Consider the following 57500-nt stretch of genomic DNA (forward strand, 5'->3'; position numbering starts at 1 on the left):
TGACAGCGGGTGCTAATAAGAGTTCCTGCTCCTTTTCACCCATGGGTGCAGTGCTATATTAATGGGAAGGAGGATTTTTATGTAGGAAATGAAATACTGTTGAACCATGCTTGAAACAAATAAATAAATGAAAAAAAAATGAAATCTGCGCCCCCTGGTGAGGTCTTCATTAGATCTGCTGCAGTTTGCTTACCAGCCTGGCATCGGGGTGGAGGACGCCATCATCTACCTCCTGCACCGAGCTCTGACTCACCTGGAGAAGCCTGGAAGCTCTGTGAGGATCATGTTCTTTGATTTCTCCAGTGCTCTCAACATCATCCAGCCACGTCTTCTGAGGGACAAGCTGGAGCTATCGGGACTGGACCACCACATGTCCCAGTGGATACAGGACTACCTCACAGGACGCCCACAGTATGTGAGGACACAGGGCTGTGTCTCTGACACGCTGGTCTGCAGTACGGGGGCCCCACAGGGAACTGTGCTGGCACCGTTCCTCTTCACCCTCTACACTGCAGACGTCTCCATCCACTCCCCACGCTGCCACCTACAGAAGTTCTCTGGCGACTCTGCCATAGTCGCCTCATCACAGGTGAGGACGAGTCAGAGTACAGACAGTGGACTCTGGACTTTGTGGACTGGTGTCAGCAGAACCACCTGCTGATCAACGCCGGGAAAGCCAAAGAGTTGGTGGTGGACTTCTGGAGACGCAGACCCACCACACTGACACCGGTGAACATCCAGGGAGTGGACATTGAGATAGTGGGTGTTCACCTGAATAATAAGCTAGACTGGAGCCACAACACTGATGCTCTGTACAGGAAGGGTCAGAGCAGACCCTACCTGCTGAGGTGGCTGAGGTCATTTGGAGTCCAGGGAGCACTTTTAAAGACCTTCTTTGACTCTGTGGTGGCATCCTGATAATCCTGTTAAGTTGGCTGTTGGTTTTTAGGCAAGAACATCATTACCATGGTGATCAGTTCTTTCTGGGCCCATGACACTGATCAGTGCTCATATATTGTCACACATCGTTTTTTTAAATGGTCAGCAGGTGGTTCTGTTTATGTCTTATGCGGTAAATATAGAGCTATGACAAAATTATCCAGCAGACTGTAAAAACAAACAAGTCAAGACTTATTTCTATTTTGACAAGAAGAGAAAGAAAGGAAAAAGAGTATAAACTTTTTAACAGCAGGTGATACAGATTTTCCTCATTAGATGCTCATATACGATCTTACAAAATGAAAACAAACGAATGGACTTGAGGATAATTAAAGATCATAAACAACCAAAGACTTTCCACATTTGCATTAGACCCACGAGGTATCCCCTGCTGAGTAGTTTAATGTATCTCAGTGCCTCATGTTTTGTTGCTATTGTTACAGCAACAATTTGTTAATTAGCACCACGAGACCGAAAACTCTCCAAGGAGGATTCAGCTAACCCCAACCTCCCACACTAGCACCAGCTGAACTGAATCATCAAGGTCCTGCTTGTTTGTTGCAGAAAGTTTCCATTAAACTTCAGATGTAAACAAAGTCACTAGTTGGCTCCCAGAGATTTGCTCACACTCGAAACTTTTAGACAAATAAACAAATCTAAAAACCCATTTTTCTTGCATTATGACTCTTTAACAACAACAATAATAATAATAATAATAATAATAATAATAATAATAATAATAATAATAATAATAATAATAATAATGGATTGGATTTATATAGCGCTTTTCAAGGCACCCAAAGCGCTTTACAATGCCACTATTCAGTCACTCTCACATTCACACACTGGTGGAGGCAGCTACAGTTGTAGCCACAGCTGCCCTGGGGCAGACTGACAGAGGCGAGGCTGCCATATCGCTCCATCGGCCCCTCTGGCCAACACCAGTAGGCGGTAGGGTAAAGTGTCTTGCCCAAGGACACAACGACCAGGACAGAGAGCCGGGGATCGAACCGGTTACAGATGCACTTCCCAACCCCCTGAGCCACGGTCGGTTAACAGCTCACTTCAGTTAACTGGTCCTTTCATTTCTAAAAGTAAGTTTGACATGAGTTTTAATTTTGAGTTTCCTGCCTGTAGTACTGGATGTTCAGCTGAAACAATCAGATGAATTGTTCAGGAATAAGATGTCATGAGTCTAAATTAAAAGACATTTTAAGACCAAAAACTGTGTCGCCGTGCTACCCTGCCCCACCCCACCCTGACCTCAAACCCAAACATTAACATCTCCAGATGTTTATTTTTGGACTTCATTGTGCTCATGAGTGAAAATGGCATAAAACTTGTTGAAACAGTATATTACTGTATTTCTTGTTTTTTGTATGTGTGGGGGTTTTTTTCTCTCCACTTTAGTCCAAATTCAGTAAGTCAGAATTAAACCCAAATAGTTTAACCAACAGATCTGCAAGGATAGATTATGTGGCATCATATGGAAGGACAAGACAACTAAATTTGTGATAAAGAAAACTGAGTTTCTGCTATGCATCCTGATCGGGATGCAAAGTGCATAATAGAAAAGTCCAAATGAAATACAGACTGCAGACTTCTCCAGCCTCTTAACGTGGAAATTGTAGGTGACTAAAATGTGAATTTGATCACATCTGGTGCACTGAGGCATACTGACCAACCATACATTAGCTTTCGCTTAAAGTAACACCTGGGATAACTTGAAAGAAAAACAGCAGTTTAAAAATTAAGCATAGTTGCAGTTTGTAGTTCAAGTCTTTTACTCAAACATTAAAAAAACAAGCTTCTAATCCTTCTTGTTAACTGCCCCATCAGAATGAGGGTTTTTCAGAATAAAGGACAAGAAGTGTTTGTAAAAATCTGTTTTTTAAGGTTGAAAACGTGCAACAAACTGTGGTTCAGAAAAATAAAAAATAGTGGTCACACAATAGACCATTTGACCTTTGTTATCTTAGTATTTGAACTTTAATCTGGCTTGTTCCTGCAGTCGGCCTGAGTGTGTGCTCTCATCTTCGTGCCATCTTCCGGCTATAATGAGTGTTCTGGAGGCCTTATAGTTCCCAGGAGTCTCAGTGACCAGCAGGTTAATTGAATTAAAGGTTGCAGTAACAGTTTCTCTCTTGAGAAATCTGGGGAACTGGCAGACTGGCCTTTTCTTTTCATATTCACTTTCTTGGGATCTGATCATGTGCATCTGTGCATTACTGATTACTTCAGATACTTTGAATCTTATCTTTTTAATGATAATGGCTCCAAGTTTCACTTCTTTAAAATTCACTTGTGCACATCAGCACAAGCACCTCAGCTGTGGTGGAGGGGTGACGATCTGAGTGGACGTGGACTCCTCTGTGAGGCCATCTGTCCAGTCAGAGTCCAGAGCTCAGAGAGCTGTGCACGAATCAATGCTGCAAGCCTCAGTGAAATGAAGAGTGGAGCATAACTCTTCCACAACAATATGAGAGACTGATGAAGAAAACCAAAATTTCCAGCTATTACTGCTTAAGAAAGCTCTAGTTGTGTGGACTAAGAAAAAATTATTTTTCAAATGATTATATGCAAACAAAAGAAATGTGAGAAGTCTTTTTGCAGGTAAACCTGGGTCAACCTGGGTCATTTACAGTTGCAGCTGCCTTTGTCTGTTAGTGTCTCACCTGGCCTGCTTTCAGTGCAATGTGAATGAGGTGTTAGTAGACCCAGTAGATCAACAGAACCCATAGATATCTTGTGATAAAGGTTATGGTCAAATACATCTCACACATTACAGTACAGATATTCTCTGAGTCTTTACCACCCACGGCTCCACTGGTTCTTTTTTCGTTTTTTAATTCAAGATTAATAAATTCTCCAGTTAAATAGACCTTATTCAAACATGCCATTATTACATTTCTGTAAATGAGATTACACCGAATGACAAGACTTATTTCTGATTGTGATCAAACTGAAACCGAAGTGAGTTCTCCCAAACTTCTCATATGTTTACATTCATTTGCACTTTTTAGTGTGTTTCACTGCCTTTTTGGTATTTCTTTTTTTAAATGTCAGTTTCCCAGAGTACACTTGAAACTCAGCAGGCAGAAGGTGATTATTAGCCCCTGTAGAGCTTTCATTACCACCTGTTATAATCAGTGTTGTCCTCTGAGCCCCATTAGCCTGTCTGTCTCTCAGAGGACTAATTACAATCAGAAATTGTTAATAAGTGTTTTGTTAAGATCCAGCTCACAGAGGAGCTCATTACTGACCACCTTTCTCTCAAAAACACTGATGCTCATTACCTTAGCAGCAAATACTATGATGAAACACGGGAACCACCAGGGGGCAGCATAGGCTCCCAGTGGTCCTAAAAATACAAAGAAGGAAAATGTCTGTGAAGGTTCTCAGTCATCCAGGTCATCGTAGTCAAAGGAGCTTGCAAAGAAAAGCGTCTGGACTTCTTTAAGTTGCTTGAAGACGTTTCACCTCTCATCCGAGAAGCTTCTTCGGTTCTAAGGTCAAATGGTGGAGAGTCCCAGATATAAACCTAGTGGGAGTTTCCCCCCACAGAGGGACGAAAGGACCCCCTGATGATCCTCTAATCGCCTGAGCCAAGGTGGGAAACTGGGCGTGGGTCCCAATCAGCCAGAGTTTCGGGTGAGTTCATTGTGAAACCTGGCCCCACCTTATCATGCGAATTCCTGAGGTCAGATGGCCCAGGATGTGAGTGGGCATTAAGGCGTCTGGGGGGTCACTCCCACTAGGTTTATATCTGGGACTCTCCACCATTTGACCTTAGAACTGAAGAAGCTTCTCGGATGAGAGGTGAAACGTCTTCAAGCAACTTAAAGAAGTCCAGACGCTTTTCTTTGCAAGCTCCTTTGACCCCAAAGAAGGAAAATGTTTGACTTTGAGTGGACCTCCCTGCAGATCTGTCCTTTCTAATGAAGAAGTCACACAGTTTCCACATGTGGGAGGAACTATACAGTAAAATAAAAGTTATTTTACTGTGTGTTCAGACATGAATAAGTTAAAATGCATGAAAAACGATGACAAATGCAATCTTTGAGATTTGAGAACAATAAGAACATGAGTGCACTAAAATCAATTATTAAGTAACATGTGTAATGGCCTTTTCTGATAAAAAGAGAAATATCAGTTTTCTGGTACAGTTAACCTTTTCCTCTGTTTGAAAAACTTCATTTAAATCCACATCCAGTCATACGATTTTTACACCTTCAATTATTCAAAGAGTAAGAAGTCTTAATTCTTTATTTTTAAAATATGAAAAACAAATATTCTGCTGGAGTCTAGCTGCCCTTTTCAGTTTCTGTCATCCTTGGTTTCTGTTCAGAATCAGATCTTTTCTAACCGAACTTACATTTCCACAGGGGAAACTGACTAGAGCAGGGGTGCAAGAAATAAGCTTACGAAGAGTCCAAATTAATATTGAGTAGAACTTAGTTCAAGTTTCTCATGTGGCCGTTTAGGAAAATGAATAACTGTGACTTTATGAAGCTTTAGAAATATAAATTTCATGTGATAAACATTTTTCTTCTGAATGCTCTCATCATGTTTTTGATAGAACGTGTCGAAAGTAAGTTCTAGTAAGTACTGTGGAAAAGTAGAGTACTTTTGGAAGTACCCACTTAAAATAGCTACAGTAACAGTCTATAGCAGGGGTGTCGAACTCCAGGCCTCGAGGGCCGGTGTCCTGCAGGTTTTAGATCTCACCCTGGGCCACCACTCCTGAATCACATGATTAGTTCATTGATAGGCCTCTGGAGAACGTCAAGGCATGTTGATGAGGTCATTTAGCCATTTAAATCAGCTGTGTTGGATCAAGGACACATCTAAAACCTGCAGGACACCGGCCCTCAGGGCCTGGAGTTCGACAGCCCTGGTCTACAGTCTAACAGAGGAAACAAACCTGACGTCGGCCAGACCGGCTGCAAAGTTTTAAATGAATAATTGTGTGTTCCAATCATTTGAACCCTCCTGTTATGTTGGTTTCCAGGAGCATCAATTATGCTCCTCGGTTAATTTGACCCAGGTCAGAAACACTGGTATTGATTATTTTACAATTTTCTTTTATAATTTTGATTTTCTTCGTTTTCTGTAGTGATGCAGATGACATGTGACATCTCTTCTGTTCTGGGTCAGTCTGACCCGCAACATAACAGGAGGGTTAAACCTCTGATAATGGGACTAAAAGCAGTTTTTGGGTTTTGCCTGAACTGTTTAATTCTTATAAAATTAATGCAAAAATGATTTGAGTCATTGAATTAAAGCTGAAAGTCTGCAATCACATGTTGATTGTTTGATTTACAATCCACTGTTGTGCTGTTCAGAGCCAAAAGTACAAAGTTTTGGTTTCTCTGGTTATAAAACATCTTTCTGTGAGATAGGGTGACCATATTTTGGCTTCCAAAAAAGAGGACACTTGGCCCAGTCATGAAGAACTTTAATGACTGAATAAATGTTCTTTAAACTGTTTGTTTAAAGAAATTTTTAACGCATTTAAACGATGCCTTCTCTGTGCGGTTAATGAATGGTGAAATGTGTGTTTCTACACACATGGAAGCTTCTGCTGGGTTTGCACTGCAGCTCTTGCAACACAATTCAGTGCACGAAGAATCATTTTCTTCTTTGTTATTCGATTGTTATTGCTCTGCTTAGATTTTTGTGCCTCAGCCAACACATTTCAGAAGTTCGAAGGCAACAGTCTCTGTTTCTGGTTCACGACAACTTTTACTGTACAAGATTACTGAACAGACTGTGGAACAAGGTGAGGCTTCATCCACAATGAGAAAAACACAGGTAAATGTTAAAAATTGACCAGATTCAAAATGTTCCAGCACCAATCGGACAATACGAGGAGAATCTACACCATAAACTGACACATGTACAAAAATCCAGAAGGAAAAACCACACAAGCTCCTCATCTTCAAAACTGTAAATGGTTAAACAACCAGGTGGAGTCACCCAATGACGGCACAACATTTGTGGGACTTTTGGTAGTTGCTCAGCAGATGTGGCACCACATGCTCAGCAGTAAAAACCTCCAGTTTAATCTTCCTGCCGGGGAAGTCTTGGAGGTTTTGGATGATGTTCCAAACAGAAGAACCACAACCAGAGGGATTTTGTTTTACTGAACTCCCACAAAACTGCCTGGTGTCTTTGAGGGCTTAATGTTGAACATTGTTGGTGTTTGGCTGGAAGCAAATAGAGTGACACACTAACACACAAACCTAGCGATGACTCCTCCAGAAAGATATTCCACTCTTTGTATTTCTTTTTGCAGGATTATGGAATATCAGATAAAAGCTTCTTTGTCTCAGACTTGAACTGAAACAGATTCTTCATGTGCTGTTAGATATTTGGCTTTAAATCAAAAGTGTTTTGTACCCAGCTGGACACGTTGGAGCCTCCCTTACATGGCCATGTGGAAGTGCTCTGCTTCAAGCTCCTGTTTGGTTTTATTTCTGCTCTGCTGAGCATTTTTCTGCTTACAGCCTGACGTCAGTTCTTGTCCTTCTAAATAAAAAGGGAGGATCTGTACAGTCATATTTGCCTTTTCATGTATGTGACATTCGAAATTTAAGACCAAAGGTCACAACATGAAAAGCTCAAGGATCACCGGTATCACATTTAACGTTTTTCACTTATAATGTCATTTCTTTTAGAAACACAATGATATTATTGTGCTCTGACTCTTTCTGGAGGCCTGTGCAAAAATGAGCTCAATCAATGCATCAATGCATGATAGCCAAGTGATCATGTAATTTTTCACTGGTCCTGGGACTCAGTTGGAGCCATGTGATTTTTTGAATGATAAAAAGTCCATCAGGTCAAAGAACATTTGACTGGACTTTGTCTCATGCTGCTGGTAAGATCATTGCTTCATCATAGAAAACATTACTGAATATTAATGAACTGTTTGTTTGAATGCTGTTTTTTAAATTACCACCACACCTATTTTAGCTTTTTTAATATTTAATTGGTTCAAACAAACATTATTCAGGTTTGTGAGCGTTTGTGAGAACTTCTGCTTTTGTTGGCTTAAAATCCAGGTTTTGAAGATAGTAGATGCGATGTTTTGTTCACCTTGTGTTTGCATACCCAAGACTTATAATCCCATGTACAGTGTTTTCTGCTGTGTGCAGTGCTGCTATAGATTTATGTATTTATTGCAAAATGACAGTAACATTCTCTAATTCCTGCTTTGGGGTGTTTTCCGTTTGTTTTGGAGGCTGAATTGATTGTGAAAGTTTTCTCTTGTTGCTGGGAAACTGTCAAGAAATGATTGCAGCAAAAAACAAAGTACTCATTGAAGCTCTTTTTATTTTTTGGGGGTATATTTTGAGGAAGTCTGACAGCAAAGTGCCTTCCACAGAAAAGAAGAAAGGCTTTTCCATCACATTTACAGGCAGCATTTAAAAATCTTATGATAGATATTTATTATTTCTGATCTTAGTTATATTCCAAGTAATGTATTTATTGACGTCAGCAGTTCTCTGTCTGATCAGGCACATTTAGCAGGGTTGTGAAATCACTGGCGCTCAGTGGATATCAGAGGTGGCTTTGTGATGTGTCCAGTTTGTTCCCTTTCTTTCAGTTAAATCAGCTGAAGTGTAAAGAAATGCAGAGAAGCAGTGAATACACAGGCTGTGCTGCAATGCCAGCACTACATAAGAACAGATACATACAGTTAGGTCCATGGTGTAAATGGACAAATGAAATAACTAAAAATAAAATGTACATTTCTAATACTTGGTTGTGAACCCTTTGCTGGCAATGACAGCCTGAAGTCTTCAACTCATGAACATGAGCAACGTTCCCTCTAATGTTTCATGAGTCTGAGCAAACACACCCTTGGACCACTGTGAGCGACAGCAGACGTGTGCACTGTGGTCACGCCAGCATCCAATCCATCCAATTTACACGGTTTATTAAAATAATCAAATTACAGCATTTATGTTAGACTACTTTTAATTAACTGCTTTAGCCCACTTACAATGACAATGTAAAAAAATCTTGTTCATGACCTGTGTAGCATGTTAACACTGTTGGAAGTAAAAATAACTTAAACTCCAATTTTGAAAACACAACTTTCTTTTTTTTTCAAATAAAGCTCTGATTGGTATTATGAGTCTGTGGTCTGGGAGAGAGTTTGTAACTCTCTGTCCTGGTCGTTGTGTCCTTGATAGACACTTTACCCTACCGCCTACTGGTGTTGGCCAGAGGGGCCGATAGCGCGATATGGCCTCGCTTCTGTCAGTCAGTCCCAGGGCAGCTGTGGCTACAACTGTAGCTGCCTCCACCAGTGTGTGAATGAATAGTGGCATTGTAAAGCGCTTTGAGGGGTCCTGAAAAGCGCTATATAAAATCCAATCCATTGTTTCGTATTTAAAAGAGTAACTGAGTTATGCAAACAACAAAGTTTTTTGCAGCTGTTTACCTAAAAATGCAGCCAAGACGTTTTTTTAAATAAACATTTCAAACTATTTACAGAACAATCAGCTGTTCTGCATCAACTCTGATGCCACACAGATTATTTGTGCCACTCCAAAAAATAATTTCTGTCCACTATGAGATGAAGGAGAACAACAGCCTGATACCTGCAGGCCTGACAACAGCAGATGTATCACTGCTGTAACACCGGTGACACTCAGCAGTCACTAGTGATGGGATTTCCGGCTCTTTTTAGAGAACCGGCTCTTCAGGTTGTTTTGTTCCTTTAATTAATTTATTATTAACAATAATATAAAATTATGCACAAAAGGAATTACTAATGTAAAAAAAAGTGGTTTTATTTGGCCCCAAGAGACAAAGCACGTACAAACTCCAAAACACATTTCTAGCTTTAACAGTGATTTCACAACCCTGCTAAATGTGCCTGATCAGACAGAGAACTGCTATCATAACAGTTTTTCCATCAGTTGTTCCGTCTGTCCTGCTCACATCTCCAATGGTTGTACACGTTGTCATTAACGTGGCTTCACTCCGCATCAGCCGCTTTGCTGGCTAAAACACCGGCGTCGGCACATAAGGACGCTGTCATAGCCTGTCAACCACGTTGATTAGCTGCGTATATACGAATGTGAATCGCATCATTGGCTGGACCATGGGATAAGGTGGCATCATTCTAATCCCATATGGGAGCAGCCAGTCACTGACTAACACTGCAAAACAGAATTGTTAACGTATTTATTTTAATTTCAATTCAGGTTACTTTTTTTTTTTTTTTTTGTGCGCAACGCAGATTTTCTGTGCGCAGAGACGTGCCAGCAGTGCGCAATTGCGCACGCGCGCAGCTTAGAGGGAACATTGGTCATGACTGCTGTTTTCGTCCTTTTTAATGCTCTGCAGACTTTTACTGCAGCAGCTTTAAGTTGCTTTTTGTTTGTGGGGCTTTCTGTCCGAAGTTTAGTCTTCAATAAGTGAAATACTCAGATAGGTTAAGATCAGCTAACTGGCTTGGCCATTCAAGAATATTCCACTTCTTTGCTTTAATAAACTCCTGGGTTGCTTTGGCTGTATGTTTTGGGTCATTGTCCATCTGTATTATGAAATCAGTTTGACGGCGTGTAGCTGAAAATGAGTAGACAGTATGTCCCTGAGTTCATTTTGCTGCTTCTGTCCTGTCACATCATCAATAAATACTAGTGTTCCAGTGCCACTGGCAGCCATGCATACCCAAGCTATCACACACTTCTGCGCTTCGCTGTGCTATGAGGTCCAGTCAATAGCCTTGTCTTGTTCTAACTGCTTAAATCAGTCTATCACCTTCTTCCTGAAAGACCATCTCTGAATCGAGGAGGAGGCCTAAGGGTACATCTTTGGCCATCTTACAATGCTGTGATTGCAGCCATTCCCCAACTCTCTGTGAATGGTACTCATGGCCATTGATCAGTGGTTTTTGATCAGTGGATTTTGGTCGGTGGTTGTTGATCAATGGTCATGAGAATTTGCATAATTAAGATTAAGGAACTGACCTCCCAGCCCATTGTTCCTTCACTGGGCTGGTTTCAGTCATTATGCAAATGTACTGTTTATAAGATTTGGGGAAACCTGCAGTCAGCTGAGACTGAAGAAGTCACCTGGATGAGTGACAAAACATTTCTCCCACAAAACCCTACGTCCAGATGAACAGAATCAACTTTTGGAGATCACCAAAGATGTGACTCCCTGCACGCCAGCAAAACCAAGAAGGGTTCTTGTGCTGACATCTATGTTTGTCTTGATTCGTGGCGCTCCCACAATGCATTGAGGCGTTACGTCAACTCTAAAGCCCTATCCAGTCTTTAAGTCTGACGTCACTAGCCGTGTCTGGGCCTAAACTCCGCTGCAGGTCCATATATCAAACGATCACTATGGCATTACTGAGAGTTGAAAAACTGTCTAAAGTCTTTCATCTTTAATAAAATGATCAGCGTTCTGCTCTACCAGGTGTAACAACTGAGTTTAACATCCAGGCATCCATGAAAACGGAATTTATGACATTTAACGGAGTTAGAAGTTAGCAGGAAGTTAGCTCGCTAGCTTCTATCTAAATACAATATAGCATGTCCTGACTGCGGGGTTTTGGAAACAAATTAAAACGTACAGCTGTTGTCACTTCCAACATAAATGAAGACAGAAAACTAAACAGCAGTGACGTTTGTAGGGTTACTGAAGTTGGGCTAGCTGGTATATAATGATGTGCTACGTGACCGCTAGCGACACAGCTATGTTAGCATAATATAAACAAGCTAACTTTTTTCCCACTCGATAAAAGTTAACGTGAGTGTTCTCGGTGGTCAGGAACAAATGTAATAGCATGGCAGGATGCTGTAAAAGGACCAAACTTCAGCCAGGAGAACAACTGAGATAATCCATCCACAATACGAGGTTAGTCATTCATATACTGCTGCATGGGCTGGGCTGTAGTTACATCCTAAGGTTTTAAAAACTGAGCTTAAATAAATGATTAGTGGTAATAAAAGCCGAGGAAGGTCAACAGGGATCACTGACTGTTTTAGGAGCTTTTTGAGATCAAATAGAAGAAAATACAAAACATTAAACATGTTAACAACACAAAAGCCATATTAAACGCAGACTACTTTAGACCCGGAAGCAGGATTCGTCACGTCATCACGTAGCTCACATCTTAGTGTCCACACAGATAGTGCCACCTCTGATCATTACAGTTATCTCAGCTAAAGTTTGAATTGCAGGAAGAAGAAGCTGGAAATGAACCAAAGGAATTTATCTCTTCCCACTGGGGACCCTCAACATTCTTTCCTTGCTGATGTGAAGATCCTATCTGGACCATTTTTAACTCTCAGCGGTGCCTGAGTGTTTTTTTGCTTTCAGTAACTGAAGGAGCATTTAGACCTCCAAATACTTAACAGCTTTAGGTGAAAACAAGGAACTACTCTAAAACTACAACTCCTGAATTTAAGCTCATTAGAGCAAAATTCATTTGTAAAACTAGTCATTGGGTTTTATATGTGAGCAGAAACCGCTCACTGGCATATTTTCAGTGTTGATCTGTCAGACAGGTCAGTCAGGTCAGTTGTTAATGTTTTCAGGAAAGAAGTTAAATTGTATAGAAGTCTTGGAAAAAAGGGCTTAGTAAAGACTTTCCTGAGGAGTTAACGGTTCCAGTGACTTGTTTATGGCTCTTATTGACTCTAATGGGGCAATCAGAGCACGCTCAGTGGGCCATGAGCTGTCAATGAAAAGTTGCTAGAGAATAAGAGAAAAGTTAATATGGCGGTGATGAAGACATTTTGAGGTCTCATAAATAGGACTCCACAAGTCAATCAGTGATGTTACAGTGGGTATGTCCATCTTTGTATACAGTCAGTGTGCTGGTGAAAGCAGTATGTGTGAGATCATATCAGGTCCAAACATCCTCTCAGGATGCCCCAGGTTCCATTTATGTTCATAAAACTTACATTTTTTTGTTCAGTCAGTAATAAATATTCCTGCATGACGTTTTATCACTGTTTATAAATCCCTTCTTAAATATTTACCTTAATAGATTTTAGATAAAGAGTCTGCAGGTTCAGACGTCCCTAGCAGTTAAGGTTGGAGTGTGACAGATGACGACAGATAAGTGGAGGAGTCCCGGCTCCTGTCAGTCTGAGGATACAGATGTTAGCAAGAACCAGAAACCTAAAATTACAGCTTAACAGTGTGCAGTCAGAGGTGATCAAAAACAGGTAACAGACAGCTCAAGAATCGTCCAACCTGCCAAACACAACCAGAAGAAAACCACATTCAGCAGCAAATCCAACAGCTCCACATGTGCTCTAGAAATGAAGCAAAGAAAGAAATTAGATTCACTGCCTTCAAAGCACCGCTGATGCCAAACTAAACAGAACATTTGAAATGGCATATCTGAGAAAGTCACATGTTGTTTGAGGAAAAACTTTTTTTTTTAATCTGGCGACTTTCTCAGTTAATCCAGAGACTTCCTGTCAGTACTTGTACTTGTACTTTTCATTTTTTAATTATTCCTTCTTCTCTCTGCGGGGAACATGAAGAGGTAAGTGTTCTTCATTCAACATACATGTTATTTCTGACTCTATTTCTGACTTCCGTGCCGTCCGTGTGTTTTGTGTTATTTTTTTATTTAGGTTTTTAGTCCTGAAGAGAAGAAATCCCCCCCCCCCCCCCCCCACACACACACACACACACACATACACACTAACACACATGGCTTTTTTCACAGACTGTCTTAACACAGAAGGAGGGTTCAAACTCTACCACTCTCCTCGCTCATGTTGTCTCCTCCTATTCTCAGTGAGTTGGAGGTGTGTTGGCAGCTTGAGTGGAACAGAAAGTCGGAGCTGCAGCAAAGTGAGAGCAGCAGAGAGACGAGCTACACAGTGAGTCTGAGTGTTTTTCTCTGTGGGAGGTTTCAGGCTTTTAGTGGGACAGCTGGGACTTTTCACTAAAGCTGTGAGTACGCGAGTGTGTGTGTGTGTGTGTGTGTGTGTGTGTGTGTGCGCGCGCGTGTGTGTGTGTGTGTGTGTGTGTGTGTGTGTGTGTGTGTGTGTGTGTGTGTGTGTGTGTGTGAGACAGCTCAGCCGTCGCGTTGCAGGAGTGTAACTTGACGTTGCTTCAGACAGAGAAAAGCTGGCTGCAGACTCTTTGTGCTGTTAGTTGGAATAAAGAAATTCGAGCTTGGAGCTGGATTTTTAAGCTGTTTGGTGTGTGACACGGCCTTTACAGTCATGGCGATCACAAGGAGCTAAACATGGTCAGAGACCAGCGTAATGAGCTCCGCAGCCAGGCTCAGTCAGAGGTTTCACAGAGTTCCAATAGCACTAATATTATATTAACAGAAATCATAAAATGTGTTTAAATATTAATTTAAATCTTGATTATAAAGTTAACAATGATGTCATGACCTGCATGGCATTAGTTATTCCCAGGTTTAGTTTGCTCGTTCTTCAGGGACGTGGTGACGATGTGAGGAGCCTGTACACAGAGCCATGAGTGGGCCTGATTGTGTGATAAGCTATCAGTATCCTGGTTACTCATTATCCCATGCTGCTTGTTTCCAAACACTGTGCTTGCTGTCAAACATTTAATCTACTGAAAAAAAGAACTTGTCTTTGACCCGACTTGTAGGACATCTGCTGGAAATCGTTTCCTGACACCTTCAAGGATTTTTCTTCTTTCAGTAGTCCAACAAAAACCAACCAATCCCATTTTAGCAGGCTTTGGTTGGAGAGGCACCGGGTAAACCATCAGCAATCTTCAGATCGAGCATGTTCACGAACAGTGATGAGGAAAACTGGCAACATGGAAGACCTGAAAAACTGGCCAAAGGAAAATGTTTCCTTCATTACAAACATTCAGATTATTCCAACCATCAGGAATCTCACCTCACTCCGTGAAGTCTGTGTGGAGGCAGAGGGTGGAGGTGGTGGTCATCGGTTTTATCTTCAAACATGAAGGTCGTCTGTTTGTGGCTCTGACAGATAAAATCTGTCACAGAATCGGTTGACGTCTAAGATAAGAAGCTACTTCCTGTCTTCTCCACCTCCTTCTACCACAATTTCTCTGTTTCCTGTTGTTGTTGTCTTTGTATTTCAGCCTGATTATGGAAATACGTCACACGGCACAAATCAAATCAAACACATTCTTGTGAATTTTGTTCACATTCAGTTCTGTTTTAGGGGAAAAAAACTCTTTCAAAGAAAAAAAAAGCTTTGACCTTCTTGGTAAACATCAACATTTGTCTTCTGGTCCTTTGCCCTTCGCAATAAAAGCCTCCAACCAGACTCCTCTTCGCCATGATGGCTGTGCCAACATCAGTCAGTCCACCGTACTGGTCCAGGATGAAGTGATGACTTCTTCACAGACATTCATGGTGCCCAGAGGGTGAATGCTAATGTGCCGTCAACTGGTGAATGCAGTTCCTCTGCTTGAAGCGTCCTACGAAACACTGACAGTTTAAGAGCTAGTTGGACAGAAGCCAATGGGAAAACAGCCTTTTCAGGTCATTTTTAATAAAAAATGAAGTTAATTTTGCAAATTCATATTTGTCAACATGAAGAAATATCCAAAGTATGCACTCTGGCTACTAACTGAGCCAATAAGCATTCAGTGCTGATGATAGTGAAAACACTCCGACCAAAGCTTTTATCATTCTTCTTTAAAAATGCTGCAGAAGGTTCAAACAGCGCAAACACATCCAGAGGTCCAGTGCAGGTGAAGCTAACAGCTACAGCAACCTGTGTCACCATCCACCTGTCCGTCGCAGAGGTGCTGACCTGGCTGCTCTGTGACACCGTGTCAAATCACCCTCAGAACGATCAACGTTTTACTCAGCAGCTCTATATCCAAACACTCACACGCCCTGTGTGTGTATGTGAGGACCAAAATCTGCATTCTGCTATACTTGTGAGAACCAACAGTCACTTGTGAGGACACACAACCCAGTCCTCACAAATTTGAAGCCTTTAAATGCCTTCAAATTTGTGGTTTTAGTGTCAGGGTTACAATTAGGTTATGATTAGGTTTAGGGTCAGGGGCTAGGGAAAGCATTAGGTCAATGAAGGTCCTCACTAAGATAGCTGAACAGGGTTGTGTGTGTGTGTGTGTGTGTGTGTGTGTGTGTGTGTGTGTGTGTGTGTGTGTGTGTGTGTGTGTGTGTGTGTGTGTAGGTGTGTTTTTGTGTGTGTGTGCACTCAGTACTTCTAGAAGGTAGTGTTTGCTCAGCATGAGTGTGTCGGGCTGTTTGTGCTGGACTTTCTGCTGAATAAAAGCGATGAATGGCAGGTTCACCCATGTTTGTGGTTCACAGGGTCACTCTTCAGTCTCCGTGTGAGTCAACAGCCTCAACATGACCTCTGACCCCAGAAGCCTACGAGTTCCTGCTCGATCCAGGAGTCTCTTCAACAGCATCAAGGTTTGTCTGCAGCGCCACAGCAAAGATAGGATGGAAGGAAAGAAGGAAGGGACTGAGGGAGAAAGGAAGGGAATACAACAAAGGAAAGAAAGAAAAGATGAGTTGAAGGAAATTTGTAACATTTATTGTTTATTTCAAACTTAGAGCTGAAAAAGTGGGAGTGGTGCTCGGGCCTGTCCGGGCTCGTATGAGGCCTGCTGGGTAAAAATGGTGGACTGTAAACAGTTAAAGGCCGATGTTGTGTCAGACAGATGTTCCAGTGGTTAAGGCTTGTCTCTAACAGCTCGTCCCACAAAGATCTGATTTCAGTGTTTAACCCTGGAGAACCCATGGGGTCAAATTTGACCTGGTTTCTCCAGGGTTAAAGTGATGAAGAAGAACGCTCAGCTGCGTTCGTTAGTCTGCTCTCCCAGAGTGTCTGGAAAAACAAATGAAACACAATGACTTGATCACAGGATCACATGGCGCTGTAGCAATGCCTGTGACAGTAAAATCAGAAGTGGGCAAGGTCAGAGGTCAGATCCCTTCAGGCAGCGGAGAGATTTAAAAGCTGGCCTCAGACGCTCGCCTGTCTAAACACTGGAACCTGTGGGACTGAAACTTCACATCCTGAGCTTCATCCTGGAATTGTTCTCCAGTCACATGATCCCAGGACGAGCTCAGGGCAAAGAAAAATACTGTTTCTTGTCTGTACCTTTCACGTTGTGCTGAAATTGAGCCAGAAACAGACTGTTCAGTATGCACGATGGATGTAACCACCCTCAGGTTACTTCCGCACTGTGGGTGGAGCTACAAGTTACCACCTATAGATTCTCAAATGCTAATGTTAGCAGGTGTGGAAACTAGTGTGAAGTAAAGCCAAATAAAATGTCAGAATTTAAGTCGGCAAAGTTGGACTTCGGAGGTTTTAACACAGCCTGTCAGTCTGTTTGCCAGTTTGTTGCCTCGTGTGGATGTAAGGGGAACTGCAGCTTGTGTTAAAATGCGTTTTCTGACTTTCTGTCTTCTTCTTCTTCTGTTTGCAGTTCTTTGTGTTTTGCCACAGTTTGCTGCAGCTGGCCCAGCTTTTGGTGTCGGGCTACATGAAGAGCTCCATCTCCACCATCGAGAGGCGCTATGGCCTATCCAGCCAGAAGTCTGGGCTCCTGGCCTCCTTCAACGAGGTCAGTTCAGCTAGGACTCTGAACTCCTGCTTAATGAATTCATGGCTCTTCAGAAAGTCACAAGTTTGTTTTTGGTTTGAGAATACAGTCCAGTATACGATACAAGATGGCGATAAATGAATGATAATCGGAACGAGGTCTAAGCTTTATGTTTGAGATGTTTTAGTTGTCCTTTTGATGAAAACAAACAAAAACCTCAATATGAACCTGAAGGTGACAGGATTGGAAATCTTTGATGTTAGTCTTACATTACGGATGTTGTGTGTCTGAGTACAGGTGGGAAACACCATCCTCATCATCTTTGTGAGCTTCTTTGGGAGTCGAGTCCATCGGCCACGGTACATCGGCGCTGGAGCTCTGCTCGCTTGCCTGGCCTCTCTGCTGATGGGGGTAACGCACTTCATGAGTGAACCGTACCACTACACGAAGAGCATCATCGGTGAGAACACACACACACACACAAACACACGCACACAAACACACGCACACAAACACACGCACACAAACACACGCACACAAACACACGCACACATCGAACCTCCTGAGTTTTTTGAATGTTCTTTATTTTGTGGAGTAAGTTATCAACTGTCCCTGGTTTACATACTTCCTGGTTAACTGGAGCTCAGCCTTCTCTGACGCTCTGTTACCACAGTAACCTTACAGCAGTTATATTATTGGTCAGATTATTAATGCTCCAACAGCACAAACACAGTTCACAGGTCCAGTTAAGGGACGTTAATTAGCTGATGTGCCAGTAAATTAGAAATAGATTGAGTTCAGACTGAATCTTCTCCCTTTCAATTTTATTTGCAGAGAACGAAATCTGTGTGTTGAATTCAGACAATCTTAAAAGTGTCCCTGTTTTCCAAACAGCCTCCAATGAAAAAAGTGCCAACCTCTGCCAATCAGAAAGCTCAGTCACCACCTCATCCTACAATCAGACCTGCCTGAAACAGGAGACCCCTGCCCAGCAGGGGATCTACCCCATGCTGCTCCTGGGTCAGCTGCTGTTGGGCGTCGGAGCTGTCCCCATCCAGCCCTTTGGCATCTCCTACATCGACGACTACGCAAGCAAAAGGAATTCCCCGCTCTACCTCGGTAGGAAGCAGAGAATGATATTTTAACTCGCAATTTGGTCCCGATGTCACGTTCTGGGAGATTAAGTAGTTTAGAGGTTCAATACACCTGAGATGAAGACGTCAAGAAGTCTCTTGAGGGGGTTTCCTCAAAGTGAAGTCCCAAGTCCATCAGTGTCTCAGTGTCTCATCAGTGTTAGTGCACTGCATTTAACCAACTGTTGCTGATTAGTTTGAAGATTCTTTATTTGTCACATACATACTTATACAAGTACAACATGCAGTGAAATGTATCCTGACACACTCCCCGATTGTGCAAAAGGGGAGAGAAGAACATTATACACATTGAGTACTGCATTTTATGAATGTTTCTCACGTTTTGAGCCTCTGAGCACAGAAAATAACATTTTCTATGACTTAACATCTGTACCAGGTATTTTCCACTAAGGAGTATCCTCCATCTGTGAGCTTATACTTTCTGAAGTGTTCAAAAACTTTTTACTTTCAAAGAATTCATAGCTGACAAACTTGAAACTGTTGTTGAAGTACGGATGACTGCAATCTAAGACACAGCTCATATACCAACACTGGTCATAACTGATTGCTGAAATTTGATCTCACAGAAGATCTTGATTGGCTGGTCTGGATGAACACTCTGATAAACGTAATTCCCGCTGAACTGCCAACTGTGATGCAGATCAGGAGGAAAATATTTAAACTCTCTAATTGGCTGGAGTGTTGAGTCTTTGATCCAAAGAAAAAGGGTCCAAACGTACTTCCAGCTTCAAACCATTGTTGGGTTGAATGTTTGAGGCGGAGACAGGACACGAAAAGAATCAGAAGACTTTCCCCAATCGCTGAAACAGATTTCTGGTCTCTGTGGTGGACTTTTTTTTTGAAGAAAGAAAATGAACAATAGGGAAGTTTCCTCTAATTCAAAGACAAAGCCAGAATGACCCAAAGAGACACAACAGTTATTGCTCTTCAGCATGACTGCATTTCTTTTACCACCCACTGTTATATCATAGCTGTGTAACAAATACCTTTGTTCCTCATAACTATCAGGCAAACATTGGCAAGAGTTGTATTTAACAGACTGAAAGCAGATCACTTGAGGCCATGAAAGATTTTCTGCTCAGGTCAACTCACATTACAGAACTTTAACTGGGCGTTATAAAAATATGAGAAGGCGATAACAGCAGAGACCGAGGTCATCAAAGTCCAAGAAGCTCACCTGACCTGTTACAGAACAGTCACTGTGACAACAGACGTGATTGTAGTGCTGCATTGTAGTTACATTAGCCTGCGGCGTCTCTGCTTATACAACAAACCTGTTTTAATTAGGATCCTGGGACCTGCAGGCAGGAAGTCTTTAATAATGATGTGAAATTTCTTCACTATAGCTCCATTGTTGTCCTAATTTCAGCACAAATGCTGCCCTTGCTGCATATTTTGTAGACACGGTGTGATTTCTTCTCCTTTTGCTTTTGTTTTCTGTCACGCTGGTGTAAGGAAAGCTGGGCATGCTCAGATGTTAAAACCTTTTCTTTAAATGTGAGATTGCTTCATACAAGAAATTTGCTGTTTTATCTCATTTTCAAGTTTGTTGAGGCCTCTGAGTGTAAGAAGAACTGCAGGACAGCGACACAGCAGCCACATGCAGCTCTTTGTAACACCTCACAGACCTCGCCGCTGCTTCTTGTTCCATATGTATAATGTTTACTGTTGTAACCTCATAATGAATCTGTCTATGTGATGGTGAGGAGGTAGGAAATGTTTGGTTAGCAGAATCTTTTTTATGTTTGACGGAGGCGCCTGAAAAAAGCAGGTAAAGTATTCCAAAGTGATGTTTGAGGTGAAAGGTCAGGGTCAACCCGTTGGCCAGCAGGCGTCTCTTTCATCTTCTCAGGGGTTTTTTTATCGTGTCTTCCAGGCATCCTCCTTGCTATGACCTCAATTGGCCCGGCCTTCGGATTCATCACTGGGGCCCTCATGCTACGCTTCTATGTTGACTTTGACAAGGTACCCAAAGGTGAGGAGGCACACTGTGCTAATGCTATACAGCTGTTTAAAGAAAGTTTATCTTACTCATTTTTAAAAGGAAAGGACTTCCTGCATGTGAGCACTCAACATGGTGTTAATAAAAACAGTGTAAAGCTGACTAATGTGGGTCATTTCCTCTAAAATCTTCTACAAAAGATAAAAACCCATAAAATAAATCATATTTAAATGATGCAGTTTGGCAAACAGTGGCTGAGGTCTTCACTGGTGGTGTGAAGTTCTTTAAGACAGCCATGTTCTCGTGACCATCAGGCCGCAGACAGGTTTTGTAACAGATACACACCCTAATGACCTGTTTTTGTGTATTTGCTAACTGGAAACGCTGCAGCAGCGCTCAGTCCTCGGGCTGTTTATGCCGTGCCAACATTTCTACAAAAGGGTGGCGGTTTAAAAACAAGTGTTCTAGTTTATCCTGTTTTACTCATGAGAAAGCAATGCTGAAACAAAGAATGATATCTAAAGATTAATATTTGGGTTCAGCACACCGGGAGATTGTCAGTGTTTGCACACTTTATGCAGTTACTGCTGTGGAGATACTGAACCCGACTATGCTGGAGGCATTGGTCTCTTGGAACAATACATTGTTATGTTTTTAACTTATATAACGAAGCATCGTCATTACTGTCGATATTTGGTGCAAATAATAGAAATGAACTGAACTCAAACCTCTGACATCCAACAAATGATCAAGCTGTGAAGCCTTTCGTGAATGAGCATTTCTCATGTTTTGGCGGATTTCCTGCTGCCTCTTCTTTCTTCACACTCAGCCAGACGTAATTGGAGGTGTAAGCTGGTATTTTGTAGCTGAAGTAGTAGATTATTTGCTGTTGAAAGTTTCAGGCTTAGGGCAGATATCCAGATTAGAAATATGTTCAGACAAGGATCTGAGGTGTTTTCAGTGAAACTATTATATTTATTTCATTAAATACTCCACAGTCAGCTCTTTGAACTAGTCATACTAATTATCAGTCACCGGCCCCACTCCTGCTAACCAATTGTGTTTTACTTGCATCTGTTTGAAAGAGTGTAAACACGAAACATTATTTTATTTTATCTGCTAGAATATGCAGAAAATAGTTTTAAACGTTAAAAACATTTCTTCAAGTCAAAGATTGTTATATATGATTTAATTTTTGCTTGATGCATAAAGTTAAAAGATTAAAACTCATAAAACAAGTTTTAAAAACAAACATTTTCATTTGATTCAATGTTATATGATGGATTATGCAGAAACAATAAAATTGGGCTGGAAGGTCTATCGCTTTAATACATATTCAGGGTTCACATATCCTAACCCTAACCCATGTTTTTAAAAAGTAACTAAGTAACAAAGCAACTAATTACTTTTGAAAACTAGTAATGAGAAAAGAAACAGGATTACTTTATGTTTGTGACATTGCATTTCTAAGCTTCTTGCTTTAATGTGTGACCCTAACCTTAAGTGGCTAGCTGGTAATGTGCTGGATGCTAACAGGCTAACTCCCACCATTTCTGGGATCAATAGTTCTGCTACATCTGCTCATATTTCAGGTTTCGTTTCTGATCTAAGTTGAGTGAGAGTTTCGTGACATTCAATCAGGCATTGCAGTCGTTTGACGTCTGCATGATTAATGATGTTACAGTCTCTTTACAGACTTGTTGAAACAATAACTTGCTTGTTTCAACATTCCCAGTGGAATGCGTACATGGGCCAACAGATTGTGAAAGTGAATGTGCCGTCACACAACATGTTTAACAATTTGCATGTTTAGAAAAAATGTAAAATGTTGCATCAATTCTGTGTTTGTAAGTAAAAACATAAAGAGGAGAATGTGTGCGAGTGTGTATATCTTATTTTATTTTGTGGGGACCAGGGACAGGATGGGACGTGGAAAATTGAGGGCGCTTTTCTTTTGCTTCATGAATGTATGTTTGAGGTTTAATTTGTGGTGCTAAGGTTGGAGAGTTATGTTTAAGTTTAATTTCCTTGAAAAAAAATAAAACAGCACACACGCAAGTTGAAGCTGTCACCTCGTAATCTGTATTAGGGATCTGTATTCCCTGTATTAGGGATTGACACACTTAAAGGTGTCACTGGTGGTGGTTGGTGGGCTAGTAAATGAAAAGCTTTTTTTGATGTGGTTTGATTTGTAACACAGTTGGCATGTAGGTTTATTGGCTTACACTGAGCCTTCAGGCAACTTAGCGCTGAGTAAGCACTAAATATGTTCAGAGGAGAATTTAAGGACAAATATGTTCAATGAAACAATATTTAAAAAAAACATTTACTGCACACACTACAAATTGTCCCTGTTTTTCTAGAAAGTTTTGTCAATAAAACACCAAAATCACCAATTATAGATTTTAACCAGCAGTCATGTGCTTCATTAGCAATAAGTATTTTTATCAGCTTAAAAGCTCAACTTTAAATGCGTTTAGGCAGTTTTGATGATACATTCCTCCTTTTTCTTTCACTCATTTAGGATCACAGGAGATGTAATAAATAGATATGAAATTAAGGAACCAACAGATTTTTCTGATAACTAAAGTATTTTAACTTTTAATGTTTATCCATCCTTTCTTCTTTAGTTTTACAAAGAGTCAGCTACGCTGTGAAATATCTGGGAAGGTTTTCCAATAATAACAGCTGGATTGACAGTGAGGACAGTAATTGGACAATAGATTAAAATTTGTAAAGCATTGTTTTTGTTTTGGAAACAAAAACATTTGTCTTTGTTTTTCTACAATTAATGGATTTTATTTTGGAATTCTTCTCTTGGTTGCTGTTGCATAAGAGCTGTCACACTCACCTTATTTGAAACCTTCACCACTGGAACCAGTGCTAATGTCAGATAATAGATAAAAGCAGAGCAGTCTTAACATGACAATAACTGCACACTGAGCAGTGTAATGAGGTTAATATAGTAAACAGGTAAAGCAGGTTAAGGTGTCCATTGCAAGATTTTTGGAATGTTGTTGTTGTCAGAGCAGGACCAAGAGAGTTACTCATTCCTGATCTTCAGTAATTACAGCCTTGCAAAGTTCCCACGGAGTTTTTCAATGATCAGGTTCCACTGGGATTAGCCTTCATTGTTTGGCGATTCAAACATGAATGTCACTAAAATCTGCAGAGGTTCTTCATCGTCATGGGTGCAGCCACAAACAGATAGGTAGAACCATTTTCATTGGTGTCCCTCGATAAGCAAAGCCATAACTGGTTTAATAAATCAAGGAAAACAAGTGAACATTTTTAGATGGGCAGTGACGTTTGTTTCAGATTGGCAGCATGTCATTGGTGTACAGTTAAATTAGTGGAAAGTTGTGTTTACAGACTACAGGTTGTGTCTTGATATCTATAAATTTTAGGATGTAGACACAATTACAGCATCCATTTTTTTTCTTTAGTGTGCATTTTGAAACCTCCAATTATACATTTGGCTGATGTTATGTTGGCTGCTGGTTTATATTTGGATAAAAAGTTTATTTCTAGGACTGCTAAGTTCTTCTTGCACCTGCAGACTGCACAAATGCACAGATCCCCTCTAGTAACAAAGAAAAAAAATACTAAGTTCTAAAACTGGTGCTGAGACTTCTGGGATGGTCTGTTAGTACACTTAAATGCAGAGCAGCCATATTATAGCTCAGATAATTAAAAATGCTCCAAAAGGGTCCAAAAGCACAAACATGAGCCAGAGGTTGACGTGAAGGAATCCAATTAGCTGAGGTGAAGCTGACCAGGCAGCTAGCATCTAAATTTTCATCAGATTTTGCTTAGAACGTTCACACAGTACTGAATGTCAAGTTACACACGGTGAAAACACTAGAACCAGGGACCTGTAGGTTCTTGCAAGATCGAGTTATGGGAAGCTCACTTTTACCAAGCAAAAGAAAGTCGTTTGTGTTTCATCCAGAACAACCTCTGACAGGGAAGAAGATTTCAGCTTGTACTGTAAAAGCATTCAGTTTTAGTTCTTTGTTAGGAATGACTCCATGACCAACCCTAACTATAAATAACAGCAATGGCTGTCCAAACATGGAACTCCACCAGCATAGGCTTCATCTGACTTCTGTTTTTTGTGTAAATGACACATCTTTCAAACAAAGGAGGTATGATGACTTGTTGTTATACCATAAAGCGCGTACAGTAGGTTTTTCCCTTAACTGGCTCAGTAAGTCATTTGGGGGGCAGTTGTTTCACCATTTAGGTCCAAGTATGCGTTTAAATTATCGACTGTATATTACAAATGTGAAGGACAAGTTATAAGTCAAACTTGCAGACGTATTTCTATCAGAAGATTCATGAATTTAAGCAAATTCAGTCTTTGTATATTATTACTTTAGGCAGAACTACTGGAGTCAAAAGATTACTTCCACCTGGTTGTATTTCACAACAGAGCAGGCATCACTGAGAACTAATATCACATGATTACTTTGGAGGTATAAAGGGGGAGCTGCAGTGGAGGTGGGTTGCAAATTGGTTTGGAGTTTAAAGGTTAAAGCAGCGTAAATATTACACCCTATATAAGAATTTTTGGATATGTACTTGGATGAATGATAGGCTTATGGGCTGGCAGTGAATTAACCCTATGTTACATGTATTGATAATTTATTGGCTGATATAAGGCAATAAACAGCTGCAAATAAAATGAAAAAAAAAGAGTCGTAGTCTTCGCATGTGGCAACACAGTGGTGCAGTGGTTAGTTCTGTTGCCTAACAGCAAGTTTGACTCACCATCTGGCCTCTCTGTGTTAAGTTTGCGTGGGTTCTCTCCGGGTACTCCCGCTTCCTCCCACAGTCCAAAGACATGCATGTAGTGGGGTTAGGTTAATTGATTATTCTAAATTGCCCATAGGCATGAATGTTAGTGCGAATGGTTATCTGTCTCTCTGTGTTAGCCCTGCGACAGACTGGCGACCTGTCCAGGCTTTACCTCGCCTCTTGGCCCCCCTGACCCTGATAAGTGGAAGACAATGGATGGATGGATTCTTTGCATGGATTTCATGATTTGTGTTCTCTTCTGTTTCCAGAGGAGATTGAGTTGGACACTAAAGACCTGCGCTGGGTGGGAGCATGGTGGCTTGGCTTCCTGGTAGCCTCGTGCCTCCTCTTTCTCACTGCACTACCTTACCTCTTCTTCCCCAGAAACATGCCCAAAGAGGTGAGTCAGTCCTATCTAATACAGAAGAGTTGTTGTTGGTGTAATTGAACTTACATGTAGAGAAAATGTTCATGGGCATAGTCAGCATCCGTTATGGGCCTTAATATCCCAGATCACGTTATTTGTAACATTTAATCCAGCACCACTCAAGGGCTAATGCTTGAAGCACATCAGATGCATTGACTTTGTTTTTCTTTACACACCTATAATTGCCTCGCCCTAGCTTAGTGATTAATCCAGACAGATCCAAGATATGCGCATGTGTAGCAGGTGTAACTGAAGATAATTACAGGGGGCTCACAGTGACTCATGTTCTCTGACAGGTTGATGAACTCTATTCTAGGGAAGAAAAACAGTTGAGTAGAGCGTAAATAGCAAAACTGTAAAACTTGTACATTTGTTCCACCAACAAAATAGATATCAATCTGATTAATCATTAATACACCTGACAGGTCTTTCATAGAACTTTTCTGCTGGAGAGTGGCTTTTCAAGTGAACATTTTATTAAATATTTCATAATGTTTTATCTGTAGTTAATATCGGATTGCATTTATACAGAGCTTTTCTAGGCACCCAAAGCGCTTTACAATTCTACTATTCATTCACACACTAGTGCAAGCAAACCACAGTTGTAGCCACAGCTGCCCTGTGACTGACAAAAGCGAGGCTGTCATATCGCACCATCGGCCCCTCTGGCCAACACCAGTAGGCGGTAGATGGAGTGTCTTGCCCAAGGACAAAACGACCAGGACAGAGAGAGCTGGGGGATCAAACCGGCAACCTTCTGGTTACAGATGAGCTTCCCAACCCCCTGAACCACGGTCGCCCCAGTTGTCTGTGGCTTTCCATCTTTCGCCAGCTATACACCAGTAGCTAATCTTTCTATTGGTACTTAAATGCATTGTTCTTTATCTTCTATTTTGGTTATTTTGCCAGCTCCTCTCTATATACTTGAATTTTTTTGAATTATGTTTCATGATGAGTGGTATTCAGCTTCTAGGTGTGGCAAAGCTATGTTTGGCAGCCTGACATGTGGTACCAGGTCACAGATTTAAATAGCCAGACTGGCTTCCGGCCCTCACCTCGAGTCATGACTGAAAGACCAATGTAGTGAATAAAACCAACCAAAATAGGTTTCTTTCTCAGGTGGGCAGGGCTTAGCTTCAAAGCTTGGTGAGGAGTTCGAAGATGGTAAATGGCCTGTATTTATATAGCGCTTTACTAGTCCCTAAGGACCCCAAAGCGCTTTACATATCCAGTCATCCACCCATTCACACACACATTCACACACTGGTGATGGCAGCTACATTGTAGCCACAGCCACCCTGGGGCGCACTGACAGAGGCGAGGCTGCCGGACACTGGCGCCACCGGGCCCTCTGACCACCACCAGTAGGAAACGGGTGAAGTGTCTTGCCCAAGGACACAACGACCGAGAGCCCCAAGCCGGGGCAACCTTCCGATTACAAGGCGAACTCCCAACTCTTGAGCCACGATCGGCCGAACATTTGGAATCACTGCTTAGCTGTGACTGACTTTTAACAAGAAGACAATGAATGGATCTTTAAAGACCTTTTATAATTGCTTTTTTTCCAGTGGGAAAGTTGTAAAACGTTTATTTTACGATAGTTTATCAGACCACCCGAGAGCTGCTATTGTTATCTAAATGATGAATATGAATTTTAGTTTAAATAATCTGCACAGATGTGGGATGAAGTGGATAGATGACAGGGATAGAGGAGGAGATCTGTCTTCTCTCCTCACAGCAAACACAAGCACCACTGAAGGAAGGAGTGAAGGTTGATAATCAAAACTAGGAAATGAAATGGCTTGTAGCCAATATATCACAGTACTTTTCATCAATTCAAGAAGCCCTTTGTGGTTTCTTCGCTCAAACATCTTAATGGCAGCAGCCAAAATCAAGTGATTATCTTAATTATCTCGATGCGATAATGATCAACTGAAGCCGACCTGCAATCCAAAGAGGTTTTAATGGTCGTCATTATAGGGAGTAAGTATGTATGTGTGTGTGTGTGTGTGTGTGGGGGGGGGGGGGGGGGGGGGGGGGTGTACTTTGTTTGTTTGTCAGAAACTGCATGAGGTAAATGAGTCGTTTAGTTAAAAATATCTGTAATTGCAATGCAGCAAAATACAGCTGTCACTAACTAAAGAAAGCAAAAAGCTCACAATGCTGTTATTATGTTTTATGATAGAGAAACTTTCTGCTTCTAAACCACAGGAACACAAAATGACAGGATAAGATGAGGCTTTGTTGGTGAAGCTGAACTTATTTCACTTCAACCAGTGCAAACGTGAAACTGCTTTTGTGTGTTTTGGCTCAGTCCCAACACAAAAGAGAAAGTTCAGCTTCTGCACATGTTTTATCAATTAAATGAGACAAACTATCCAATTGCCCAACAGAGTTTCTTGGAATAAGACTCCCTGAGCATGCTGCCAAACATCAGTGCTCGACCAAATGTTTGCCTGAAAGCCTCCCAGTCACATTTTTTAGCCTGTTTTCATTCCATCAGGTCAGAGGTATTTGCTGAGATCTACCATCTGAAATGTTAGCTCTAACCGTTCAGGGTTGGACTCATTAAAAGTGAGTTTCTGAGCGGACAAAAATAGAGCCATGTCATTTGAAATCTGGCTACGTTGATGTGAATGGATTTCAAACCGTAAGTTATCTAATGTTGGATGGTTTCTTTTGTTTTGCTTTGTTTTTGTTGATGGGGAAAAGGACTTTTTTCCATTTGGCAGTTTAGACTCAGAGGGGATCTGTGGTTTATCCGAAGCTAAAAGACTGGTCTTTTGAAATTTGAGCAATTTAGTTAGAGTGAACTCATTTCACAAATAAGGTAAAGAGGGGGAAATGCAGTCAACAAGAAATCATGTGAATTTCATAAGAAACAGAAACAAAATCAAGCCTTGAAGATTGATCCAACCAGGTTTTGCTGATGACTGACGTACTCTGTCTGTATGAAGCTGGTGAAAAAAATGATTGATTCATTGTTATTGCTACACACAGTGCTAATGCTGTACTCTCAGAGCTGTGAGAAAAAAGGAAAAAAGGAAAGCAGACTAGTCAGCAGAGATGGGCAGCAACGCGTTACTTGTAACTAATTAGATTACCGTTACTTTCCCGTAGGAACGCTGCGTTACTGCGTTACTAAAACCGTGATTTTTTGCGAGAATGTCTCACGACAGTGACGTAAGCGAGTGCGCCGTTAGTGACAACAGCTGTGTGCAGATCAACAATGGATCACATATCGATTGTAGGAGAGAGTATGAGCGTGCAGTGTTTAAAGCGTGGAAGCACTGACCTTACTTTGAGTTTGATTCCATAAAAAGTGACAAAAAAATTAGTGTCCGCTGTGCGTGGGAAGAAAACTTCTTTTTACAGCGAAAAAACCCCTAAACTTCCGAGCAAGCACCGAGTGCGCAACGACGTAATGGGAAACTCACAGAGACACTGCCGTATCCTTCCACTGACCGCTGCACACCTGCACCAGGGTAAACCTCCGCCTACCGCAGTCCTGCTTTACAGGTGAAAATAGAGCAACAGGACCGTTAGTCTTTGACTTTATTCATGTGTGTGTTATTTATTATTATTAGGGTTAGGGTTATTTATTCTGTGTTTTACTTGCATCTATTTGAAAGACAAAAAAAAATTTTTTATTTTATGTGCTGGAATGTGCAGAAAATAGGTTTAAATGTTAAACTCATTTATTCAACTCAGAGAATGTTGCATATAATTACATTTTTGCTTGATGCATAAAGTTAAAAGATTAAAACTAATAAAACAAGTTTTAAAAAGAGACTTTTCCATTTGATTACATGTTGTATGATGGATTATGTAGAAAAAGTAGAATTGGGCTGAAAGATCTATCGCTCTATCACCTATTCAGGTTGTAAATCGTGTTTTTAAAAAGTAACTAAGTAACTAAGTAACTAAGTAATTAATTACTTTTGAAAATAAGTAATCAGTAAAGTAACGGGATTACTTTTTTGTGGAAGTAATCAGTAATTAGTTACTGATTACTTTTTTCAAGTAACTTGACCAACACTGCTAGTCAGTCTGGGAAAAGAAGGGATCTGGACATTTCCAGTCCAGGATGTTTTGGTAGAAAGATAAATGATGAATTAAAAATAACTTTTTGGGCTAAATTCTGAGATTTTAATTATTTCAATTATTGAATTAAAAAAATTTTCTTAGCTGTTGAAAGTTGATCTACTGACAAACTGCCTGTCTGTAGAAAGGCAAAGGCAGTTGGACTGATAGGTCAGGAGTTCATCCAACTGCAGGAAAATCAAACAGATCAAGCTGGTTTGAGATGACCTGGACTGTCCAAGAATGCAGAACAAAGCAAAATATCTAACAAATTGAAACAAAATCTGTATGTTTTATATATAGAGACATTAAATTTCAGTCCATTAGAAAAATACACCCAACAGTACCGTACATTTCCTGCTGCTCATGCTACCTAAACCTTACATAGAAGTGGTCAGGCAAGAGACTCTTCTGAGATAGCAAATCAGATCACTCTAAAACTGAAGATGTAATAACTGTGTTAATGTCAGCAGGGTGTTTTATGAAAACTTCAAGTTGATGCCTTGGAAGTTTTCCACTGTTAGACTTGCATCACATAATATTTAAAAAGACCTCCTGGACCTTCCTTAGAACAGTTGCATAAGTAGCCACTAAAGACGAACTAACAAAGTCCACATGCTGCAGGAATGAGGGTAATATCCACAAACTAACAGCTGGTAACCAATCTGTCAAACCTAAGATACAGATTACTGTCTATAGATTAAAGCAGGGATCTGTCCATCAGATCCAAGGTAAGAACCATAAACCAGCCAGAACAGACCAATCAGAATAGTTTTGACTATACAGCAGGAAACTTTTCTATCTTCACAGCTGCTTTAAGTAAATTTTCATTTTTAGACATCACACTGCGCACTGCTGCATCCTAATCTTGTCCCCACATAAGAAAGCATTTTTTAATCTTTAAAGGGTTAAATGATGAAACTTATTTCAGTTTTGTGATGGAGTCTTTCTCACATATTTCATTGTTTAATTATGTTATTGTTAATGAAACGTAACTCTCTGTAGCACAACTCTGACTAGATTTTAAACTGAAAGTATTTCCGTGCTTAAATAAAACTTTTGCACTTAGTGGACATCCGTGAGCTCTGTGAGATAAATCACTGTTGAGCAACAGTCTGGAACAGACTCGGTCATTTGTTTGAAAAGCTGCAGCAGTGAAAGGCTTTTGTGACGACTCCATGAACTGAACCAGGTTTCTCTGCTGAGTTTGGTGAAGAATTACTGACTAAACTGGCCAATAATTACTCACATGTATCACATGTATGTATATATGTATATATATACTGTATATATATTGTGTGTGTGTTATGGCCTACTATCTTCACCTCATTACTTAGCTGGAGGGAGCTGGAAGCTCAGCCCTGACCCAGATATTTTGGACAGTATCCAGTTTGGATCCTTCCCGCCCACACAAAGACATTTGTGAAGTTGAGAAGAGTATTTAAGCTTTCCGATTTTATCCAAACAAGGTTCTTGGTGAATAAAACATTTTGTAGCAAATTTGTGTGGCAAAAAGACTCGCAACAGTTTTTCTTTCTTACCTGTGCAGCATGTGCTTCACAGACTGCACAGCTGCACTTTCACTTCTTGTTTTTGAACAGTGTGCTATGCTCAGCACTGTGCAGGAATAAACACATGCAATGATAATACTGCTGCTAATCTGACAACTTGAACATTAACACACCCATGAGTCATTGTGCTCTCTGACACAAAACCGTCTGCAGTCTAACAGACTGGAGGGGAACAACTAACTACTAAATCACACTGGTCCAGGTTTAGGGTCCGTCACATTGTAAAATGACCACCACAGGGTCAATAAATAGTATCAGTCACAGCTGGTTAGGCAGTAATGGTACATTTTCAAAGTACACATCACCCTACTGTTGCTCCACTATCCAGTCCTGGCCTGTGGTTACAGTGGGAATGTAGATTTATCTCAAGGTTCAAACGCCTTCTTTATCTGCCACAGGGTAAAATAGTCTCCATTCCAAAAACCGTTCTTCAAATAATCTTGGCATTTGTCAAGATTTTAGATTAAATAATTCATGCCTGCGAGTAACTCGCATTTCCCAGGAACCAGCCAGGAAACATTTATCCAAAGCCTCAGACAGATTCATGAATGTAAACTTCCATTTACTGGTTTCACATCTCACAGTGGAAAAACAAGGCTGCCATGTGATATTCTTTCCATATTTGTGCAGGAAGATCCAGAAGACATTGACCCCGAACCAGAAAGTAAGGAGCAGCAGCAGCAGACAGACACACGACAGGAACCTACCCTCATTCAGTTCCTCAAAAGTAAGAGTCCTTTTTCCACTTCTGTTTCCTGTCCAGCTGAGGTGACTGAAGGGTGTCAACCAATTTAAAAGAGGTCAACAGCAGCAAGGGCTACTTCATCCAGCTGCATCATCCAGCATTTTATGCTCTTTAGTCTATGTACCTATTAGTCTAAATGCTATTTTTTGTCCATTAGAAACTTAGTAATGCATATTAATCCTCAGTCATACTGTACACCTCCCTCAGGTTTTCCTAAAATCGCTCTGCGAACGTTGCGAAATCCCATCTACCTGCTGGTGGTTCTGGCTCTGGTGAACTTGTCAGCTCTGCTGTCCGGCCTCGCCACCTTTATGGCCAAGTTCATTGAGAAACAGTTCAGCCAGAGTGCCTCTTTCTCCACCATGATGATAGGTGAGAGGACCTGAATAGTGCCATGAAAGTCGTTACAGCGGAATCAAGCTGTGGACATAAAAATGAAGCTTCTGTTTTCTGAATTATTGATTTCTCGCAGGAGGAGTCGGGATCCCAATGGCGGTACTGGGGACCGTCCTGGGTGGAGCTCTGATGCGTCGGTTCAATCTTTCAGTCAATGGCGCCAGCAAATTGTGCACAATAGCCATCCTTCTCTGCATTCTGACTGCCCTACCAATGCTGTTCCTCGGCTGTCCCACACAGAACATTGCTGGGGTTTCTAACAACAGGTACTTGTCCCGTTACCATGTAAATCCATGATTTATATTTTTTATTGTATATTCAGAACAAATTCACCTTAACAGGGGACTAAGTGTACCATAGATGGCAAACAAATGTTCTCACTTGTTTATTATAATATCACAAACTCGTGAAAACTCGAACTAATAAAACAAAATTACTGATTAAATAAAACAACTAAGTTGCCCAAAAACTCTTAATACACCAAAGAAACACATGACAAGCAACAGGGGGGGTAAAGGGTGAGAGACAGCCAGTGTAGACAGCACATCCGGGCCTGCAGCCTGTGCGCTGGTCTCCTTGATCCACCGTCAGCATTGGAAGGGAATAAGCGTCGAAGGCGTTTGGAAAGGGAGGGGGGGATGAGTGTGTGCATATCAGTGTATATGTGTGTGTGTGTGCGTGTCCAGAGTTCAGCTGAGACAGTGTCCTTCGTCCTGCCAGGCTAAGTAAACAGTCTTCCAGCCAACCCAGGTGGCCTTGCATGAAATGGGAAGAACAGTCTAAACACAGTCGTTATCAGGGTGTTTTTGTTCGGCTCCAGCCTTGAGACCGCAGCTGGCGCCGAGAGGGTATCCGCATGAAGTGATGGTGCTTTTTACTTTAGTGCGAACAACTCATATGAATTTCAAAGCAGTTCTACAGTCCAACACTGGTCTCTCAATCTCCCGTTGGAGAGCTGCGAGCTTCGCCATGATGTTATCAAACTTACGCTCCGTGATGTTGTCATTCTTTTTGCTCAAAGAGCAGGTTCTGAGAACTCACGACCGCAGTGCACTCCCCCAAGATGTGATCGAATTTGCGCTCAAAGGTGTTGTTCGAGCGAGCCCCTCCAGATGTAATCCAGTTTTTCACTCAGTGGTCTTGTTCTGAGTGTTCACGGCAGCCGTAAGCCTCTCCAAGATCTTATCCGTGCTGCACTCAATGAGCCCATTTTGAGAAACTCACGCCTCTCCCATCGTTTCAATCCCAGCGGGCAGCCTTGTGGGGGTTTGAACAGCCGGTTCCGCTTCCTTAATTCTTCGATAAGTCAGGGCCAAGCCAGCTCCGATCAGCCAGAACCCTGTTATCATGGTTCCGAATAGGTAGATATCTTCAGCACTCAGGCTCACCCAAGCCCAGACTTCTCGTTGACAAGGGGTGTCAATTGCATTCAGAGACCAGTTGATCAAATCCATAATTCCTCTTTTAGGTTTTAGAGAGCAGACTGTGAGAGAGTGTTCCAGGGAAAAGTAAAAACACAAGACAAGACAAGGACATAAGAAGCTAAGCAGGGAAGATAAGGGAGAGGAGAAAAGTGCGACCGCCTTCGTCAAGAGCAAGAGCAGAAACCCCATACGCTTATTTATATAGTTTCAGGGAAAGGATACCACTGATCAACCATCGGTTAAATGGTTCATTTGACCACTGGTGGCAACCAATTTTACCTTTGGCACCAGTTTACTTCACTGCTGTAACTGCTACAGTGCAAAAGGCATGATTTACAGGTTCCTTTCTTTTGTTGGTGATGAGACCTTTGTGTAACTGATACTTAGTAAAGCCTTTGACATCTCATTTTGATAAAAATCCAGATGAACTTGATAAAATGATTCAGAATATATGTTAATAATACTTATTGTAGGCATCTACAGCTTCTTTATTCACCTTTAAAATGTTAATAAAAATGTGTGTTCGTATTTTCAGCTATGATTTGTTGCAGTGCAGTTCTAACTGTCACTGTTCTGAGGAGGCGTTTAACCCGGTCTGTGGTTCAGACGGCATGGAGTTCAGGTCTCCTTGCCATGCTGGCTGTCAATCTGTAGAAACAGACAACTTCAGCAAAGTCGTGGTAAGACTCAGTTAATCATCTTTCCAGAAATTTTTTCCTGTGAACCGATCTGTTATCTCACATTGTGACTAAGGCTCAGCTCTGTTTGCTATTCAAATTTAAATTCAAGTGGTGTGTAGTCACAAGGAACTGGCATGCTTTCTGTGGTGGTTTGCTGCCAGTTCCCATTTCATTTGTTTGTGCTCTTAGGAAATCAGTGACATCACATTCCTTGAGAATATGAGGCATTGAGACGTGGAGGCGGCAGAAACATTTCGTTTTCTCTTTCAGTCTTAGATATACGCTGGCTTTATTTCAGACTCTTACACACACACCATCATCTTGTTGATATTTGTGTAGCCTGAACATTCTGTGGAAAAGGCCCTGAAAGAAAACAGACCACAATAAACTGCACTGAGAAGCAAATTTAGCTGCCAGTTTATCATTATTATTATTTCATTTGTATCCTTGAGTTTTAATAGCTTACAGCTGTTCCAAGGTGGTCTCACTATTACAGATGTTAAGCTTAAATTCAGTGTGTGCTGCCAGAAAGGATTAGGGGCCCACTCGGGGTGGTATCTTTAGGAGTGTCATGTGTTTGTGTCACTGCGATGGTATGAGTGTCCCACTTTTCATTTTACCAGTCTGTCTGTGGATTTACCTATGAAAGTGAAAGTAAAAATACTGGTTTTAAAGAATCTAAATTGGGACCTTGAGTAATTGGCCAGATGTGCAAGAAATTCTACATCCAGATGTTGCAGAACTCTCCCAAACCTCTCCCACTGTAGGAACATTTTTTTGTAGGTTTGACGGACCCTAATGGTCTAACAACCGTTGACTTCCCATGATTTTGTGAACTCAGTTATTCACTGACAGAATGAATCAATTTCTAATCCAAGCACCGTTTCTGACTTTATGATGAAACTGGCACCGGCAATAGACCGACTTCATTATTTAAGAATTACTTTGTACAAGAGAGGAAATAAAATGCAAACAGGTTTACTTAAAAAAAAAAGCTGTACAAATATCAGATCTATTTGCATGTGCGTTCTGTAGAAATACACTGAGTGCCGGTGTGTCGGTGGTCTCAGCTTCGCCTTACCTCGGAGCTGTGGCAGTGGGTGTGAGCATCTCCTCCTACCCTTCGTGATTCTGCTGGGTCTCACTGCCTTCATCGCCGCCTTTTCCCAGACACCATCATGCATGATGATACTCAGGTATGGAAAAGATAATATAATGTCAAATAATGGGGAATGCTTAAGTCGGAGTCTTTTCATTAGCAACAGTTTTAAGTAATTTAAAGGAAGGACACCAAAACAAAAGTTTTATGAAAAAAAAAGAAAAACTTGTAAAGCTGCCTTTCATTCCCTACAGAGTCACATGACAAATTGTTGTTGTTTTAACACAATCTTTAGCCTTTAGACAAATATTTTCACATTCCAGTCAGGTACTAGTTTCTTTTCTAAACATGTGAAGAATCTAGAGATTTCTCTGCAGATTGCCTACTCCATTAAATAACAGCTACTGGAAGCCTGTTTTTCGTTATCATGAATGTGATGTCTCTGCTGCAGGGAGGTACCTCCAGAGGATAAGTCTTTCGCAGTGGGAGTTCAGTACATGCTGTTCAGAGTCCTCGGTAAGTCATCACATACGTTCTCCAGTGACACGAGGTCTGTGTTTAAACTCAAAGACCTGCTGAAGGCATTTTCTTTGATGCTTATATGCTTAGATGCAGTTTCATACACTGGTTTCTGGCAATGTTAAGAATCAGTTTTACCATCTTATTTATTTTTTATTTTTTGGAGCCAGATATGATTGTATTTGCACAAGACAGCAGTGCAAAGAAACATTCAGATAAAAATCCTCAAACTTCAGCCACCAAAACTAGTGCTGAGACCTACTGGACAAGCTCTTCGTACAATTACCACAGTGGCCATTTTACTGGTCAGATAAATTAAAAATGGCTCCAACAGCACAAACATGGTCACGGACTCCAGTTAGCCAAAGTGAAGCCAAGCAGACAGCTAACAGCTACAGCCACCTGTGTCACCATCCACCAGTCATAGAGGCTGCACTGTTTACTTTTTGACATAAATAAATCCAAATGAATGAATTATTTAAAAAATAATAATAATTTGGGGCCAAAATTATGATTTTAACTGAGTATTCATCTTGGTCTATTTACAGCATTCATGCCCGGTCCAGTGTTGTACGGCAGTGTCATCGACACCACCTGCATCTTATGGGGCAAGAAATGTGGCAAGCAGACGTCCTGTCAATACTACAACTTAGAGCGCTTCAGAAGCAGGTAAAAGGAACATTTAAAGATACTAACAAAATACAAAAAGTGGTCATTAAGTTTATTTGACTATTGAAATGAATGCAGCAATCATTCCTTCTCATAGTAGGAAAGATTAAATTGTCATTTATATAAATATTGTGATGCATTTTGTGAGACAGGCTGTAAATTCTTTTTAAAAGAGTAAAACAATTTCATAATCCTTATAAAAACAACAACTGAAATGAACACATTTTCTGCAGTTATAAAGGCTAAAAATTTCACTGCCAGCACAGAATCACACTTTTCTCATTCTCAGTAGAGATTTCTTGCTTTGTAAAGCGTTCTGTCATCTGATTGCATCCCGGACTAGCCCCCAACCATAAAAACAACCATAAAAAAACCATAACCACCTGTTTGTGTATTCAGGTTTCTAGGGCTGCAGGTGGTCTTTGTGTGTGGAGGGTTGCTCTGCTACCTGCTGACAATCGTCGTCCTGCGGAAAAGAGACAGGTATCAGGAAAGTGATTACCAGATGGTGAATCAGAAAATATCAGAGAATGGCAAAGAAAAAGAACTGATAACATGAAGTGGATTCTGAGAAAACACTTTTCACTGAGACTGCATAGGTAGCTTTTTTCTATGCTGGTTGAAAGGACACTGCCACTAAGCAGTGAATTACTCGGTGTGGTGGATGCTTCACTTATAACGGAGCAATGTGCTTGCATTATAAGGCAAAAATAATTTTTTTATCACTGTTTTGTTTATACATCATGGCTAACATTTCAGAATGGTTTTCTTGTTTTTAGATAGAACTTCTTAATGTGACTGACAGTGTATACTTATGTAAAGTTTCACTTACGATGTTTAGTTTTTGGCCATTGAGCAGTATATCAGTCCCAAACTGCGTGCCAAAACTAATAACCTGAGTAACACGGGACTCTGTTTTTCAAGATTTTTTTTTATTTGTCTTTGATGAAGTCATAAACTACATAAAAAGGTCACCCTAACTACTGTGACGTCACCCCTGACATTTTGACTATCCAACTTTAGTGTTTTGGCCTCCCCCTTGTTGGGTTTTTGTAGCCAGAAGTGAGGATGCACATATATATGCAATCATATACTTAAGCACATCCATATATATAGGTAAATGATCAAAATATAATGTTTTCTTGCTATAGAAATTTAATTAAAGTAACACTTGCCTGGCATGAAAATAAGGAAAAAATATCACGTTATAGGGAGACACATGAGTTGCCATTGGCAACATGTAACAATATGTTTAGCACTACACTGTGGGACACCACTGTACCAAATTCCACTCCTTCTGCATGTATAATATTTCCTGTTTTGAGATGACTTATCTAATCAAACCCATAAATCTTTACCAATATGTCAAAGAACTGTTAGTTCCAAGCAGAAATTTTCCATGTTAGCATAAGGTCAGACAGGAAGCTCATAATTTGTAGTTTTAGATATAGCAAGACTGCAGTGCGGAATGAAGATCATCTGGATTTAGTCAGCGTCCTTTCACTAAGAGAAAGAGAATGTTCACGTTAATGTTCACATTAACGTGAACATCAGTTTCCAGTTTCTTCACACATGTCACTGCTTAACAAACACTTAGCGAGTAGCTGCAGAGTGTTTGCAAACAAGTCGGCACCTTTCATAGAAATTTCATACAACCCTTGCTACTGCAACGAACGTTTTACTACAACACACTACACCTGTTTGTGAAAAATTTCACTGACTGCTAGCAAACTCCAGCAATGAATCACAGCCAAACGGTGGTTGCCAGGCAGTTGCCAAGCAGTCTTTAGGCCTGTGGGGCTGGGGTGAAGTAAGTTACTGACACCCTCAGGTGCTGCTTAAAAATACTCACATTGTAAAAGTAGACCTTTGCAGTATATGTGCACCTGCCTGATATACAAAAAATTGTCTCGCAAACACATGCTTTATTTAACCTTTTTTTTTTTTTTTTTTTTTTTGCCTGTCCCGTTTGGCTCTTTTGCCATCAGAATTGTTGTCTAAAGGCAAAGAAAGATGCCCAACGGATTTACTTTACCAAACTGACCATCCCAGCCTTGCCGTAATGGTTCACCTTTTATTGTTTATTTTATTTTCACTTACTGAATACGGGACAGACTTGACTGGGGGAAAGAAGGGGAGAAAGAAAGAGGGAAAGAGAAACAGCTGAGAAGAGGGACGGGGGAGAAGGGCAAAAGACAAAAACCAACAGAACGGGCAGAGAAAAAAAATGCATCTATCAATCACCTGGATCACCTGCTGAGAAAGAAAAAAGAAAGCAAGCAGAAGAGAACAAGAGTAATAGAATAAACAACATCACAATGATATATGGGAATATGACAGTAAATACTAAATGTTAAACATTATTGTGCAGCACATAAGATCAACAGAACACAGTGTGCTTTGAGGTAGGAGCCAAAAAGGGTGTAGTTTGTAGGTGTGATCACCCGTGTGTACACCTGTGAGCATGGACGCGCTTGTTTTTTGTTTTTTTAAAAGGTTCCTTCATGTAATAATCTGCTAGAGGGTGTGGGGGGGCCACAGCCCCGTCCTCCAGGGCTTTATTTAACCATTAAGAACACAGCCTTGGTTAAAATAGTGGCTTACAAAAAGCAAAGGCATAACAAGGAAAATTAAACATTAAAAGCACAGCAGACTTCCAAAGACATGTTATAGACCCACTGGTAAAATGGTGCCTCTGGTGGTGGAAGGCTTAGTTACATTTTTTAGATGCAATTATCAAAAGTACCTGTACCTGTAAACGCTCTAATAATGAGATCAGTGTACTCACAGTGATCCCTGTGACTCTAATGCTCAGGCTGTACACTGCTCTAAATACTCACTTTATTACAGTTTTTTCTACTCTTGGATCTGTGTGACATCGCCATTAGGCGATATCCCTAACATGGTCATCTCAGGCACTTAAGCTCCGCCTACCTGCTAGTCAAACTTTCTGTTTACAAGGAGCAGTTGAAGCTGTCTTAAAGGGGGAGGAGCTAAAACAGCTCAGTAAGGTGGCTGCACGACAACCGAGTATGAGACAACGAAAGTTTATTTTGAACTGTGAATCGTGCACACAATTGGAATACAGTTGTTACCTCTGACAGATCAATGTGATTGTGGTCTTAAAGATAATACATCTGCAAAAGCATCACTATAGGAACAAGTTTCAGGTGTGAAAAATGTGGTCATTATATCATTTCCTGTACATCAGTTAAATTACATCCAGCACAGATTCCTTTAAATCTCATTTTCACTTTTACTTTCACATTTAAATGTGTCAAAAGAATTCTTATTTCAACATCACACTAATGAGGAAGCCAACAGCTTTCATCACTGAATATTTTTAGTGTACCATCATTTTCACTGGAAATGAAATAAAAGAGAAACATCCCTGTGTACAGTGAATGTATTTATGCTGTGATCTTGAAGAGAGAAAGCAGCTAGGCCAGCTTGTTTCAGACAGAGGGTGGACTGAGGGCTGAACCAGAGCCCAGGATGAGGTAAATAACAATTATTGCCAACTGTGAACCATGCAATGCTACTCTAGTGGAGCTCAAGAAAAAAAATATGGAGCTATATTGAGCAGAAAAGGTTTTCTATATGGGGGAACTACAACTTTACCAGAACACTGTGACAGGATTCTGGAGTCACGAAAAGACTTCAAAGAGATTAAAGAAGGGAAACTAAAAAAGAGAGAAGGATGGCAAACAAACAGAAAGTACAAAAAGGCACCACAACACTCTTTTTATATGAAAATGTGAATTCATGAACTTAATTCTTCCGGCACAAACAGATCCCGTGGACATTTTCCGAGTTTGGATGAATTTAATCCAGCGAGATGTCTTCAGTGTTTTGTCACTTTTTTATAAACTGTTTTCTACAAGTTTGATAAAATTATATTGTGCTGAATGTTTAAGTGTTTGTATGATAACCTTTCATACTCGAAACGCTGTTCTGTAAATATTTATATCCAATTGAACAGTGAATAAAGGACACCAGCTTTATAAAAAATATATGAAATATATAACATTTTAGAATAAAGTGGAGCAGTATCACTAAAGCACTAATCGAAATGTGATGGACAACATATCATAAAATATCATCAAAATTCATAATTTTTTTTGTATGTTTTTAAATAAAACTAATTGACACATTTAATGTTGAAGTGTGTTTATTGTGTTTATTTTTCCACATGTGATTTGTGCACATGTGTACATTGTTTACTGCTTTTTGTGTAAAAGATAAATTGGCAAATAAAAAGCAACTCGGTTTTTCTGAGCATTTACTTTTGATTTGTTTTTGTTTCTTCCATTTTTAAATCCACTTTAAAGTTTCAAAATTTATTGATTTTTTTGTTTTTAATGTCCTAACACCTTGGGGATTTTTTATGTAGCTCGTTTGTTAGAAATATTTGTGAATAACTGTAGTTTTCATTATATTTTATATGTGACAGCATTGGGAGTAACAGCATAATTTCAGTAAATTAAACAGAAGATCTTAATATTAGTGCCACCTTTTATTTTTTTTAGATTCATAGAAAAGAAGTAAAATACCCGCACTCAGCTTCTTCCATATTAAAAAAAATATGTTGAAGACATGAAGACAGTGTTATAGAGAAAAGAAAATCAAACTAAATGTGGTATCTATATGTAATGTATATATGAAAACTCGGTTAAAACATTTCACATTAATGCTTTCAGCATTTTCAGTGTTTGGATCCAGATCACTGCACCACAGATGCCACCATTAAACACAGGAGGTGATCTGAAATTCAGATTAAAACAAAAATGTCGCTCGCGCGCACACACACATTAGCAGATCTGTCAAACTGTGACCAAATTTCCTGAAGCCTAAACAGGCATTCTTTCCAACTGACAGATTTATCGAGCTCCTCATCAAGTTTTCATAAAACATTCCAGCTTTGAGGTCGGACCACCTGCACAAACAGGCAAGTTCAGGCAGAAGCTTTAAGATGTCATTGGCTGAAAGTCTGTGACAGTTGGAGTACTGATGGTGTATCTGCTGCAGGCTCAAACATGTGTGCTGCTCCTACTTCAACACACAACAGGTATGTGCAAAGGCGTAGCATGCGGCATCACACTTCAGTGCAGCAATTCACAATACAGGGTAAATATTTCACATCGAAATGTCAATAAACTCAAAGAAACATGAACACTAACTGAGACGTGAGAAATGACTGAAAACAGCTGTGAAGAAATTCATGAAGAAAACCAAGAAAAGATACTAAAAATATACAAAAAGTCCAAAAACAACAGAGAAGAAATGCAGACTCTGCGGCATGTTTCTAAGTTTATCTAAAATGCCTGCAACAGTTTGGCCTGAACATAGCTGGTGAGTCACCCGACCACAGAAAAACATATAAACCTGAAAAAAAAACATTAAGAAAGAGATGCAAAGCCAGAACAACACGATACAAATTCAACAAAAGGAGATCGAAAATGGCTAAACGGGCGAAAATATCCCATAAGAGAAAAATAAGAAAAGAAACATGAATAAGCAAGAAAACCACAAAAACACAACGAGACAAAGAGCAGCAAAAAAGAAGGACAAAGTGAACAACACTGTTATCCCTTATGCAGCAAGTTTGTCAGACAAACCCAGGAGAGTCTTCTCCAAGCACAACATCACAGTGTACTTTAGATCCAGCCACACACTCAGACAAAAACTGGTTCATCCCAAAGACAAAACTCCTAAACACAAACTTAACAATGTGGTGTCTGCTGTACAGTGCAGCGAGGAATGCCCAGACCTCTGAGGAAGAAGAACCTGGACCAGGAACTGCTGCTGGCCTTCTACAGCTCCTCAGTGAAGAGCGTGCTCCTCCTGCATGGGTTTTGGTACTCAGGGGCCATGACTGAGAACAGTAAGGCCGGGCAGAGGGTCATTAACACCACCTAAAAACTCAATGGCTGCCCTCTGCCACCCCTGAAGGCCATCGCCAGATCCTCCTGTCTCAGGTGAACCAGGGCCATCGCAGGTGACCCCTCGCACCTCGGCCGCCACTCGTTTGAGCCGCTGCCCTCTGGACAGCACCGCAGATCAATCAGGTCCCACATTATCTGAGCCATGGTCTGAGTAACCCTTGTCACTCAGGCCACTCACACACTGACTCTGAACTCAGGTCTTTTTGCACTGCTTCCAAACACTTTGTTCTCCATTGTGTGCCTTTCTCTTGTTTTGTATGTATTCGTCTTGACTGTACATCTCTCTTCTTTTTGCAATTTATTCCTGATGTCTTTATTATTTATATTCTGCTTTTTACTCCTGCAGAGTTTGCCTGGGGCACGCATAATTGTGTTGTACATGTACAATAACAATAAAGGGCTATTCTATCCTATTCTATTCTATGATCAATGGTGGATCAACAACCATTTTAAGTGGCAACTCCCACCAGGCTTTAATATCTGGGACTCTCCACCATTTCATCTTAGAACTGAAGACGCTTCTCAGATGAAACGTCTTCAAGAAAATTAAGTTTCAGTCGCTTTCCTTTCCAAGTTCCTTAGGTTACTATGACCTGGATACCTGAGAACCTACACAGACATACTCCTGGAAACAGGAACAATCAAAGCTCTGTGATAGCTCCCATTTCAATGTAGGGCTCTCCAGGAAGTGCAATGTGATTCATACTTTCAAAGGCAAACTTGGTTCAGCACCAGAAAAAAGCATGTTGAAAAAATCCATCCAAGTTTCATCTGTGTGACCAACAGTGAGCTCAAGAAAAGAAACCAAAGAAGGAGAAAAAGCCCAACAGTGAAGTCCAGGCTGTATTCATATGTTAACAGTCTTCTGTAGTGTTTCAGCTGATAGACCTCAGCAGCAGTATAAAATCTCCTCCATATTTAAACTTCTTCAGCTTTTTTACATCTGCAAGCCCCTTTGCAACCCCCCTCTACCCTAGCTCCTCCTTCCATGCTGTCACTGAACTAAACACACTTCATCATTATTAGCTAGTTTTGTTAGTAGGTAGTATTTTTCTAATGCTAATGAAGTTGCAGAGCCATCACAGATCTGATGAGACATCCTTTACATCAATAGCAAAATATATGTTTTTTTTTTATAGCGCCGACTAACTGGTAACATCTCAACTCTTTCAAATGTAAAAACTCAAAGTCAGTCTGTGGGCCCCAGTTCTGTGTGGGAAGTATGAAAAACAAGAGGAGAACATCTCTCCTGCTTAATCTCCATGAATATCATCAGTAAAGTAGAAATGTGGTGGGCCTGGCCTGTGGGGGGTCTCGCTGCTCGTCTTATTGCTCTAGGCTTAGATGTGAAGCACAGACCAACACGTTCTCACTCCTAATGACGAGTTAGAGCACAGACGGGTCCCAGAACAGAGCCACGATGCCAAACCTAAAGAGTGACTCTTTTGTCTTTTAAACTGATGCAGCATGCTTTCATCCTCTTACATTGTAGCGCTGTACAAAAAGGAAACAGTTTTTCAGGCTAAAGGTCTGTTTCATCATGATGTTGTGACACAGAGGAGGAAGTGAGCTTTCTCCTACAGACATTGTGCTGTCAGAGCTAAAGCACCACCACAAAACTGCACCGACAGCTCCAAAATACTCCATCTTCATCTGGGCTCTGTTGCTTTTGTAGATTTTGAGAAAGCAAATTGTAATTTGAACCACGGTTCATATCGTAGACATTCATGAAGGCTCAGCAGAACGTGCTCACCACACGCTAAAAAAAGAAATACAAACTTTTTGAACAGTGATGATTTCAAACTGCTGGATCAGCATTTTTGATTTGTGTTATGTGAACCTCCTTATATTCTTTACACAACAGGTTGTTACAGTGGGGCAAAAAAGTATTTAGTCAGCCACCGATTGTGCAAGTTCCCCCACTTAAAATGATGACAGAGGTCAGTAATTTGCACCAGAGGTACACTTCAACTGTGAGAGACAGAATGTGAAAAAAAAATCCATGAATCCACATGGTAGGATTTGTAAAGAATTTATTCGGCAGTTGATTTTTTTTCTTTTGTTTTGGGGTCAAATTAAATTTGAATTTAAAATCTTAATACCTTTTTCATTTTCAGTTTGTTCATGTGAAATCTAACTTTTTTGTTTTTAAATGAAACTATTTTAAAGGCTTTTATTTTCATTTTCACTGATCGGGGACTTTGTAGCATTTTAATACTGTTTGTTTTACTTTTGGGTTCAGTATTTCTCTGTCTCTGTCGGATCTTTGGGTTCTTCTAATCCTGGGATGCTCTGCTACCTTCACCATGAGTACCTTTGCTTTTCTCCAGTTGTTTTGACTTTTTTATGATTATTTATTTATATACTTAACTTATAGTTGAGCATTCCCACTTTTTGGAATAAACGGAGCCTTTTAAAGGAAGAAGGGGTCGAGACAGGAGGCACAGCTGCTTATTATAGTTTTATGCCAGTATCGGGAATGTCACAGCTGCAGCTTCCTGGTTGTAGAAAAGACAATCTACCCCTCCATCTGAACTTTTGTCCCTTAGCAATAAAAAAAGCATGGCAGCTTTCACTCGAGTATAAACATGACCTCCAACCTCCTTCTTCAGCAGATTTCCTGTCAGGTGTCGTTTCCTCCTGAATTCTTCCATGAGGTCTTTGAACCAAAACACGAGCGACAGCTTAAATTCACAGAAAGTGACAGATGGGTTCAAAGGCTGCAAAGACTCCCAAAGACTGTTTGTCAGATGGAGAAGGACAACAAAATTCAAGGTTTCTATCATAAAAAAAACTTTTCAGGATATCAGGATTTACCAAAAAAAAAACCATGTTGGATCTTCGTGTCCAACATGTTTTAACAACACAAATTAATTTCACTGCCACGTCTTTTCCCACATTATCTGATATCTATCTAGATCCCAGGTGTCAGCAGACCTGAACCCTCGCCTGCAATCAGCTTGTGGGTACATCCACCTGCCGTGTGCTTTGCCAAAGCGCCTGTTCTGTTCTCACGCTGATGTTGTAACGCGTCGGCTCCCTTTGACTTCCTGAGTAAACAGTATGTAACATTAATCCGACGTCGTTCTCTGTCACAGCCTTCGTTTATGCAATCGCTTCATTCATCAGTCTCATGAAGGACTCTGGTTACTTCTGTCTTGTGCTGAATTTTTACTTTCAATTTACAGAAAATATCATTGAAAAACATTAAATTCTTTTAATTTTACATTTGGAAAAAATGACAATTGAGAGTTAAATACACACAAAAGGACAGACAATCATTTCAAAATGAAGCAAACTGACAGAATAATCAGGGCTCTGCTCCAGGAAGCAGGTTCACAAACTCAAGTTTATTATATCCGAGATCGCCAAGTCAGTGTTTTTAGTTCGGTCAGAGTTAGTTTGACAATTAGCCATCATCAGAAGAGCATGACTCACCATGGCAACAGATAAGTAAAGGCCAGAACGTCCATTTTAATCCACTGGATTGAGGAATATGAATATGCTCGTGATACTAGGAGGGGAGAAATGATGAACTGCAAAAAGGTCGTCTTCTTTTTTTTAATCGCACTCTGTTATTTCTGCCATTATGGAAACAATTAGTAAGATTTAGAAGATAAATCTGATTTCATCTTTAATCTAATCTCAGTCTTCACTGATACGGACACACCAGGCCAATGATAGTGACCGTTTCACACTGATGGAAGAAAGAAGCAGAATTTTTTTCAAGACTTAAGTAAAAGCAAACATGTTAAAATAAACATTGAACTATAGAGCTGTCTGTGTGTTGGACAGATAGATTTGAGATGTTTCAGTTTAATTTTAGACTGTGGACAAAATCAGCAGCTATGATACGGGGGTTTATCCGGGGTAATCTGGAAAATGAGTCACGCTAAACCGGATCCAGTGTGAATCCTTGATCCATCTGGGAACTGCCCTGTTACAGAGCCTCGGATTCCTTCAGCGGATCTGGTTCTGGGTCCACCCACTGAGACTGATTTAGCTGATTTTCAGTAGAAAAATATTGAGGCTCAGAATGTAAACATTTAAAATGTTGTTTGACACCAATCTGAATTTCAACATGATATGTAATCAGATTACAATTAGACCGTCTGCAGCTGCATTTAAAGTGATCGTGTGCGCTTTGCTGTTACACCACATGTGAGCTGAAGTTCCTCTGCTGCCTCTGGCGGATATCACTGAGTGTTTGTCGCCCTCTGATGGACACTCAGAGGTGTTGGCTGGTGAGTCTGGACTGCAGAGTAATTATCAGCATTTCATTAAAGTACAAATGTACTCATTTACATTACTGCATTTAAAATGTTGTGAACTGAGCTGATGGAGTCATGTCAGTGTTTCTCCTCAGCATCCTGCAGCTTTAAGGCTACGTCCACACTAACTCGGATAGATTTGAAAACTCCACGTCCACACTAGCATTTTCAGTCGTTTTCACAGAGTTGCACATCCACATTCAAACACTTACGTTCCAGTCCTGCGCATGCGTGAAACACAAGACGATTCAACCTGCAACCTCAAAGGAAAACGCATTAGTGTGGACGTAGCCTCAGAAACTTTAGTCCAGAACAACAAGGACATCACACACAACGAGCACTTCTTCAAGCTTTGCTCACAAACTTTCTGTCCTTTTCCCTCCGTCTGGGAAGTGTTTCAGGAATCTCAGACGGGGTAATTGAGACCACATGTGTGCACCACACTGATGTGTGACCCACACCTCCCTGTGAACATTATAATCGCCCGTCTGAGAATGCTTTCCACCTCTGCTTACATTCTATTAAATGTTTCAGAAAAGTGTGATTACGTCAACTTCTAATGATTCACTTGATTAGTTTCAGTGGGTCAGGACTGCAGCTGCCGTGTGTCGTATGACAAAAGCACCTTCAGGTATCTCTGTAACCTATTAAAACATGTTGCCAGTAGCGCCCTCACAAGGCTAGTTATAGAAGTCAACTTAGGAGTTTTTCAGCCTCCTGCTGTCCCACACGCTTATATGTTGTTGTTGCTTTATTGTTAATTTATGATGTGATCTCCAGTGTTTTCCTGAAACTGGGGTCACCTGTTGTTCATGTATGACAATACTAATAAAGTTATAGTTCAGTGGTGTTCATAACACACACACATTGCGAATACAAACTGAGCTCTCTGTCTCACGGTTCCCTCTTCTCACTCTGCTGAAGTTCCAATGAAATGCAGACTAAAGAACTGGAGAGAGGTCTGAGAGCTGGAAGAAGCCGAACGTTTGTCATCTGGAAAACCTGGAACAGATGCAAATGAAGCCAGGCACCAATGAATAATTCATAATTCAAAAGAAATATCAACATATTGACAGCAGAACATGAATGCAATTCAATTCAGTTTTATTTACAGAGCACCAAATTCCAACAATCAGCTCAAATCAGTTTTTCCTTCCCACTGTCGCCAAAGTGCTGCTCATAGGGGGTCATATGATTGTTGGGCTTTTCTCTGTATCTATGAAGCGCTTTGAGGCGACTCTTGTTGTGATTTGGCGCTATATGAATATAATTGAATTGAATTAAATTGAACTGTTCTCGAGCTTCAGATTCACAATGAAATTTTATCGTGCGGTTTAAAACCAACTGTTAGTTTGATGAATATGACCTCGATGCTCTCTTGCTGGCACCGTAGGGGCTTCTGTTATCACTATATTTACTGTATGTGGATTTTGATGATGCTCTAGCTCATTTTGTAGGAACCTGAAATTCACCTTAGCACAGTGATGTGCTGCCACAGGTCTTGATCACACAGCTGTTGGTATGTCAGTCAGCTACTGCAATTTTACAGAAATAATACTTTTTAATTCTTCAGACTGTCTCGTGTGAACCAAATGCCACTTCAGCTTCATAAAGCTTTATTGAACAACAAATGTAAACTGACCAATTCCACTTTGTATTCATCAAACTTTCCCTGATAGCATCTGTCCACAGTTCAACTTTGTAAAACAAGTCTACACATAATGAAATGTTTGTGCAGCATCCATAAAAAGATCATTACCTGTGTGGGTATTATGCTCTGACTGAGTGTTATCAGAGGAGAAGTAGAAAATTAAAATGACCAAATAAAACAAGTCATTCCAACATCCCAGACTGATTTACTTCCTGTTTTATTCATAGAAAAGGCAAAGCTCCAAACAACCTAAACAGGACGTGTTGCAGCTGTCACACCTCTCACATGGTGAAAAGCAGATGACCACTGAAGGTAGTCTGATGGTTTTTATGATGGAAAGTAAATCCGTTGGGCATCTTTCTTTAATATGATAACACTCTTGTGTCAGCAATGAGACGCAAAAACACCTGATCTCCAACCTCCAGAAGTAGTGAGGCAAACTTAGAGGAACTTCCAGCCCCAGATCGCAGGTGTTCATATGCAATGAAAATCTTCTTTCCACTCTTGTACAACACAGTCAAAGTGGTAGGCTCCTCTCACTGGTGCAGTAAAAATACCTGTGGGACATTTGTTTTTGTTAAATGGAAAATCAGCTGTTAGAACATCTGGAACATCAGCCTGACATCAACATAGCTGAGAAGTGACATTAAATAGAGAAGAAGTAATATTAAAAATAATTGTCAATAAATAAATAAACAAACAAAAACATCACCATGAATAGTGTTCGTTTCTCATTTCTGTTCTGGAAATAATTTAACCTGAAGGAGGCTTCCTGTTGCTGGTACGTCCCTCACCTGGCATCATACTCTACCTTCATTGGCCTTCTGTAGGTCTTTGATCTGCTCTTTCACTTTCTCCATACTGTCCCCAGACATGTGCTGTATAAGCGTCATCTCCTAACTCGAGCTTTTTATAACATGGCACGGGCTGCGTGGAATCTGCTGGTCATGTGAAATGTGATGGCAGTGTAGACAGTGCAGATTTGGGCTCAGGACACACAAGCCACAGAAGACAAAAAGGTAAACAAGACAGAGCAAAGGAATGGAAATACAACAGGATTAATCCATCTGTTAACAAAAGCAGTCAGGGAAGTAAAGACATTGAATAATAAGCACCAGGAAAGCATAACACCATAACCAGAAGGTGAAATAACTATACAGAATAAATGACCAAAATACAAGATTATCAAAAATGCAAACTAGAAACTCCTAATCATCCCAAAACGCAAAAGGCTACGTCCAACAACAAAGGGATACAATGAACCATAAATATGCTTCTGTAACTGTAAAAATTTAAATGAATAAACTCGCATTCTGCTAAAGCTACCATGAGCGTTGGTATCCTCATCAGCCACCTCACACAGTGCAGAGCCACAGGATCACACCTACAGGTGCTGGTGAATGATTGAGGAAGCAGGCTTCTTAGACGGCATTACTTAACAAACTGAAAAACTGAAAATGAGCATGTGAAAATCTGGTTGTTGAATAAAGTACAAATCTATTCAGACAAGGTTTTTAGAATATCAACAAATTAAATCCATAGTAAAAAAGAAATTTAACCTCAGTCAAGTTGAATTACAAACACCACTAAGTGCGGCACATTTTCTTACTCTTAAATCCCCCAAATTATTATCTAAAATATACAGAACACTTTCTAAATTAGATGAATCAATATCCCTTCCTACTGCAAAGTGGGAAGCAGATTTATCAGTCAACCTAGACCAAAACTTCTGGTCTCAGATTTGCTTAAAAACTTTTAAATTAATTAAAAATCCCAGTCTGCAATTAATACAATACAAAATACTTCATAGAGTGCACTATACAGGTCATCGGATGTTTAAGATGGGCTTTACATCTTCCAACAACTGCTCACACTGTCAAGGCAATACACCAGACAATTACATCCACGCTCTTTGGTTCTGTCCACCAGTGCAAAAGTTTTGGCGCGAGATATGTGAAGACTTATCAAAGTGTCTGAAATGTAACATTCCAACCTCCCCCTTAGTGTGTTTGTTGGGCAGCTTAGATAATGTCACTTCAGAAAAGAATATAGCCCATATGATCTTCACTGCCCTATGCATAGCCAAGAAAACAGTCCTCATGAACTGGAAAAATAAAAATAATCTTAATTCTAACCAATATAGAAATTATCTATTAGATTACATTAGTCTTGACACAGCCTCTGCCACCACATCAGATCAATTGCTCTGGGCCCCTTTTATCAGCTCCATCACCTAGTGGGGGTGGGGGGTCATAGTTTGGTCCCGCCTTCACTGTTGTGATTGGTGAGGGGGTAGGGACAGGCTTAGGGCGTCGGGGGGTTCCCCGGAGGCATCTTCCTTGGGGGGCTCAACCCGGGGTAGCGGTCACGTCCGGTTGAGGGCTCTGTTGGCTCTCAGGTGACTGTTTCCTCGCGGCTGCGTGCAGCGGGGCTAGGGGAGGGTCTGTGCTGACGGACGTGGGTTACTGACCTGGCAACCTGGCTGCCCCTGGGTGGGTCCGGGATGGGCGTGAGGTTCTGGGGGTGCTCCGTCTCTGGGCGGGGGCCCGGGCCGGGCCTCGGGGGCTCGGGTCCTGGTTGGTGTGTTGCCGGGGTTGTGGGCGGGTGGGTGCATGGGGGCCCGGCCCTGGAGCAGGGTGCCGCCGGTGCATCGAGCCGCCTGGGGGGCTCTTCAACTGGTGGGGGGGATGGTCACATCTGGCAGGAGCTTTCTTCTCTCAGGAACTCTCTGCAGGAGGGGGAGATACAGGAGAGGTGGAGGAAGATCTCAGCCTGGGCGTTTACCGTCTTATGTAGTCTGGAAGAGGTGTGGTTGGTGGGGTGGGTGCAGTTTTCTCTGTGGTGGGGTTGGGTGGACTGTCCAGGGCTCTGTGGAGCCGGGGGGCGCTACTGCACTGGGCCCCGGTCTGATGGGCCTGGGCCCCCCTTCCCTGGCGGGTCGCGGAGGGTGGGAGTGCCTACTGGGGTCAGCGGGGGAGCTGGCCCCAGGGAGGGGTTACCTGCCCCTCCCTTCCTTCCCTCCCCATCTCCAGCTGCCTCCCTCTTCCCGCTCCTCCACAACCACCCACACATGCAGGGCCTTGGAGTGGGGGTATGTCACCAGGGTGCGGAGGAGGCTACCCCCCCCCCCGTCCCCTTCTGGCTGCCTCTGCCTCAATTTTATCCCACAACTTAGACATTCACATTATTCACACTCTCATTACACATACATATAGGATCTTGGGGGTGGGCACAATCACGGAGTCCAAATCACCATCAGGGTGTATACCTCACCCCTGACGTCGTTGCCCACCTCTCAATTTTAAATACACTTAGTCATTGAGGGCTAGCAGGAGGGACCATGCGCTTACCTGCTGCTCCTTGGCAGGTAGCTCCATGCCCTCCTGGGTTTTAATTGCACCTTAGAACACATATGCATCAACACTACAATGAGCGGGTGGAGGGAGGTTTGGAGTCTTCTCCCACCCCCATTCTCTGCGGCCTGCTGGAGCGGGGGGGCTAGTAGGAGGAGTTGGCCGTCCGACTGCGGTCTGGGGTGTGGGGCCTCCCTGCTGCTGCGGAGTCGGGGTGGTCTGCCTCTCCCCACCGCAGGGAAAAGGGTAACACCACCTGGGTCTGGGTGCAATTCCCCCCTCCAGGGGCAAGGGTACCTAGACCCGGTTTGTAGGGTACGCTTGGGGAGTGTGATTGTGTGTACAGCGTCTCTTTATGTCTGTCTCCACGTTGGTTGAGTGTGGAGTGAGTGCATATGAGAGCATGAGGGTGGGAATGGATGTTTGTGTCTGTGTGTGCCTGTATGTCTGTGTCTATATGTCAGGTTGGGTATCAGACGCCACCTCTCTGGGGACACCTCAGGCCCTCCAAGGTTTGGAGGCCTATCTCCACCCACCACCACTTCCCCTGCCGGTGGCGGACTCCCTCAGGTGTCGGTGTGTTGGTGGTTCTCTGTGTCTGGGGGTGGGCGTCCGGGTACACACCGGCTCACTCCTTGGCGGCCGCTTGTCGGGGCCTGGGGCCTGGGGCTCGCTCGGGCCCCTTTGGAGGTGGGGTGCCCCCGGCCTCTCGGCCTAGGGCTCGGTCACTCAGGCGCAGCTGGGGGCCGGCGGAGCTCACGGGCGCGTCACTGCAACCCCCCCTGGCTTCTGCTCCGCGGCTGCTGAGTGAACCCTCATCTGGGACTCTCCTCAGCTCTTACTGGGACAGTGGCGCAGCTGCCCCTCTGTTGGTCTTCCATGGTCTCTTGTGTTCTGGGGGCCTCTGGATGTCTGGAGTTTTGATCTCCTCCATACCCGCTTCACACCCTGGAGGACGGGGCTGTGGCCCCCCCACACTCCCTAGCAGATCATTACATGGAGAAACTTTTGGAATGCAAGCATGCTGATCCACACAGGTATGCACACATGGGTATTCACAGACGCGGACTAAAGCTTTCTTGGCTGCTGCCTCAAAGCACACTGTGCGCTGTCTATCTTGCGTGCTGCACAATATCGTTTATTACTTAGTAAATACTGATATCTATGACTAGCTAGTTTATTGTGATGGTGCTTTGCTTTCTCTATTATTATGTTGCTCTTTGTTGTTTGCTGTCTCCTCTGTTTGTTTGTTTGTTTGTTTGTTTGTTTGTTTTTTCTCCATACAGGTGACCCAGGAGTTTTTTGTTTTTTTTTTTTGTCTCTCTTCCCCCCCCTTCTCACCGTCTCTTCTCCCCTTGGGTTTTCTTTCTTTCTCTCCCCCTCTCTCTCTCATTCATTCCCCCTGTCCTATTTATTAAAAAAAAAAAAAAAAAAAAAAAAAAAAAAAAAAAAAAATGACAAAGGATGAACTGAAGCTCTGCCATCACGTAATGTCGCATACTGCTGTTTCTGATGTCATTTAAAAAAAAAAAACAAAAAAAAAAAAAAAAAAAAAAAATCTATTCAGACTGACACTGACTGATCCAAATATATAACATTTCCCACTTGGTCCCCAAACATTGTCAGGGTGTTTTGTTTTCAATAAATATACAGTAAGGGAAACATGATTTGAATCCCTGATGATTTTGTAAGTCTGCCAGAAAAATAAATAAATGAACATGCTTCTTCTTGAGCCAATACTTTATTGTGTTGGCCGTGTGTTTTGGATCATTGTTGTGCTTGAATACACACCCACGACCCATTTTCAATGCTCTGACTGAGGGAAGGAGGTTCTCACCCACGATTTGACGATACATGGCCCCCATCAATTCCTCTTTGATGCAGTGCAGCTGTCCTGTCCCCTTGGCAGAAAAACACCCCCAATGCATAATGTTTCCTTGTTGACGGTGGGGATGGTGTTCTTGCAGTCATAGGTAGCATTCCTCCTCCAAACATGGCGAGTTCAGACAGGCCTGTACATGTGCAGATGGACCTTGCAGGCACTGCAGGATTTCAGTCCTTCACGGCGTAGCGTGTTACCAATTGTTTTCTTAGTGACTCTGGTCCCACTCTCAGAAAAACGATGGTTCTTAAATGGTTCTTCAGATGTCTTCATGGTTCTTTAAAGAACCATCATACGTCATAGAACCTTTTTATTTTGTGGATGGTTCTTCAGCTATTACAAATGGTTCTTTACAGAACAAAAGGTTCTTCATCCTTAGCTGTCTAAGTTTGATGGTGTAAATGGCATAAATATTTATTTACTATAATGAGGCTGTGAATTATACTGTGTGTTTTGTTTGTGTGCATGTGTGTGCGAAGGGGGAGGGCGGGATACCTGGTGATTACCCTTCAAGAGCAGATGGTAGGAAACTGAATATTCAAATAAAAGTTAGAAATACTTAAAAATATACTGGTGGCAGGGGTGGGGGCCAAAGCCTAAAGACCCTAACCCCAACACCCCTAACCCCGCAAACCCACTGATCACAAATAATGTGGTGACAGAATATGGAATTTATTATTAAGACATTTATGAATGTTGTGAGTTAACAAACAGTAGACACAATGCACACATCCAAACACTGTTCTGTTTTAAATTTTAATAAAGTATTACTATTTTCTGCTTCAAGGCATTACTTTTGAGATTATTATATATATTAGCAAATATAGCATATAGCACAATATAGCATTGTTTTTTATAATGTGTTCTTGTGAATTGCTTGTGTATCGCATACATTCGATTTGACTTTCTGCGAGACAACAGTCGTCCGCTGGCCAAAAAAGTTTTCCAAATACCTCCACGTGATCTAGCCTGGATTTGGGAAAGAATAGGAAAAAAAATCTGCACCTCCTGCTTCAGATGCAATTTGTGTTTCTGTGTTCAGAGGCAGCGGCGAGAGGGGAGACCTCGGCTCATCCAGCTGGAGAGCCTGACCAGGAGGAGTCGAACATTAACTCGGCTCTTCCAGGGCACCCTGCAGACTCGGCTGTTGGCATCGATGAGGGATGACGTGAACGCCAAACTGGAGTCCATCACAGGTCAACTGCAGGTATGCGAGTCAGACCTTCTGAGGAGGGTTTCACTTTTCTCTCTTCTTTATAATTGACTCTTTTCTCTCTCTTTCAGCTCCTTGTCTCAGAGTGGGAGGGATTTGAAGCACAAAGGGAGGAGCTTGTCGTTTGGTTGGCTGATATGGATGTCCGCCTGAGAGGTTGACCAGCTGACAGGAAACACCTGTGAAAAACTGAAACAACTGCAGGTGTGGGCTTGTTTTGATATGACATATATTTGATATGATACATACGTCAGAGACATTATCCTAAACTGGACTAACAAAGGACCATGAGTCCAACATGAAACGTACATTACATAGCGTAAGGCTGAAGTTCATTGATCATTTTAATCATAAACTTGTTGTTGAAATATTTTTACTGAACATGCAAACATCTGCTGATGAAAATGTGTTGATTTAATGGTCTGTTATGAAGCTATTTCTAATGTGTTTTATCACTTTCTGATGTTTTATTAATTAAACAATACATGTATTAATTGCTGTGTTATCTGTAGATATAGTATTTATATATATTTATTTATAGTATAGCAAATATATTTAATTACCATAATTGTCGGGCTATAAGCCGCTACTTTTTGCACCAGCTTTGAACCCTGCGGCTTTTAGTCAGGTGCGGCTTTTCTATGGATTGTCCATGATTTTTGTGATATCGTAAGACGATTTGTTTTGTTTGTTCCGCTGTTGTACGGCACTACGTTGCCTGGCGGAAGGGCATGTGATCAGACACACAGTATCGGGGTTCAAGAGTGGTATGTTGGTCACATGTCCATCTGCCAGGCAACATAGTGCCGTACAAGTAGCGCGAAAAACAAACTTCAAAGTAGCGCTACACCTTCAGCAAGTTATGCCCAACTCCACCGGTGGAACCTGACAGCGTGGAAAAGTGTGAAAACATCCACGATCACCAACGGATTTCGAAGGGCTGGACTGCTGCATGATGGAGAGGAGGACACCGCCACGGCCCTTCTGAGGGTGTTCGACTCTGACACTGACAATGAGGATTTGTTTGGTTTTGAAAGTGACAACGAAGGAAAGGAGCTGAGAGTGGATGACGAAGCCATCCTGAGCCTGTTTGTATCCGACACTGGAGGAGAGGACTTTGGTGGTTTTAGTGCGCAGGAAGAAGAGAAAGATGGTGAAGGACTGACTTTTCTTCTTGTTAAAGCCGTGTCGCTGCACCTGAGCCTAAAAGGTAGTCCGAATCTATTTTTCTGGTGTGCTGTAGGTTATTGTTATGTACTACATTTGTTACTCATTTATGAAGCACAGTACATGTTTCATACTTGTAATTACCGCTACTTGTACATATACCTAAAAAGTTGTGCAAATATGTACCCATAACTTGTTTTTCAAAATAATAATAAAAGGGGTGTGTCTCCAAACAGCCATCTCTTTCCTGACAATTCGATTTGTGCATATTCTCTTACATATGATAAGTCAACATTGAAACACCTGCGGCTTTTAGTCAGGTGCTGCTAATGTATGTACAAAACAGGATTTTCCCCTGATTTTAGCTTGTGCGGCTAATATTCAGGTGCGCTCTGTAGTCCGGGAAATACGGTATTACTGTTTAAAACACTAATGTGACATGTATTAGTAGTGATGCTGTGCTGAGGGTTAAAATGCCTTTTTGTCTTTTGGTAACTACAAAATGACAATAAACCATTAATATATGTCTATGTGCTCGTATTTATTTTACCCTACTGAAATTCAATTTATGATGCATTTTATTTTGAAAGATTTAAAATGGTTTTTTAAAGAACCATTTTAAAAAAGGTTCATTGAAAAACCATTAAAGGTGCCCCAAAGAATCATTTCTTGATGGTTCTTTGGGGCACCTTTAATGGTTTTTCAATGAACCACTGAAAGAAATGGTTCTTCAAAGAACCATTGTTTGAAAGGTTCTTTGTGGCACCAAAAAAGGTTCTTCTATGGCATCAGTCTAAAGAACCACTTTTGGTTCCAGTTGGCACCTTTATTTATTTATTTATTTATTTATTATTTTGTTCAGTTTACGAGTGATTTCAGCCTCATCTTCACTCAGATATTTACATCATCTCCAAGAGCCAACTGTGAAACACAATTTTCATTACTGTGACTGATGAATGATCGGCATGCTCTGTTTAAAGCTTTACACTGATCAGGCTGATTTAAGCTGATTGTGCAGT

General features: G+C 41.3%; 1 protein-coding gene across 2 annotated transcripts; it reads left to right on the forward strand.

Moving 5' to 3' along the window:
• Positions 1-13681: 13681 nt before the first annotated feature.
• Positions 13682-41157, forward strand: slco2b1 (solute carrier organic anion transporter family, member 2B1). Of its 2 annotated transcripts, none has more exons than XM_085289966.1 (15): positions 13682-13814; positions 16244-16348; positions 17374-17511; positions 17788-17950; positions 18385-18609; positions 20521-20619; positions 25656-25786; positions 32098-32194; positions 32420-32584; positions 32685-32874; positions 34568-34712; positions 35748-35908; positions 36263-36327; positions 36879-36999; positions 37399-41157. In XM_085289966.1, the coding sequence occupies exons 2-15, from the start codon at positions 16283-16285 to the stop codon at positions 37556-37558; spliced, it is 1926 nt and encodes a 641-aa protein (XP_085146092.1). In that variant the 5' UTR covers positions 13682-13814; positions 16244-16282; the 3' UTR covers positions 37559-41157. The 2 variants fall into 2 exon arrangements, with proteins under 2 accessions (XP_085146092.1, XP_085146091.1); XM_085289965.1 differs by having other exon boundaries at positions 13775-13887.
• The last annotated feature ends 16343 nt before the right edge of the window (positions 41158-57500 follow it).

This window comes from Mchenga conophoros, linkage group LG10, assembly GCF_057382185.1.
Source record: "Mchenga conophoros isolate Kocher_MC1m ecotype Shallow Benthic linkage group LG10, M_conophoros_male_GT1.1, whole genome shotgun sequence".
NCBI classification, from domain to species: Eukaryota; Metazoa; Chordata; class Actinopteri; order Cichliformes; family Cichlidae; genus Mchenga; species Mchenga conophoros.

Coding starts and splice junctions, on each gene's coding strand:
- slco2b1 (XM_085289966.1), top strand. CDS start 16,283: ATGACCTCTGACCCCAGAAGCCTACGAGTTCCTGCTCGATCCAGGAGT. Junction 25,787..32,097: donor CCAGAAACATGCCCAAAGAG/GTGAGTCAGTCC, acceptor ATATTTGTGCAG/GAAGATCCAGAAGACATTGA. Junction 32,585..32,684: donor TTTCTCCACCATGATGATAG/GTGAGAGGACCT, acceptor GATTTCTCGCAG/GAGGAGTCGGGATCCCAATG.